We start from the raw sequence: 72,089 nt of genomic DNA on the forward strand, positions 1-72,089 counted from the left end.
GACCCCATTTCCACTGTATCTTGGATAGGCAAAGACTTGAAAACCTACGAACCTCAGATTTCCCACTTCCTGGTTGGATTGTTTCTCAGGTTTTTGCCTGCCATATGAGTTCTGTTATACTCACAGACATCATTCAAACAGTTTTAGAAACTTCCGYGTGTTTTCTATCCAAATCTACTAATTATATGCATAMTCTAGCTTTTAGGACAGAGTAGCAGGCAGTTTACTCTGGGCACTTTATCCAAGCTACTCAATACTGCCCCCCTGTCCCAAAGAAGTTAATATGCAACCTAAAAGGATATCTCTTTACATATTTTATTGCAATGTATATCATGGATATAATTTAACATATCCTCGCTGCATTTGATAGACCTATATCTTTCAGAGGTCACACCAGCTGGTTGATATCTATACCATATTTTTCTCTGATATGATATCCTATAGCATCAGGTTTCAGGTAAGACCCAAATGCAGACTGTGTTGAAGGAACAATCTGTATTACAGCAACAGGGGCAGGCAAACGACAGGTCAAGGCAGGCAGGAGTCGATAATCCAGAGTAGTGGGGCAAAGGTACAGGACGGCAGGCAGGCTCAGGGGCAYGCAGAGTGGTCAGGCAGGCGGGCTCAYAGTCAGGACAGGCAAGGGTCAAAACCAGGAGGGCGAGAAAAAGAGACTGGGAAAAAGCAGGAGCTGAGACAAAATGTTGTTCGACTTGACAAACTGGCAACAGATAAATAGAGAACACAGGTATAAGTACCCAGGGGATAATGGGGYAGATGGGCGAAACCTGAAGGGGGGTGGAGACAAGCACAAGGACAGGTGAAACAGATCGGAGACCCAGCACCTCTCCTCCGGGCCATAACCCTCCCACTCAACCAGGTACTGGAATCACATGCCCCGAGGTCGAACCTTCAGGAGACATCTCACCCTGTACGCCAGTTGGCCTTCGATGAGACAGGGGAGAGGGGTGGGCCTGGAAACAGGAGACAAAGGGCTGTGAGACATGGTTTTAATTCTTGACACAGGAAAGTTAGGAAGTATGCGGAGGGTATGGGGCAACAGAGGACGAACAGCAGAGGGGCTAATAATCTTGGAGCGGGGGGGGAAAGGTCTCGGCTTCAGGGGCTGTAGCCACGGGGCTATAGCGGCGTGCCAGCACATCTGGCTTGACCTTCTTGGAAATCGGTCGGTGCTGCGGAAGCGAAGTGTCCCGGGCCTTACTGAACTCCTCCGGAGATCCTGGTACTCCGCTCGGCTGGCGGAGAGGTCCGGGGCAGGCAGAGCTGATTTCAGGCAATGAGTGTGGCAGAACGGGCCCCAGCCCCTGATGGCACCAGTACACCAATCGAGGGATTGTGTCGCTGGAGCCAAGAGATTCCCAATACCACCGGAACCTGCGAAGACTCAATTATCAGGAAGTGGATCGTCTCGCTGTGGTTCCCTGACACTCGTAGGTTGATGGGGATGGTATGGTGGGTGACCCGGCCTATAGAGCGCCCGTCCAGCGCTCTAACATCCATGGGAATGGAGAGAGGTTGAGTGAGGATGCCCAGCTCGGACGCCAGGGTAACGTCCATAAGACTCATGTCGGTCCCCGAGTCGATGAGTATCTGGAGAGATTTGGACTGGTCCCCTCTCAGCAGCGTGGCATGAAAAGGGGGGCGAGTAAGGGGAGAAGCAAAATTGTTCTAAAGACCCACCAGAGTACTGATTCTTACAAATGAGCTAGGTCTCTTGAGGGGACACTTAGATACATATTGTCCGGCAGTACCGCAATACAGACATCTCTGGGTGTTAAGTCTGCGTACGTGGTCGGCTGGAGACGACAGGTCAAGGCAGGCAGGGTTCGATAATCCAGAGTAGCGGGGCAAAGGTACAGGACGGCGCAGGCTCAGGTCCTGCAGAGGTCGGTAATCCAGAGTAGGGGCAAAGGTACAGGACGGCAGGCAGACTCAGGGGCAGGCAGAGTGGTCAGGCAGGCGGCCTCAGAGTCAGGACAGACAAGGGTCAAAACCAGGAGGGCAAGAAAAAGAGAGACTGGGAAAAAGCAGGAGCTGAGACAAAATGCTGGTTGACTTGACAAACAAGACGAACTGGCAACAGACAAACAGAGAACACAGGTAAAGTACCCAGGGGATAAATGGGGAAGATGGGCGACACTTGGAGGGGGGTGGAGACAAGCACAAGGACAGGTGAAACAGGTAAGGGCATGACAATAGAGGGGGTTCAAATAGACGGACAGTTGGAATAGAATGGAATGCTTTGTATGAATTCTTCAGTAGCCTACAGAGACAATACTGTGAGTAATAATAGGGTTCACTTCTTAGTGTTTCTTCCTCACACCCCTACTCATCGCCGTCTCTGCAGAATCGTCATTCACAGAGGCTAGCTTACAGGGGAATAGATCACCAGATAGCTCTTTCGCACCAGCATAGAATGAAATATTACAGSGCACCACCACGTAAAAACGAGGAACGCTGACCGCGAGCTGGCGACACGAGTGCGAACGTGCTCGGAGTGGGTTCTTGGTTCAGTGGTCCCATGGGGGGCTTTCCACGTGTTAATTTAGCAATTCAGGGCATGTATTTTTAGAAGGCAGCAGCATTACACTTCACACGGCAGTGTGTTCAGCCTTGGAGCATCTAAAGAAGTCTCGTTTCTCAGCAAAGCACTCTTCTAACCAATACCGATGAAGACGTTTTTCCATGGTGCGCGGCTGATGCAACAGACTTGAAAAAACCTCCCCACATCTTATGCTCTTAAGAATGGTGTGAGAAAGAGAGAAAGGAAGAAGAGATTGAAAATAGATGTGCAATGGTAGCAGGCTAGCAGCCTTAATGCCAGACACAGGTCCTATGAGGTTGGAAGGGGATGTTATTGTAGAAAGACCCACTGATTGTGCCCAGAGTAGGGTACTGCTTTACATTTTACAGAGGGCATTAGAAAGTTGTAGGGGTTTCAAGGGAGAACTTGTTGGTTTTATTAAGCATGTCATGTCGACCCCTCTACTATGCAAGCAAGGAACATATTTGATAGCTGCCAATGCAAACCCACAGGCTTGCATAGTTATCCTTTTGACACACACACACTCTCTCTCTCTTACACAGACAAACATACACACAAACTCCGTAGCTGCCGAGGGCTGCAGTGCTGACTTCCTGTCCCCCTGCTCCCCTCTCCTGTGTTCCTAGCCGGCAGCGCCGAGGTTGTGGCGTGACTGTGATTTATCTCCTAGGGTGCAGGTGATCCGTGGCAGATTCAAATGCCCGGGCACCCCCAGAGCCCAGGCAATTAGTGCTGCTTCCCTCTCTCTGCTTCTCCCTCTCTCATCCTCTCTGTATCTATTTATCTTTCTCTCACTAGCTCTGACTCCCACCTGCTTTCTTTCTCTCTTTCCATCTGTCACAATCATCTCGCTTGAGAGAAAGTGTTTTTCCTCTCTGTTTTGAGTMAATCTAGGAGAGAGGTATCCGAGGGGGAAAATAATGATGTAATAAAGCTGACCTGCAGGGAATGGAACTTGTAGAATGATTATACACTTGATCATCTCACAAACGTTACCCACAGTTAACTTGAGAGGATGAGTTGACAATGTATTAATCATTGCAAAAGTCCTAATTACAAACAGTACAGTCATCACAGTTGCCATATTTTGGATGTGGTGGGAGTCAATATTAGGAACTGCGTTGTAGTTTCCAACACATAGATTTGGCTCTACAACTTATCTTGTCGACTTCAACTACACATATCCTCTAAATCTCTGTGACTATCCATCAGCCACTCCTGGGCTACAATCACCTATCCGGACCCGTTTTACTGCCGATGCGGAGCCCCACCGGGCCTTCACGACTGGACTACCAACGTTATCTGCCCGAGGGAGTTATTCAACTGGCCCCTCCGTCGCGACGTAACCTGAACGCCCATCTGCGGCCCGCTAATCGTTAGCTGTCTTATCGGCTGCTATCAGAATAGGTCTATCGGACAATTTTTCTTGGGTCACTATAACTATATCTATTTTGCCAATTGGATTGATCCCCTCTACCACACGGAACCCCACTAATCTACCGTCGGAAACGCTAAAATGGCTAAAAACAGACCTCCATCCTATGCTACCTTGCTACCGATGGCCCGGCTAGCTGTCTGAATCGCCGTTACCCCAACCAACCTCACTACTCACTGGACCCTTATGATCACTCGYCTAAGCATGCCTCTCCTTAATGTKAATATGCCTTGTCCATTGCTGTTCTGGTTAGTGTTTATTGGATTATTTCACTGTAGAGCCTCTAGCCCTGCTCATTATACCTTATCCAACCTTTCAGTTCCACCACCCACACATGCGATGACATCACCTGGTTTCAATTATGTTTCTTGAGACAATATCTCTCTCATCATCACTCAATGCCTAGGTTTACCTCCACAGTATTCACATCCTACCATACCTTTGTCTGTACATTATACATTTAAGCTATTTTATCGCCCCCAGAAACCTCCTTTTACTCTCTGTTCCGGACGTTCTAGACAACCAATTCTCATAGCTTTTAGCCGTACCCTTATCCTACTCCTCCTCTGTTCCTCTGGTGATGTAGAGGTGAATCCAGGCCCTGCAGTGCCTAGCTCCACTCCWATTCCCCAGGCGCTCTCTTTTGATGACTTCTGTAACCGTAATAGCCTTGYTTTCATGCATGTTAACATTAGAAGCKTCCTCCTTAAGTTAGTTTTATTCACTGCTTTAGCACACTCTGCCAACCCGGATGTTCTAGCCATGTCTGAATCCTGGCTTAGGAAGACCACCAAAAATTCTGAAATCTCCATTCCTAACTACAACATTTTCAGACAAGATAGAACGGCAAAAGGGGGCGGTGTTGCAATCTACTGCAAAGATAGCGTGCAGAGTTCTGTCCAACTATCCAGGTCTGTACCCAAGCAATTTGAACTTCTACTTTTAAAAATCCACCTCTCTAAAAACAAGTCTCTCACCATTGCCGCCTGCTATAGACCACCCTCTGCCCCCAGCTGTGCTCTGGACACCATATGTGAACTGATTGCCCCCCCATCTATCTTCAGAGCTTGTGCTGCTAGGCGACCTAAACTGGAACGTGCTTAACACCCCAGCCATCCTACAATCTAAGCTTGATGCCCTCAATCTCACACAAATTATCAATGAACCTACCAGGTACCACCCCAAAGCCGTAAACACGGGCACCCTCATATATATCATCCTAACCAACTTGCCCTCTAAATACACCTCTGCTGTTTTCAACCAAGATCTCAGCGATCACTGCCTCATTGCCTGCATCCGTAATGGGTGAGCGGTCAAACGATCTTCACTCATCACTGTCAAACACTCCCTGAAACACTTCAGCGAGCAGGCCTTTCTAATCGACCTGGCCGGGGTATCCTGGAAGGATATTGATCTCATCCCGTCAGTAGAGGATGCCTGGTTATTTTTTTTAAATGCCTTCCTCACCAATAAATAAATAAGCATGCCCCATTCAAGAAATTTAGAACCAGGAACAGATATAGCCCTTGGTTCTCTCCAGACCTGACTGCCCTTAACCAACACAAAAACATCCTATGGCGTTCTGCATTAGCATCGAACAGCCCCCGTGATATGCAACTTTTCAGGGAAGCTAGAAACCAATATACACAGGCAGTTAGAAAAGTCAAGGCTAGCTTTTTCAAGCAGAAATTTGCTTTGTGCAACACAAACTCAAAGTTCTGGGACACTGTAAAGTTCATGGAGAATAAGAACACCTCCTCCCAGCTGCCCACTGCACTGAGGACAGGAAACACTGTCGCCACCGATAAATCCACTATAATTGAGAATTTCAATAAGCATTTTTCTACGGCTGGCCATGTTTTCTACCTGGCTACCCCTACCCCGGTCAACAGCACTGCACACCCCACAGCAACTCGCCCAAGCTTTCCCCATTTCTCCTTCTCCCAAATCCAGTCAGCTGATGTTCTGAAAGAGCTGCAAAATCTGGACCCCTACAAATCAGCCGGGCTAGACAATCTGGACCCTTTCTAAAATTATCTGCCGAAATTGTTGCAACCCCTATTACTAGCCTGTTCAACCTCTCTTTTGTGTCGTCTGAGATTCCCAAAGATTAGAAAGCAGCTGCGGTCATCCCCCTCTTCAAAGGGGGGGGACACTCTTGACCCAAACTGCTACAGACCTACAGTATATCTATCCTACCCTGCCTTTCTAAGGTCTTCGAAAGCCAGGTCAACAAACAGATTACCGACCATTTTGAATTCCACCATACCTTCTCCGCTATGCAATCTGGTTTCAGAGCTGGTCATGGGTGCACCTCAGCCACGCTCAAGGTCCTAAACAATATCCTAACCACCATTGATAAGAAACAATACTGTGCAGCCGTATTCGTTGACCTGGCCAAGGCTTTCGACTCTGTCAATCACCACATCCTCATCGGCAGACTCGATAGCCTTGGTTTCTCAAATGATTGCCTCGCCTGGTTCACCAACTACTTCTCTGATAGAGTTCAGTGTGTCAAATCAGAGGGCCTGTTGTCCGGGCCTCTGGCAGTCTCTATGGGGGTGCCACAAGGTTCAGTTCTTGGACCGACTCTCTTCTCTGTATACATCAATGATGTCGCTATTGCTGCTGGTGAGTCTCTGATCCACCTCTATGCAGACGACACCATTCTGTATACTTCTGGCTCTTCTTTGGACACTGTGTTAACAACCCTCCAGACGAGCTTCAATACCATACAACTCTCCTTCCGTGGCCTCCAATTGCTCTTAAATACAAGTAAAACTAAATGCATGCTCTTCAACCGATCGCTGCCTGCACTTGCCCGCCTGTCCAACATCACTACTCTGGACGGTTCTGACTTAGAATATGTGGATAACTACAAATACCTAGGTGTCTGGTTAGACTGTAAACTCTCCTTCCAGACTCACATCAAACATCTCCAATCCAAAGTTAAATCTAGAATTGGCTTCCTATTTCGCAAKAAAYSCATCCTTCWCTCATGRTGCCAAACATACCCTTGTAAAACTGACCATCCTACCAATCCTCGACTTCGGTGATGTAATTTACAAAATAGCCTCCAATACCCTACTCAGTAAATTGGATGCAGTCTATCACAGTGCCATCCGTTTTGTCACCAAAGCCCCATGTACTACCCACCACTGCGACCTGTACGCTCTCGTTGGCTGGCCCTCGCTTCATACTCGTCGCCAAACCCACTGGCTCCAGGTCATCTACAAGATCCTGCTAGGTAAAGTCCCCCCTTATCTCAGCTCACTGGTCACCATAGCAGCACACACCTGTAGCACGCGCTCCAGCAGGTATATCTCTCTGGTCACCCCCAAAACCAATTCCTCCTTCGGCTGCCTCTCCTTCCAGTTCTCTGCTGCCAATGACTGGAACAAACTACAAAAATCTCTGAAACTGGAAATACTTATCTCCCTCACTAGCTTTAAGCACCAGCTGTCAGAGCAGCTCACAGATTACTGCACCGGTACATAGCCCAAACAACTACCTCTCCCCCTACTTTATTTATTTTGCTCCTTTGCACCCCATTATTTCTATCTCTACTTTGTACATTATTCCACTGCAAATCTACCATTCCAGTGTTTGACTTGCTATATTGTATTTACTTCGCCACCATGGCCTTTTTTTTTTGTTGCCTTTACCTCCCTTATCTCACCTCATTTGCTCACATTGTATATAGACTTATTTTTCTACTGTATTATTGACTGTATGTTTGTTTTACTCCATGTGTAACTCTGTGTTGTTGTATGTGTCGAACTGCTTTGCTTTATCTTGGCCAGGTCGCAATTGTAAATGAGAACTTGTTCTCAACTTGCTACCTGGTTAAATATAGGTCAAATAAAAATTAAGAAAAATAAATCTGCATTATTATAATTAGGATGTTCATTTGTGATATTTCCAATACCAAAGTTCAATAACAAAACAGGCACCAGTAGCACAAATAGAACGCAAAGGGGAAGTTTATTAGGGATTTTCGTACACGGTGAAAGAAGGGGGAACTCACCAATCACCTCACAGTTCACAAGCCGTTCTCTTAGTCTGTTCTGGTTTCCAGGGGTAATCCTCACACTCGGGTCCTCGGTTAGTCCGACAGTCCAGGCCACAACGTGTAATCTCACAGATCGTATGCTTTAAAATATATATATATATATTCTTTTATTTTTTTGCAGGCTGCTTCCTCCTTTATCCTCAAGCATTATTAAGTTATCCTCGCTTAACGAGCTACAGTCTTGCCTCGTTGGGGCAGGAAGTCCATATAAGGCTTGTGGGTGGATCCAGCAACCTGCAAGATATCTCTCCTCAATTACCACTCCCCTCACCTCTCCCTGCTGGCTGCCACAGTAGTTTGAGTCTTTGAGATGAATAAATGATGATCTAACAATTACTTCAGCAACAATTAAACATTACTAAGACATCAGTCACTGCAGGGTTAACATTCCAAGGAAGTCATTTAGATGCCAGAGGTGTCACTTTACTCAGTAAATTGGAGATACCTCTTTAGACTCCTGAGGGAATCCTTGTAGACTCTCAACATGATAGCATTGACCGGGGAGGCCACTAAGTCAACCATGTAGACTTAATAACCAAGTGGAATTGACCTTGTCAATTAGTAGACAGAGAGAGGGAAAGTTTCATTGTCGACAGAAAACTTAATGACTCAGGGAAATATTTGAAGTGGGAGGGTGCTCAGCATTAATCAGGCCCACCGCGGTGCACTCGCCTGCTCTCCTAAAATCGTTGACGAGCCTCCCCACTGATGTTCAATAGGTCACAATGCCCTCCAAAGTAATTTTTCACTGGCAGAGCTCCCCATGACGCTGGCTATTTATTTTTTTAATACAATTTCATTGGCAACTTATAGAGGGGACATGTCTTGCTGTTGAGGCACATTCCTGCGCGGGTCATGTTTATTAGAGCACATAACAGAAACGTTTTGAAATGTTTTGCAACGGAAACCAACATTTGCGTTTCGTATTGGACGAGTCCAGGTTGTCCCTTCCGGTTTCAGTCCCTTTCCCTCCATTTGGTGCTGAATGAACATGTCCCTTATTTCAGTTTGGAGTTTCCGATCAGGGGATGTGAACACAGTGGAAAAGTGGGCTAAAGTCCAATTTGACCCTGTGCCCTGTGTCGCCATCCTGCTGAGGCCTTGGATGATTATGGATTCTACCCGGTGACTCAGTGTCAGCACACATCTCCCCAAACAGTAAACTTTTCATGATAAGTAGGCAGGACTTGGGGAGAATTCCTTATCCGATTAGGATTGGCAGGAGAAGATTTGTCGGCGGACGGCTGCGACAGGCACATCTTGAGTCAGCCATGAAATTTGTAAAATTCCGTTATGACTGTGGATGTTGCTGTTTCTTTGGGGTTTTCTACTCCTTATACTCTAAATAATTCTAATCATCTAAAATAAACTATGATGAAAGTACATTAAAGTGGCAATACAAAATATTTTGCCCCTGGGGGTGCAAAATGGGGTCCCCAAAATGTACAGACATATTGTCAGCAATTACCTAATTTGACAGAAAGTGGCACACCTCCCCACACCCTTGAGCAACACAATATATATCTTTGCCTGAAACTAAGAATTTGTGTGGGTTCAAACTGAAATAAGGGACATGTTCATACATCTATTAATATTATATATACAAAACATACAGACAATATTCAAACCAAAATGGAGTGTAAAAAAATGTGCTACTAAACTAGAGTGTCTTTAATTGTGAAATGGAGGAAAGCACTGAGAGAGCTTGCTGATAAAATGACTTCTTGACGAACCACCTGACAACACGATGACATGTTCATGATCAAATGATATCGAATCAAGATTGGAGACCTTTTGACATGCGTCTATCTCAACCAATCATCAGCATGTTCCAATTGAGTTTGTCTTGGTATGAAATACATGCGCTTCAATAAGGAGGATTAAAAGACCACTCATGTTTGATGTTTGAGAGAGCATTTGTCATGTTCATGAAGTACCAAATTGAAGAAAGTGGAGTGACTACCTGGATTTGTTCCAATAATAATCACTCATGTTTGCTTTCTATTGCGAAACATTTCAAAATGGGTTCTGTAGCATACCCTAATYAACCAAACCCAGGTTCTTTATCAAAGATGATTCTAGATTTGTGCAGTTCAGGTAGACTTCTGGTCAGACATTGATGTGTTGGATCCCATTGGTCATAACAAGAAGAGGAGTAACTGGTTCAAAAATCAACTACTATACCTTACCTCAAGTCTTTTTATATTAGATCAATGTGATTGCTTACCAAATCTAGTCACAAAGGTTAGATTTTCCATTGAGGATTTATTTATGTCATTGGAAATGGACCTACCTCCAAACGAATATTATTTTATTCCTGGACTGCATCCGAAATGGGACAATATTCCATATATAGTGCACTACTTCTGAACAGAGCCCTGTGGGCCTTTTTTCAAAAGTAGTGCACTATAAAGGGAATATGTTGCCATTTGGGGCGCGTCCCTGGTTTTCATTGTCTCTTTAGATATCTAGGTCGAAGCCCATCCCTTGACACCGAAACGTGGCATCGGATGAATAATATTGTATACCTTCACGGTAATGTCCATTCTCTCCCAGTGTGTAATCTGCTGAGGAGGATTGTGCGCTATTAAAAGGTGCTCCACAAATGTTTGCTTGATTTGATTCTTTCATTTATTGTCTGAAGAACAAAATGTGATAGTCATTAGCCGACTCACGAGGCCCCAGTTGAGTAATGGACGTTATGGCTTCTCTAGTAAGAGTCAATGGGCAGAACTGGCAGGTATGTAGAGGAAGGCTTTTTCTCTCTTGTGAGGGACATTTCCAGAAGAGGTGCATTCCAGAAGAAACAGGCCCTGTTCGAAGGTGTTAAGATTGGATCCTTTCTTCCTCCCTTCTTGGAGGAATTTGCTGATCTGCCATGGCTGGATTGGTGAAAGCTATGTAATATGTGGTTAGTGACACTTATCAATTTGTGTCAAGTCAGTGAATACCAGCACTGCCCCCAGTTTCTGCTGTAATGTCAATCTTCTCTGAACTCTGCAAGGTTCTCCAAAGGATTTCACCAGGAGTTTATTTTTTCTATGATGCAAGATATTTTATGTCCCAAACCCAAATCACATTTTAATGGTGTTTTTTTTACATGTGTTATACAGCTATTGTTGTGTATCCTATGATGGTACAATGTCGTTGCTGGGAGAATCTCTAAAGACCTGAAGCCTTTCTAAAAACAGACAACTGTGTATATTGAAAAACTGTCTAAATGTTGTATTTTGTGAGGATTCTACTGTTTTGGAAAAGAGTATTGGGATCCCTTTCTGGGCAAAGACCCAGCTTAGCAGAGATTCTCATGCAGTTGTTGATGTTAGGGATAAGTGTCTACTGTGTGAGGACTCTTTCATTCTCTATCAGGCCTTATTGACGTATCTACTGCAGGAGACTGATGGCGTTGTGAGCTCAGGTTGAGCTGTAGTCTGTTCTGCACTAAACTTGGCAAGCAAGGCTAGGAACTGTCTAGCTAATGTGGAAGCTCTCCGTGGTCCTGACTGACTGGCTTAGACCTATATGGTGCTGAATGAACTGCATGGGAGTTAGGAGTTGTCCATGGTCCTGAAAGACTTGTGGCACTAAAGGAAAGCAGGGTTTTGACCACATTGTCTCCAATGTTCAATAGTTTGGCAGCCACAACCTGCCACACATCTACCAAATAGAAACAAAGGTCAGATATTCTTCAGAGAAACACTCTTGAACAGTACACTCTAGAGGAATCGTTTACTGAGTACATCAATATAACTCATAGCAATCAAGCAAGATCCTAGGCCAATTTGACCTCAATACCATACATTGATACAGTAAGAGGGCTCTCTTTGTAAGAGGAGWCCTTGAAAGGTGAAAAACCAACTTGAAATATGTAATCGTTTGCTGAAGTGTCCAAAAGGGCAATTTGTCCTCTTGCTCTTCAAAATGCCTAACTCTGCATTCTATTCTGATACTGTTACTTTGGAAAACATAAATAGCTTATTTTGTATCTTTTTTTGGCATGCCTTGACATTTTTCCCTTGTTAATCTTTCATGTCTTTTTGGCAGGTTTTCTTTTTGAGCTTGTGTGTGGAATGCAGCAGCTATCTTCAGTTTCTTTTGCAGGAAATCCCAGGGTTCAAATAGGAATAGCTGGTTACTTAGTATCCTGATTTCACATGGCTCACAACCTGATATGAAATAGCTAAAGAGACAACAGTATCATTAAACACTTGAATAGAAACATGTTTAGAGAAGTATGTGCTTTGATAAAATCATATCGGCCTATAGGCTAATTCTGTTATGTACATATCATATGCCATGTACTGTAAGATAGGCTAATCACAGTTGGACATTATTTTTGTATAGTTTTTTACATTTTGATCAGTCTACTGTAGTTTGAATTTATATAGTATGTATGTATAGTCACACTTTCTGTCACGCTGTTAAAAACTTTAATAACGAAAACGTGTCAGAGTGATATTAGCCTACTTCAATTATTCTATGCAAAAACAATGCCATCTTTCTTTTAAACCAAATAAGGTATCATGCTTCGTTTGAAGAAAGATATGAGGCTATGATTATTGTAGCATTCAAATTGTGATTGTTCGCATTTATAATTTATCTAAGGTTTTCGTTATTATAGTAATATTACTATCACAGGAAATGGCAAAACGTAGGGCTCGTTATAGGTCACAGTATAGGCTATAACAGGTGGCGCCTTAATTAACCCCTTCGAGATTATGCTTTGAATAGAACTAGCTGGAACCTCCGGAGTAGCATACATTTTTAATGAGGAGTTCAAGAGGATATCTCACGGAGGCGATAAAAGCTGGTCAAATATTTCTGTTAAAGCTTGAATTTTTATAATTATGCTATTCTCCTGTAGAAAAAATGGAAATAGGCTAAACGCATTTTCTGTTATTTCGAGGGGGGGATATGACGTAATAGGCGTGTAGTTATAGGCCCTACCGATAACAAATATATAATCTACAAAAACTGCATGCAAATTCATAATTTTGCTAAAATAAAATAAATGAAAAATAGAGGCAGGTTTGTAGGTTTCTTTCTCTTCTTGGAAGGAGAGACAGTCATTCATACAGCTTTCATCCATATTAATGCATGCTTTTGAAATCAAATGTGTATTCCATTGGGGAAAGGAAATACCAATGAGCTTCTGATTGACGAAATGTGTGAGCAATATTAGTAAAAAAAATATATATATATATTTCATATTGCTTTACCACATTTTAACATAGACCTAAATATAAAAATAATCACGTGCTGAAGCCCACAACGTTCATTCCTTAGGGACATATTTTTTTATTAATCGTTAAGGTTCATGCAACGCAAACGCCTGTCGCCTGCCACTCCTAATCTCGATTTCAATTCATCTTTTGCACATTAGGATACTTTATTGGACATATTTAAATAAGTATTTTTCTTCTAAATACTGTAGCCTGTTTCAATGTTTCTATTTTTCCTAGACAGTTTCTGTTTTTCATAGCCACATTCGCCAGTCGCTTTGAGATTTTACGTTTTTGCCCAGAAAGACAAACAGCAATATGGCCTTCTGCTTTCTCTCCCTAAATCAATGAAGAGACTCAGTGTGTGTGTTCGAMTGAATAGTAAATGATTGACTGCTTCATCTCGTTTGCTTCAAAGCCATGAATGAACCCAACATCCAAATATCTTGTTGCCAAAAACACCTGTCAACATCATTGAGCTAGGTCAAAATCAGCTATGCTGTTTTACACAGTACCAATGTACACATTTTGGCAGCATAATGTAGGCTACACATTTTGGAACAAAACTACAAATAGTAACATGTTAAAATCTGAACCACACAATTATTTTCAAACATGAACTGTTTTATTTAATATTCTTCGTACTTTTAGCAATCAGATTTTTTATATAATAATCTATCTATTTTTTTAAATGTTTGGGATAAAGTATTAGTATATATCCTTTCAAAATTCCTTTGATATACATAGTCTCTTATTTACTTACATGATTTGAAATAGTCAGGTATTATATGCAACATCCCCAAAAACAAACAAACATAATACACATATTTTGAAGGCAGTAAAAAGTGGTCTATGCAACATCAAATAAAGCTAGCTTAATTTCCTTTCGTCCAGCTATTGATTTCGCGTTCTGTGTTCTCGTGCTACTGTAGCCTACTTTGGGGAAGTATGGTTTCTTTTACACTATACCCCACAGGTAACTTATATTTGTTCGTAAATTGATGAGTAAAGCGCCAACATAATGGCAACAGTCATATCACTCTCCAGCCACTGTTTTCGTTCTCTACATTGACCAACTTTGTTTTGTATTGGCATACGCTACTTTTCACGTAATAACCAAACTACCATTGAATGCTTGTAGTCGTTCCGGAGTACTCTTTTTTTCATTCGTATTACTATGCTATTTTACATGTATTTTTTTCTAGGGTGATAGTTAGGCTATTAGCATCGTGTGAAAGTAGAAACATCATATCCTCAAACAACCCTTTCCATTTATACTTGGCTCGACATGATACATTTCGCAAAGTAAAGTAAATAACATATCTAAATGGTGAATATTGGAGACCGATCTGGAGATTTCGTTGGGCTAAGCGCGCCTCGCATTAGCCTACAGAGTATGAGCAGCTTGCAATCACCTGAAATAACAGATGTCAAAACCTAGGCTACTAATATTAATAATTCATCGTCGACTTTAATAGTAACCGGGCGAGGATCCATCTAAATGTCATCATAATTTAAACTCAATACCTGCTAAATATGTAATGTAATTGACCCCAGGTCAGACAAATATGGTGCACCAGTCCCGGAAGACGACCCGCCAATGTCTCTAGCAAAATCAGGTCGCCTTCCCCGGATGAAGTATAATCCATTTGGGTGTAAATGAATTCAAACGTCTCTTTTGTTTTGTATTTTTGTGTCAATAGCTAGCATTTTTTTTCCTTTTATCTTCTTCTTTGTTTGTTTTTGCTAAAATYCAAGCCAAGTCACTAAGGCGGAAAGTGCCGTTAGAAGTATGATGAGACCTAAAGCGACTGTGGATTTGGAGGCCCCGTTCCCCCCGCCACAGAGTTCAAACAAGCTCCCTCGGAACTCTAAGTTTCTGGACTCCTTTTTGAGCTTCTCCCATAGGTCTGTGGCTCCCTCTTGGCAATCCACCAGCGCAGTGGTCGCACATGAGTGGAAGTCATCCCAATATCTGCAAATCAATTGCAAAATAAACAAGACAGGCGTTAGAATATTATTTTACTGTTATAATACTGTTCTCTCTCTTCATCAATTGTCCATGCTGTATTCAAATAGAGTAAAGAGTTTTCTTTTAACACTGTTTTAATAACAATAGAACGCCAAAAATGATTCCAGTAATAAATGCATAGGCCTAAAGTCGATAATCTAGTATTAACACCTCCCTAGTAGGCCAAACAAAATCTACATTGGTTGTAATCCCAAAAGATTCCCTGAAGTCACGTGATATTATCCAACCCCTCCAATTTCTCTACTCCACACACACACACACACACACACACACACACACACACACACACACACACACACACACACACACACACACACACACACACACACACACAACCTATTCCGTCTTCAGGGCCGGCCTTAGCCCTTGGGGGCTTTAACCTGACAATTGCTTATGACATTTGCTTGTGTCCCCCACCTCATGGGCAAAACCTTTTAAAGGCCCACCTCTTGAAGGTAGAGCAAAACATTTAAGTTTTAAAGATCATTTTTGCCAATTTTGCCTTTGGGTGGAGAGACATTTTTGCAGTTTTAAAGCTAATTTCCTTCAGTTCTACACAATTTGCCAAAACTTATGCCATGTTAAAGGGATATTTCGAGATTTTGAAAATGAAGCCCTTTGTCTACTTCCCCAGAGTCAGATGAACTCGTGGATACCATGTTTGTTTCTGCATTCAGTATGAAGGAAGTTACAGATAGTAGTTAGCATTGACATGCAAAACTAACTGCTAACTACTAGCATGCTAGCAGTTACCATAGACTACTCATTGTGCTAATGCTAGTTAGCAATAGCAACTTCCTTCAAAGAGCATGCAGAGACATAAAAATGATATCCATGAGTTCATCTGACTCTGGGAAAGTAGATAAAGGGCTTCAGGTGCCTGGCCACATGGCTGGTACATATTCGGCCATGATTATTCCAAGTTTAGATAGCTGGCTAGACTAATTTACCAAACAAAAAATTGTTAGCTGAAATGGCTAATTGAGTGACTGTCAGTGACTGTCATAACAAGAGAAAAACTGCTGATGCACAATTTTGTTGTTGCGGAATAGCACTTTGTATATTCTACTATTCTGAGTGTATTCTACTCTTTTTTGGGGGGGCCCTAACGGCCAGGGGGCCCTCAACGACCACTTATGTCACTTACGCCTGGAGCCGGCGAACTAGCTAGCCAAAGACAGATCATCAGCACCCATGCTTGTCGATCCCCCATTCTCACACCCCTAACGTCCAATCACATGTAGAGTTTTTGGGCTATAATATTCCATTTCCACATTGGTTGTTCATTTCAAAGAAGCCACTACTCCATTTTTCCCCCCTATTGAGCCTGCACGTGGCTCCCCCCTGAACCCGACTCTGTATCTAATCCAATGGAGCTGTCGAGTTAAACTGGGCCCTCATGCCATTTTGCACCAACCGGTTTGGAATACGGGGTGGGGTATGCCTGCTTGATCCTTTTTGGAGTTGATGAAATGCTGCATGTTTTTTTTCCTTTCCTTTTTTAAATTCAACTTACGTGCAGATGGTCTGTAGATTTTCCTTCTCATCCAGCTCCTGTGGATAGTTAGCCATATTCTCCCCCAGTCTCAGCAAGCAATTGGAGAACCCTTTGAATACTGTATCACATTTCCCCGTTGCTCTCACCGCATGTAGCAGATAAACTGGAATTGGGGGGGAAATAATTTATTCACTTTTGTACAGGGCTGTCAGAGTTATTAATCAGGTAAAGCAAGTTCACTTTTTGTCATTTTAGTGCACTCTTTTTTTATCATGATTCATTGCAATGTCTGAAAAGATCACCATTTTATAATCTATACAGCTAAAAAACAATGCAAGGTCAAAACAAGTTAACAAGGTTAAAGAAAGTATGCTTTATCAATTGACCAGATTTTGCTTACTGTTACATTGGACAAAATCAAAACCTCAATATTCTTGTAATGCTTTTTAAATGACAAAAATCTTAAATTAGGCCTACAGCTAAATTTGAGCAAAGGACATAGAGGAAAGCCAACCAATAAAAGCCCTCTTCATTATCGACGCATTGTGACACCAAATAGTCAGGAGGACTTAAAGAGTCAGGTGTTAGCCAGACTATGTTTCATATACTAATAGTTCAAAATGAGCAATATAACTTATTATCAAGAAATATCGGAATGTTTTCCCATAACATAATGTTCGTTTTAATATGTCCAACAATTTCTTTGCACTTGAACATACACTAATATTTGGAGAATACATCGGGAGATCCCAGCCCATAGCATTGAACGCCGCGAAAACAGCAACAAAGGAGGATGAGGTAATGCACCGCCGAGCTACAGTGAGAAAAGGGGGGGGGGGGTACCCTATGCTATCATAGTAATATCTGTGTCTGTGTTTATTCAACCYGATTATGGGTTGTTCTACGTCTTTTATAATTCGTTTTATAGAGAAAATGACAATGTTGTTGCCAAACGTGCACGCCTTCAATCCAACCCCTTTACCCCCTCGAACTACATGTTTCGTTTGCCAATGGTGGGACGCACCGAGCATCTCTGGTTCGTTACGCGGGAGAATCGCTCGATTGACCATTTGTTACAATGATGTCCCAGGTCGATTGGTTGCAGAATAATGCACAACCTCTGTTATAGGCCTTTAGGTTTAGGTCATATGTTGACAATATAGGCATCACGTTTTCGTTAAATAGCGTTGTAAAACACGTGAGGCTACTCTTATTGCCATCATGCCCTTTAGTAAATCGAGCTGTAACCTACAAGCAATCCAATGTCACCAAATACGTTATGCGGATTTTGTAATAGACTGTCGAGGTCAGATTAATGCGTAAATTCGAAAGGCAATAATTAATGTCGCTGCAACTCGAGGAGCAACCTTACACATTTTGCAGGGTTTATTTATAAAGTGGCAACGAGCGCGATTATATGATCATTTGCATTGTAAAATTACACATAACCCCCATATAGCCTAGCAGTTCACCGTGTGCCGCTCACACTTGGCACAAACTCCGTCTCTATATTCGACTTCGAAATGCAATCATCATTATGGTCAGAAATTATATGATGCAAGATGGCACGTTTACAGCAATGTACTACATGCCACCTTCGAATTACAGAATGTTAACATTCGATCCGATACAGTCTATAATGCAGAACTGCATCTATCAAGACAACCTAGTTTCAATCGTTTTAGTAGCCTGAGTATAATATTCTCTTGTAAATGGGGTAATTATTTTGACAAGTGCAAAAACAGGTTTGAAATGGATATGCCCTCTGATAAAATTTTTAGGGACCCTTTATTTTAATGTGTGAAATGAGGACAGTGTCTTAGAGAATCCATCACACGTGTTTCTCGCACTCAGCACAGACTCAGCTCTTAGCTCTGTAGCTAGCTACAGTAGCCTTCATGCTACTATTAGTCACTCCTTCACACCCACACTATAGATTGAGCTAAAGCAAACAGGGCACATCAACGTAGAATAACCCTCTAAATGCGACCGATGCGGACGACCCTGCAGTCACAGACAAAACACCAGGTAATATCCAAGTGATAAAAACGACTATCCATAGCTTACCAGTTGCCGTTTTCCAGGTTAATGCTAGGTGTTAGCCGATACCACATCTCAAATAGGCTACACGATGCAACAAATGGATATGGCAAGCCTACATTCTTAGATATATTCGAAATTATAGCCTCAAAATGGAATAGGCCAAATAGCCCATATACATATAATAAACACGTAATATCTATGCGGTTGGCTACATTTGTTGATTTTTTATTTTAATTTTAATGGTGTTATCGTCGTAGACTAAATTTAGTTTAATAGTCATATTCGTTAATGAAAAATGATCTCACATTTTTCGAAATCCTACTATACATTAGACAGTTCGATATAGCCTACTCAATGCATTTCGTTTGAAAAAAGAAACGACGCACCTGCTAGACTCTCATATCTTAAACGAGCGTCATTGCCTTTCGATGTATTTTTGTAAAATGTTTCATTCACAAAGCATGTCAAGTCAAATCATTTCTGTTTTTCCAACAATGGCTCGGCTGCTATGGCATGAATTATTTATAATTAATTCCCTTGCCACTACAGGATTCTAAGGAGCAGCGTCTTCCACTGACAGCGTTATGCAATGCAAACGAAACACTGGCCTACTTGTGCGAACCACAGGCGGCTGGTGGCACCTTAATTCGGGAGGTCGGGCTCTTAGTAATGGCTGGAATGTTATCAATGGAATGGTATCAAGCACATCAAACGCATGTGTTTGATACCATTCCATTCACTCCATTCCAGCGATTATTATTTGCCGTCCTCCCCTCACCAGGCTCCTGTGGTGCGAACGTCCCCATACACGTTTCCAATCGAATGTACATATGCATTCGCATAGAATAATACCAAATAAATAAAAATWGGTTTCAAATTGTTTCATTATAACTATTAAAACGTGGAATGTGACAGCATTTGGTTTGTTGTGGCTATGTTTGCATGCATCCCATTGCAACCCGAAAATAAACTGATTTCATGCATTCCTTGAAATAAAAAATCTAGATTTTTTCCCSTGAAATGATCGAATAGTTTACATTCCAAATAGTTTGGCTATAATTCTTACAATTCGCTATTCATCAACTCAAATATAAAAACAAGACAATAACGAATCGACCGTGACAGAGTCACTCACCTAACTGAACAGCAAGAAACAGTGAGATATATTTGCCGGACCAAGTTAATCCCATTCTACGTGTGGTAAAACCATTGGCATAAGCAGATCTTAAAAACTCTGATTGAAAAACGATGTTGAGGTCTGAGCATCACACATAGCCATCAACTTCCAGCAGCACTCGGGGAGCTTTTTCTCCCGTTGCCTGTTACACAGTGTGGCGAAGAGGAGTGAAATGGTTTACCCCTTGTAAAGCGAGGGCGTCTCTCTCTCTCTATCGCTCTCTCTATCTCTCTGCTTCACGCCCACATCGCATGCTTGATGTAAAAGTCACTGTTGGACTCCCGCTTTCTACGTTTTTTTCATTTGCTCGGCAAGGGTAGTCTTTTCCCCTTTTCCCACCGTACGGTCATTAAAAGAGCCGTGGTGATATCCGCATCTATGTCACGGGCACACGTGCGCGCCAAGGACCACATTGCTGGTGTCTAGAGAGCGTGGAGCGTCCAGAGAGAAAAAAATAACGAACGTTTGTGGTGTATTATTTATTATAATACTTTATGTTCATAATCATTTTACCAAAGACGAAAAGACTCCGCTTCTGACAAAAAAAACCCTGTTGTTTAGCTATTATAAAATTGTCCACAGGCCAATATGCTATAGATTCTACATGGGCCAAATCGCGTTTAGCTTTTAGCCTATAATCTAGCTAACTAAGTGAAACTCAATATTTAACTTATTWCTCACAACAGTTTAGGGGACAAGACAAGCAGAGGAGGTAGGACAACCCTCATATGTGAAATATTGTAGCCCAGATGTAGCTCATTGCACGCCATGGGAATGCAATTCTTTATTCATTCATCAACGCTTTCCTGTCTGGTCTCTGGAAACGAATGCTGTTATAACACACTTTCAATCCAAGTCCGGGACCTCATTTTCCCAGAGCCTTCGTTGCGTTAAGATCATCATTAGAACCATTTTACGACGTATCTTTAGTAGCCAGGCTGTTTTCCAAAAAACATCGTTACAAAAGTAGCATTTGAAAACGCTCGTCATTTACCGAGAGCCTCAGACCATTTAGAACAGCTAAGTGAGTCTTTAGATGCTTTTTGCCCTTCCACGTCACTTTATATACAGAAGATCTCCGCTAAACACAGAATCAAGGGGTGTATCTGTCRCTATGTGACCTCTGATAACTTCAGAACGAAGTTGACTACACCACAAATCCTTCAATGTTTAATCTACACTGACAGTGTGAACACTGTTCCAGTGTAAAGCCTTATTTGTGTTATTTCTCAGATAATCTTGCTTTTMGAGTGAATTGTACAGTTTACCAGCCGTGACTGTATTTGTTATACGTTTGTTCCATTCATCCCGTGGCCTTCCCAAATTGTAATATTTTGAGGACATAGTTCTACCTMAATACTTTGGCCTGAAAGTCATGTTTTTTTAGGCTTGCAAGTCACATTATGATGGCTTGCAAAGTGATGTGTAATTCCTATAGGAATCTAGCCAAAGTGGGGATATCCAACATTTAGAATGACTGCCGGGTTAAGAAGGTTAAGGTATGAGACTACCTAATAACACTCGTTATTAACACCAACACTGGGGTTATTTTACACCAATGAGTGTAAATTTAACACTTACAGTTAAATATAACACCTGAACCAACACTAGAAATGTTACTGAAAAATCAACACTAGGTAACACTAGCCAGTTTGCTGTGTACACTTACAAAGTTGCCAATGCAAAGAATTAAACGATACTTCAAATGAAAACCGAGATGACTGCAAGTGGTAAATACATTCTAGACTATGTAGAGCTAATTATTTKAATCACATTGAAATACATTTTATATTCATTCAATTTAATTATATTTAGCTAATACTAGGGTCTGTAATTTGTGCCTCAATATATTTCAACATGAATTATTCGTAACATGTGTGCAATGATGTGCGAATTCTTTATTAAGTGCATTTTTATAGGGTAGCCTAACTTTTTAAAACGTAACCTTTATTTAACTAGGCAAGTCAGTTAAGAACAAATTCRTATTTACAATGACGGCCAACCTGGGAACAGTGGGTTAACTGCCTTGTTCAGGGGCAGAACGACAGATTTTGACCTTGTCCGCTCGGAGATTCGATCCAGCAACCTTTCGGTTACTGGCCCAACGCTCTAACCTAAGCATTTAGAATAAGCCGCCTCAATATTTGCAGCCATAGGTGGTATTGTCAGTGTTGTGGAATAATTATACTGCTATGGTAAGATTTGAATGGAGAAAGCTGATCCGAGAGCAGCGCTGCTTTTCTTTCGATCTTATCATTATTGACACATGGTCTAACGACGCACTTAGCGAACGTTTTCTATGTGCTGGTTTGACAAGCACTAATAACTGGGAAACGAGGCCCAGACACATTCTCATATTTGACCAATTTGTTTAATCATACGATATTCTGAAAATGTCTAATGGAGTAATTGCATGCCTGCCTTTGAAGGCACACAAACAAGATAGCCTAATCGGCGCCAAGACTAAAACAATAATTTTCACATTAGTGACAAGGAAAAGGGAACCTCCCCCCTTTCCTCCACATTAAAACGGATGTGAATGAGTTACCCACTCACCCAGTGAATTCAGATTCAGTGCCAGTCGTAAGGTGTTTTGTGTGAAGCTGTGTGTGTGTGTATGCGTGGGCGCACTGTTTGTAGGTGCGTACGTGTGTCTAGGTAGGTAACTAGTAATTTCAGATTCACTTGAAGGGGTCATGGAAAGCTGTGCGTGTGTGTGTTTCTGCGTGTGTATGTATGCGTGTGTGTGTGAGGAAGTCATACAAATAGTTTGCATAATGAAAAAAATAGGGAGGATAAAATAATTCTCTCCCTCGCTGACGTCAGCAGAATTTATAGCGAGCCAATGAGTTTCACTTTTTTAGTGCCAGACCCGGGGGCACTCACCAGAATACTAAAACGTTTCCGTCAGGCAAATTGCTAAAGGAGAATCCTCACACAGTGAGAACGGCGGACTGCAAGCCCCCTCTGCCTCGGCGGGTTACTAGCCCCCCAAACAGTTCATTTAGAACAGAGACCGCGCTGCAATAAGCCTTTAGTGAAGGGCTAGAAACGGTAATATTGGCTGGAGCACAGAAGACTACCCCCCCCCCCCCCGCCCTCCCTCACTCCTCCCCTTTCTGATAGGTTGACTATGTTAAGAACCTTGACATTTTTGATGAGATATGGTTCTTGAACTTGTCCTTAAGAAGCTTTTCTCTCCCCGTTGATCAATTAACCAGCATAGTTGTTAAACAGCCTTGCATAAGTTTATAGCCTAACTTCCAATGGATCCTTCATTGTGCAAAATATCATAAGCAAATGGACGCATAGGAATATCAGTGTAGTCTGATGAGCTATAAGGGTCTTCAGAGTCTTTTGTCGCAACTGTCTGATAACGACCCATGTTCTAGTATGATCATCTTGATCATCAACTACAGTAGTAGCCTAGTAGACGTCATCATCGGGTGTATTCCCTTTTTCCATTGATAAACTGATATTTAGTCGCCCTCTGGTGGTGGATGCTTGTTTCTACAGTTAGAATGGTCATAATCTCACACACACAAATTAAGCTAATAGTGGAGATTTCAGAACCATGGACACCTGAGCTGAATTTCGAAGTTCCAACATTCAGCAGCATACGGTAGTGGATAGTGATTATAAGGCGTATCCCCTCCCCACTGTGCAGAACAGCTGGCAGGCATATTCATGGTCATTTTCAACCGCTACCTGTCACAGTCTGTAATCCCCACATGTTTTAAAATGACCACAATCATCCCTTTTCTTAAGAACTTTAAGGCTTCATGCCACAATGATTACCACCCTGTAGCACTCACTTCTGTAATCATGAAGTGCTTTGAGAGGCTGGTTATGGCACACATTAACTCCACCATCCCAGCCACCCTAGATGCACTCCAGTTTGCACCCCGCCCCAACAGATCCATAGATGACGCAATCTCAATTGCTCTCCACACTACCCTCACCCACCTAGATAAGAGGAATACCTATGTGAGAATGATGTTCATTGACTACAGCTCAGCGTTTAACACCATTATCCCTTCCAAGCTCATCACCAAGTTCAGGACACTGCGTCTGAACACTACCCTCTCCAACTGGATTCTGAACTTTCTGACGGGCTGACGCCAGGGGGTGAGGGTAGGCAACATCACCTCCACCACGCTTACCCTTAACACAGGGGCCCCACAGGGATGTGTGCTTAGTCCCCTCCTGAATTCCCTGTTCACCCTTTGACTGTGTAGCCACGCACGACTCCATTATCAGGTTTACCAACAATGACGAGACAGCCTACAGGAAGGAAGTGAGGGCCCTGGTGGAGTGGTGCCAGGAAAATAACCTCGCCCTTCACGTCAATAAAACGAAGGAGCTGATCGTGGACTTTAGAATGCAAGGTCAGTACAGGTGCATCAAAGCTGGGGCCGAGAGACTGAAAAACAGCTTCTATCTCAAGGACATCAGACTGTTAAATAGCCATCACTGGCCGGCTACCACTAGGCTACTCAAGCCTACACCTTAGAGGCTGCTACCCTATATGCATAGACATGGAATCACTGGCCACTTTAATAATGGAACACTAGTCACTTTAATAATGTTTACATACTGCTTAACTCATCTCATATGTATATACTGGATTCTATTCTACTGTATTTTTTTGAAAATTGCACCCTTATGTAGACCTCGCCCCACCCACATCCGTTCTACACATCGAAGGGGATTGGAGGCAAAGGAAAAACAAATAAATGCTACCAAATATAACAATATGCATTTCATAAATATTACAAAAGTGTATYAATAAGACGTATTGAACACGTCTGTAAAACCACAATGAGGACATAGCAAATTTTCACTAGTCATTGGGTACATCGTATGAAAAACGTCAGAGTAATCTACAATAGGCACATATTTCATGTTCAAATTCACAACATAACATACATAGGCATTTCATCATTAAGTCCTTTAGGAAATAATGTCTGGAGGGTGAAAATCCCAAAACATTCTCTTTTACTCAGAGTACTATTAATATCCCCTCCCCTGTCTGATAMCTTAACTTTCTCTATGCCACAAAATCTAAAGGTGGAAATGTCATGCTTCAGGTCATTGAAATGTACAGCGACTGGATAATCCTCGATAAACTTTTATGTTCACTAATTCTCTGTTTGAGAGAGCGGGTGGTTTTACCGACATAAGATTCCACATGGACATTTTATAATGTAAATAACATGGGTGGTGGAACACGTAATGATGTCATTTATTTGGAACTGTTTTCCTGTGTGTGGATGGCAGAAATATTCACTCTTCATCATATTGTTGCACTGTGCGCATCCTCTGCATTTATAGCTACCATTTGGTAGAGGGCGTAACTAGTAATAAAAAAAAATCTCTAAAAAGACAAGGGTAAAATGTATTGGCACCCCTGTTTTTAATACTCCAGCAGCCTCCCCCTGCGAGGATAACGACACAGCCTTTTTCTAAAATGTTTTATGAGATTGGAGAACACATTGGGAGGGATCTTGACCATTCCTCCATACAGAATCTTTCCTGATCCGTGATATCCTTCATCTGCGCTTATGGACTGCCCTCTTCAATTCAAACCACYGGTTTTCAATGGGGTTCAAGTCTGGAGACAGATGGCCATTGCAAAATGTAGATTTTTGTGGTCAATTAACCCTTTGATTAGTGCTTGGGGTTATTGTCTTGCTMGAAGATCCACTTGCAGCCAAATGTCAGCCTCCTGCCAGAGGCAAACAGGTTTTTGCCTAAAATGTCCTGGTACTTYTGTCACAGTCGTGTGTATAGGTGGCAGGGAAYTCAGGCGCAGGAGAATRAAAACTTGGTGGAATGGAGTAGTTTAATAACTTAAAACGCATAACTCCAAAACCATGAAATATAATGAAACAAAGTGGGTACGAGGACCCGTCGCGCACCAAATACAAAACACGAATACTGAACATAAAACAATCTCTGACAAAGACATGAGGGGAAACCGAGGGTTAAATACACAACAGGTAATGAATGGAATTGAAACCAGGTGTGTAGGAAGACAAGACAAAAGCAATGGAAAATGAAAAAGGGATCAATGATGGCTAMAAGACCGGTGACGTCGACCGCCGAGCACCGCCCGAACAAGGAGAGGCTTCGACTTCGMRAGAAGTCGTGACAACTTGTTTCATGAGGAATCCTCAGAGAGGAAGGAGGACACACGCAGGGAGCATATTTGTTGATGCGTAGTGAGCTAATTGCGGATTTAGCATATACATTGGCTTCACTCAGGTCACACAGGTAGGAAAGAAGAAGCACACGCATGTAAGAAGAAGGACGCATGCGCAGGGAGGAAGGAAGAATATATTGGAGCCCTCCTTCCCTGTGTTGATGTATAATAAGCTACTTGCGGCCTTAGCAGTTGCATTGGCTTCTCTCAGGTTAGGCAGGAGGACGGCCGCGCAGAGATGACCTGGCCTCCACTATCCCCTGACCTCAACCAAATTGAGATGGTTTGGGATGTGTCAGACCGCAGAGTGAAAGAAAAGCAGCCAACAGGTGCTCAGCATATGTGGGAACTCCTTCAAGACTGTTGGAAAAGCATTCTAGGTGAAACTGGTTGAGAGAATGCCAAGAGTGTGCAAAGCTGTTATCAAGGCAAAGGGTGGCTATTTGAAGAATCTCAAATATGAAATATATTTCGATTTTGTTAACACTTTTTTGGTTACTACATGATTTTAATGATTTATGTGTCATTTCATATTTCTGATGTCTTCAATGTAGAAAATAGTAAAAATTTAAGAAAAACCCTTGAATGAGGTAGATGTTCTAAAACTTTTGACCGGTAGTGTAGATAAATACAATGACAGGTTAAAATCAGGCAAAGAGCCAAAAGGATAAAACAAGCATTAAAAGATAAAATAGCTAATAACACAAACTCTAGCAAACATGGTCTCCTTTWTCCTCGCTTCCAATTGCGGTCATTGCTCTCCGGGATCCTTGGGACATCCCTATCCTATCTCTCGAAAACTCTAGGCGACCTTCTACCTTCTTACCTCCTTACAGTTTTCTGCAATTATCTTGGCCCACGACTTTCTCATGTGAACTACAATCCCAATGCTGTGTTGTAACATTTCAGAAGGCCAAATTTTCTCTTGCGATATGTCTTTCGAAACAAATGGCTCGTATCTTTCATCAGCGAGAAAGAATCCTTCCAATAAAAAAGTACACTTACTGTAGCAGTGTAGCACAGATCRATACAGCTATGGGTGCCTCCTTCCGAAGAAACTACACTTCCGCTACATTTCCCGAGTTACGCTTATGCACAGGTGTTCGGAACATGCTAGATAGCTAATTAGCACAGGTGGTCACCTCTGTCTTCRGTAAAGAAGCGCTGTTATATGGAGATCGGCCGTGTSGGAACYCTAACCCTATCAAGGTGTGTATCAACTGAACCTTTTGTTTTTTGAAAATCATTTCTCACCGATATGAAAGAGGAGGTCCTTATGCTTGCATACCGCAAGTGACATGTGTTAATGTTCAGATTGAGCATCGGGGCTCTTAACAAAACTCCCGCGTACAAAAGACACCTTTGTCCAAMGACCTTTCGAAAAAACACATGATCGTGATGGGTCAACAAAGCTTCSGGAAGCATTGAGCATTTCCAGCCAATTGTGTCGAAAATAGGTTCATTACTCAAGGCGTTGATCAACACAGTGTACACTGGTGGCAAGTGCTGGTCAAAAGSATTTAGAACAGCCAAATTCTTATATATTATGTCGCTGTAGTGCATGRGCAGGGCAGCCTTTTGTCTTCCACCGAAACCAATACCAAACCAATCAGGTAGTTGGTCGACAAGACAAAGCTTCGGACATCATTGGTCACGTGCTTCTGATAAAGCAAAACAAGCATGGGCCTCCCGAGTGGCACAGCGGTCTAAGGCACTGCATCGTAGTGCTAGAGGTGTCTCTACAGATCCGGGTTCAATCCCGGGCTGTGTCGCATGACCCATGAGGCGGTGCACAATTGGCCCAGCGTTGTCCGGGTTAGGGGAGGGTTTGGCCGGCTGGGATGTCCTTATCCCATCGCATTCTAGCGACTCCTTCGGTCGCCAGCTGTACGATGTTTCCTCTGACACATTGTTGCGGCTGGCTTCCAGGATAAGCGAGCAGTGTGTCAAGAAGCAATGCGGCTTGATGGGGTRGTGTTTCGGAGGCCGCATGGCTCTCGACCTTCGCCTCTCCCGAGTCCGTACAGGAGTTGCAGCYATGGGAAAATGACGAATCACCAATAGGATATCACYAAATTTGGGAGAAAAACAATACAAGCATCGGTCCRGGGGGAGGTTGCTAAGGGGAGGATGGATCATAATGTCTGGAACGGAGTCAATGGAATGGCTTCAAACACATGGAAACCTTGTGTTTGATGTATTTYATACCATTCAACTCATTTCACTCCAGCCATTACGAGTCTGTCCTCCCCAATTAAGACAATAATAACCCTAATACAGTGGCCTGAAYTTCATAGTTTACAGTCCACATTAGACCTGCAAGTCACATTATGCTGGTTTGCATAGTGATGTGTAATTTCTACTGGAATCCGACCAGAGTGGGGATATGTCCTTGAGTGGAATTTTTATTCAACCGCAACKTGCATTCAGAATGACTGCCAGGGTTGGGAAGACTAGGATATGAGACTACCTTAAACATCTAAACTGAAACAACTACATCATTTACGGGTGCAGTAAGTCCAAGTAATGGATTGGAATAGTTTAATAAAAGGTATTTAGTTCATATTTTTGTAGCAAAAGATTAATTAATCAATCAATGTACAATAAGAAAAAACATATATTGAAACAAGCAATACAAAAATCCACCTGCAGTAGAGCATGCTTGTAAATATGATAATTATGGTTATGGTTTTGGTTCAACTTTGGTTATTAACCCCTAGAGTCGATTGACCCCCATCAAAATTGGTCAGTTTAACCTAGAGAAGCATTGGATGCGTCTCAATCCATCGCATTTGTCGATGTCTCACTTCCGCATATGCACTGAAAGGTGGCAGAGCTAGAGTGGTGTTTGTCAGACCATGAGACATCCCAAAAGTTGGTCTTCTTACGAAAAGGTCTGTAGCGTCCGAAKCGTTTGAGACTCTCACGAACACGATGGTGGTCTCTGTTTTGCTCTATGACCACCACAAGTGTCATGGGACTCGTCTGAAGGTAACCGGTACCGGTTTAAAAAATGAATGGAAGCATCGAGGTAATTTTGTGCCTACCCCAAAACAGTGGTTCAATATGTGTATTATATATTATATTATATCTCCTAGATATCGGAGAGACACTTCAAAACCTTATTCCTTATGATTTATTTTGAGACTTTCTTTTTTTGCCATTCATGAATGTTATTCAGTGCATTTTTATGGGCTATAGTAGTAAAGGCCAACTTCAATATTTGATAAAAATAGGGATGGGATACCTAAAGGGGTCCTAAAATTCAAGGTTGCTGGATCGAATCCCCGAGCTGACAAGGTAAAAATCTGTCGTTCTGCCCCTGAGCAAGGCAGTTAACCCTCTGTTCCCCGGGCGCCGAAGACGTGGATGTCGATTTAATGCAGCCCCCCGCACCTCTCTGATTCAGAGGAGTTGGGTTAAATGCGGAAGACACATTTCAGTTGAAGGCATTCAGTTGTACAACTGACTAGTTTTCCCCTTTCCAACTCTTCACTACTTATATACAGTGCCTTCGGAAAGTATTCAGACCCCTTGACTTTTCCCACATTTTATTACGTTACAGCCTTATTCTAAAAATGATTAAAGATATTTTCTCCTCATCAATCTACACACAATACCCCACAATGACAAAGTCTAAACAGGTTTTTATACATTTTGGGAAATGTATAAAAATAAACATACAGGAATACCTTATTTACATAAGTATTCAGACCTTTTGCTATGAGAATCGAAATTGAGCTCAGGTGCATCCTGTTTCCATTGGTAATCCTTGAGATGCTTCTACAACTTGATTGGAGTCCACCTGTGGTAAATTAATTTTATTAGACATGACTTGGAATGGCACACACCTGTCTATATGCTGTATGGTCCCACAGTTGACAGTGCATGTCAGAGCAAAAACCAAGCCATGAGGTTGAAGAAATTTTCCATACAGCTCCGAGACAGAATTGTGTGGAAGCACAGATCTGGGAAAGGYCACAAAAACATTTCTGGAGCATTGAAGTTCCCCAAGAACACAGTGGCCTCCATCATTCTTAAATTGAAGAAGTTTGGACCCACCAAGACTTTTCCTAGAGCTGGCTGCCCGGCCAAACTGAGCAATCGGGGGAGAAGGGCCTTGGACAGGGCCCAGGAACCCGATGGTCACTCTGACAGAGCTCCAGAATTCATCTGTGGAGATGGGAGAACCTTCCAGAAGGACAACTATCTTGGCAGCACCACCAATCAGGCCTTTATGGTAGAGTGGCCAGACGGGAGCTACTCCTTAGTAAAAGGCACATGACAGCCTGCTTGGAGTTTGCTAAAAGGCGCCTAAAGACTCTCAGACCATGAGAAACAAGATTATCTGGTCTGATGAAACCAAGATGGAACTCCGGCCTGAATTCCAAGCGCCACTTCTGGAGGAAACCTGGCACCATACCTACGGTGAAGCATGCTGTTGGCAGCATCATGATGTGAAGATGTGGCAGGGACTGGGAGACTAGTCAGGATCAAGGCAAAGATGAACGGAGTGAAGTATAGAGTGATCCTTGATGAAAACCTGCTCTAGAGTGCTCAGGACCTCAGACTGGGGTTAAGCTTCAACTTCCTATAGGACAACGACCCTAACCACAAAGCCAAGACAACACAGGAGTTTCTGAATATCCTTGAGTGGTTCAGCCAGAGCCTGGACTTGAATCCAATCGAACATCTCTGGCGAGAGCTGAAAATAGCTGTGCAGCAACATTCCCCATSCAACCTGACAGAGCTTGAGAGGATCTGCAGAGAAGAATGGGAGAAACTCCCCAAATACAGGTGTGCCAAGATTGTAGGGTCATACCCAAGAAGACTCAAGGCTGTAGTCACTGCCAGAGGTGCTTCAACAAAGTACTGAGTAAAGGGTCTGAATACMTATGCAAGTGTGATATTACAGTTTTATTTTTTAAATATAAATTAGCAGCATTTTCTAAAAACCTGTTTTTACTTTGTCATTATGGGCTATTGTGTGTAGATTGATGAGATAAAAAAATCAATTTGATAATGTTTAGAAAAAGGCTGTGACGTAAAACAAAATGTCTAAAAAGTGAAGGGGTCTGAATACTTTCAGAATGCACTGTATTTATATTTTGTGTATAATGTGTGAAATTGGTGTTGTGGTTTGCAGAGCACATTTGAAACAGAGATCTCAATTAGGTCTCAATATGTCTTCCCTGGTAAAATAAAGGTATCTCCTGGAACCATAGATATAAAACCCGTTCCTGGAACATCAGAGACTGATGAACACTGTCTAATAGGATCTCATCCCAGCCTGCTATAATGTTACTGATTTAAGACTGAAGTAAAAGTTAGCTATTACTGCACTTATTTGAATGAATAGTTATATTTTTTTGCGCTTCCTCAAATTCATTTACAGTGGTTAATATGGAACTTGTGTCTAGTTGACGGTCTGAATGTTTTGTGCAAGCCCATTTTTTATTTTGGTCATAAAAAGGTTGGAGTGTTTGTAAGGTGTTTTAGAATTTTTTAATGAAATGGGACCAGTGAACATAACAAGGATATTGGCAGTTAAGGGTGGCCTGTTTACTTTATCCCACTCCATCCGGAAGTGTTTTAAAATACTAAATGATTCAAAAAAATGTAATGGTGTGACAACAGCATTGATTTTGAAAATGATTTTATTGTTAATCAAAAGCAGTGCACAGCTGAAATGTTATAAACAGTTAATGGCAGTGAATTAAAATGTTTAGTTAAAATTTACGGTTTTCCAATATTACTGGTTATACAAAAAACTATCAAACAAAATAACTGAGGAATGGTGCCCACATACAGTTTTACATTGTGATTATARATATTTTTTTACATTATACAATTAAATGACTTATCGAAGGTTAATAGTTGGGTGAAGTGCAATGTTTTGGCAACCAAAATCCCAGTCCAAAGAAAAATGTTTCACGTTGTTTCCCAAATACGCATAGCTTCTTTAAATGCAGCACCTTTTCTGCTTGATTAAAATCTACTGCAGATATCACTGGACCGTTGACTAGATTGAAGGTCATGATTGTATGAGAAATTTACAGTCAGCAAAGGTTTGTATTTTCGAAAATAACAGAAACCGAATCTGAGTCGGCTGATTCGAAACCAAATGAAATCCCTGAGATATAAATGTAATCTAATTAGAATGCATAAAAAACTCTATCCATCATATTCATATAGATCATAACTTTTGAACGTTTTTCATCCATGAGAGTCTTTGGTAACACTAGTGAAGGGTTAACTTTTATGAAAAAACTACGTCAACAACTGCAAGTTTACACAGGATGTTTAGAGTCGACATGCAGTTTAAGTGATGATAATGTGATTTTGCATGTATTTTTGTGCAAGGGAATCAAATGATATGTGGATTTTAAAGTAAATGGTACACTATTCAGCTAAAATAGTGTACAAAATATTTAATCAATGACAACATGATTACATTTGACATGATCACTTAGTAGTGACTTTTCAATATGACCCCACCTGGGATTAGAATGTACAACCTCTGGGTTACGCTGATCTTTCTGCTGCCCATCAAAGTCTATAGCATTCCTCTACACATTCATTACCTATAATACCTGTCTGCACTTAGCAAAAGAGTGCCATCTGCACTTCTATTTTAGTTAATCTGATTATTCTCTCACCATATATTTCATACAGTTATTTCAGAATAAGTATAGTTTTCTGAATAGTTGTCTACTGTTTGTGGTGGATATTATTCTGTTTTAATGTTACTCCTGAATCACTACGATAACTATAATGTTTTTTTATAATAGTGTATTTAAAAAAAAGCTAATATTTACTTGACTTAAACCCAAAGTGTAGGAATACAGGTTCAATCTGTAATTGACACCGACTTGATGGTGTAGCAGGAAGGTCGGGATGCCGTGAACCAAGAGTTTGTGAGTTCAAAACCCAGCTGAGGACATGTTGAATAATAATTACTGTATAAATATACATACACAATGTAATCATGTGTGTCAAATATGTGCTTTGAAAACACTGTATGTTAAAAGCACTGTTTGTGTGTATCCTAACGACTCAATTTTGTTTGCAGGGCATCATCTGTGGAATCTCATTTGAAAAATATTCACGTGAAAGGTTATGTGATCACATGTAAAATCCACATGTAAACTTCAGTGTTCCAAAAAAACATGGTTTCACATGATTTCTCAGGTGGAAATTTCACCTGTGAATCATGTGTTTTTTCCGTAAGGGGTATGTTATTTGCTCGCCCTCACCCTCTCATAGGCTAGATGGAATTGCTTATCCAGAAATCAAATCCTTTAAAATCTACACAAGAGCCTCTATTCATCCGTGGTTCTCCGGTCGATGGCAGGCGTTTAGCAGGTGGGAAGGGCTTCCTGGGCAATGCTCAGGCCTGGATGCTGATGGCCCAATTGCCTTGCACATTCCCAAGGACTGAGCAGTCCAGGACAGCATAGATCATTGTATTCCCAGACCTCGTAGGGACAATGGACTCCATCCAGGTGATGGAGGCGCCGGTAGGCGATGCTCAAAACTACAAACACAACACACACACACACACACACACACACACACACACACAACACACACACACACACACACACACACACACACACACACACACACACACACACACACACACACACACACACACACAACACACACACACACACACAACACACAACACACAACACAAATTGGCATACTAAACAGACTACATCTGTTTTTGTGAATGTGAGACAAATGTAAGTGTGAACATCATCATGATGTAGTACTTGGAGTTGTAAATCCTCTTACCTGTACAACCTTTCCCGGTATGACAAAAAATTAGGCCCTTGCATGGCCATCCTCACGTCATGCAGGCTGAATGGGAACGGGTTGGTGAACTCCACCTTGACATATACCTCCTGGTTCACCTTCGCTGGTCCACTGATCTGTTCAATAGAGATAGTCCATTCACAACAATCTATGGTGATATAAGAAAATATAATAATCTAGAGATTATCAWCTCCCCTGCGTTGGGAGCATGGATGTTTTTCGGAATGGCTGCTTGATCAAAGGCGAGGAGAGATGCAGCACTCCAGCAGCACAAATACGGCTTTAATTGGGTACACTACTACATTAGCTCTTGGGGGAAAATGAAATATGTTTCACATATACTTTTATGGAACACTTTAAAGGATAGTTCCCTCAAATTACAAAATGACAGTTTTCCTTACCATGTCAACAGTCTATGGACAACGTAAGAGAGCAATCCATGATTTGGTTTTGTGTACCTGGTCACTGTCACCAAATTACTGCTGACAGGGTAAGGAAACCAAGATGTTATTTTTTTATTTGGGTGAACTATCSCTTTAAAGGACTAAGGAAAAACATCCTAAAAAAGAGGACTAATGAAACTTCCAGACCCACCGCAAAGGCCAGCTCGGGGCCTTTCAGGTTCACTATCTGTATGGCCGTCATGTCCTGGTTGTTCTCCATGCTCTTGGCCGTCACCACAAAGCGGAGGRTGGATTGGCAACCCAGCTGGGGCATGTAGTTCTGGGCCAGCACGACCACCTGTACCCTCGACGCTGTTGGTTTTAGGGAGACAGAGTTTTGACAACGAAACAAATTSAATCAACAACAGGAGCATATGTTTGGCAGAACATAACTTRWAWAATTATTACCTGATAATTAATATTMMGATTATTTGGGATTCACTGTTGCTTACCATTMGGTACCAGGTTGTTYCCTGTAAAGTCTTTTGAGGTAAGTACTAGAGAGTATCCCATRGTTACRTCACAATCTCTTYCAATACAATACATACACACATACCRGCTGAAACAYGACGGTGCCATGAAGCTGTAAAAGGACTGCAAAGCATTTTCTATAAGCAGTTGAGGATTTTATTTCAGAGGAGGGGTCTGAAAGCTTTGCAGMACTATCATACAAAGTTGTGATACATGMAGACAAGCCCAAAAAGACCTACAGTACAGTACGTATGTAAAGGGTCACCCTGGTTTCTACTCACTCTCCATGGGGTGCAGAGTGACGTCAAAGGTTTCCTGCTTGAACTGAGCCCTTTGGATGTTGGTGTAGTAGATGGTGGAGCRGACCAGGAAGCCATGGATGGTGCGTGTGTCTTCACTCAGGTTCCTGAAGACCACAGCCATCTGGAAGTTCTGGCCAATCTTCACACGCTCCTGCGGGATCTCCAGCGTCATCTSCACYCCCTGCTCGTCGTCATKTTGCATATGCGTCRTGTAGGTTCTCTCTGCATTCTTCATGGTCTCCTRATCTTTACTACTGCCTGTGCATGTGTGGGGAGTTGGAGGGGAATAGAGTTAACATGGGACTGGTGGCCTCTGGTTGTCTAGTGATCTAAACCGCTCTCTTCAGAACACATATATCGCTGCAGCAAGGAGTGGGACTTTTTTAAGGAGTGGGACTGCCCCACTCCTTAAAAAAAAAAACATGGGACTGATATGAAACTCATTGGCAATTTTATTTCACCTATAGGAATATACTGTATATACTGTACAGCCCAGGACCTCCACATCTGGCTTCTTCTGAGGCCAGCCACCCTGACAGCAGATGAAACTAAGGAGTATTTCTGTCTGTATTAAAGCCCTTTTTTGGGGAAAAACTCATTCTGATTGGCTGGGCCTGGCTCCCCATGGCTGCGCTCTTGCCCAGTCATTTGAAATACATAGATTAAGGCCTAATACATTTATTTAAGTTGACTGATTTCCTTATATGAACTGTAACTCAGTAAAGTCGTGGAAATTGTTGCATTTTGCGTTTATCTTTTTGCAAATTAATTTGAAAAGCAGTAATAGCAAAGTCATTCTTGTTGCATTAGTTTCATGTGACACTTTGCAAACTGCCAATAACAAACTTTAAACGTGCAGTTGCACCCTTGCCAGCCTACTCCATTGTCCAGGTGCCACATACCTTCTGGGTATTTATACGTCTCTGTAATGTCCCTTGGCTCATAATTGTTTCCACCAATGGACTTCGTCAGGAGTTTCWMMCCGACATAAGTTGTGTCTACGCTTAGTAACTCAGTTTTCCCAGTTTGTGTATTTAGCTTGTYTTTGTAAACGTCGCTATTCACCTGAGGTTAAAAGAAAGAGATAAATGTGAATATTAVGATTGATTTTAATTAAATAAAATGTATTGCAAGTTATAAAACCTAACTGTGTTWTGCTTCATAATGGCATAGAGTGACGATGAAGGCATTATGGCTGAACATTCAACAAAGTGTTACTGGTCAAYCATAAAGAAGACGTATTGTTTTACCTCAGCYAACACAAAGGGGCCATCAAATTGAWAGCCGAGCATTCCTTCCTTGATGGCTTTGACAGAGCAAGGTCCACAGCGGTAATATCCTGCAAAAACAATATCAACAACCCATGACCCTGTATGTTTGACTTTACAAGGGATAGTTCACGTTTCAAAAATGTTTGCTTATTTTCGACTTCCCCAGTGTGCTGTTAATTCATCCAAACTGTTTTGATGTTTTGTTAGCTGGTTATTTAGTATTGTATAGAATATAATGGCTAGCATTTTTGGAGAATACAGCAATGCAATTGGAAACGGATTGTATTAATTATCAGGGCATTGGGACATTTTCAAGATGCAATCAATGCTTTTCAGAGCCATTTTTATTAATTTTAAGAATTGCATGTACAATTGCTGCCTAATATATTAGCACCCTTATACTTTTTTATAAATAATTCCCAATTTAAGTTTAAATTTAAAAAATATTTGGTGAAATGACATGGACAAAATTATTAGCACCTAAGAGCTAATACCTGGTTGCAGAGGCTTTGGCCAAGATAACTGCCAACAAATGCTTCTTGTAGCCATCAATGAGCTTGCTGCATCTTTTACTGGATTCCTCAATCTGCTGGAAACTGCTCCAATTCCGCAATATTTTAGGGATGCCTTCCACCAACTGCTGTTTTCAGTTTTCGCCATAGCTTTTTGATGGGATTCAGATCTGGACTCAACGCTGGCCACTCCAAAATAGTCCAGCTTTTCTTCTTGAACCATTCCTGGCTGCTTTCTGATGTGTGTTTTGGGTTGTTGTCCTGCTGGTTGACCCACAACCTTTGACGGAGACTCCTTTTTTGGGCACTGATGACTCACAAATGTCTCTAGCAAACAGAGGTGAAGCTGTAATTCTGATTTGGAATTACCATATTTATCTGCAATCTGTAGGGTTGATCATTTTAGTTCTAATTTTGCATAGTAATGCATCTTAATCCCTTTTTTCCATCAGTCACAATCCCTGCAGCCCACAGACAAGTTTTTCCTTTTCATGACTCATCTTTCACTGAGTCTGAAGCAGAGGGATCTGGCCCACAGATTCAACATCCACCAGCGGACTGTGAGCTGCATCGTGACAACATTGGGCAACTTTCTTAACACATTTCTTTGTTTCAGCCCTATATGGAGGCTCTGTCAGTGAGAAGGAGATCCTGAAGCAGTCCGACATCGTTTCTCTGCTGAAACCAGCGATGGCCACAATGGTGGACAAAGGTTTCCTTGTGGACAACAGGGCGTAAGTGCGACAGGGCGTAAGGTCTACAGACCAGCTTTCCTCTGAAAGAGAGCACAGACGCCAGCAGCAGAAMTCAGGGAGACGCAATACATCTCGGCTGATGGTCCCTGTGTAGCAGCTGATTTGCAGAGAGAAGGAGCACAAGCTGTTTGACACTGTCATCCCTCTCACCATCACTGGAAGCATCAACCAGCTCTACACCTATTACATAATGCTCATTCGGGAGCTGACATGGCTGCCATTGAATATTTGAGTGTTATGTGAAGGCATCATAATGCAGAAACCTCAATGTCCCAACTCGCTAAACACATGGCTCTGGATATAGTGGCTGCAAGTGGATCTTCCAGCAAGACAATAACCCCAAGCACTAATCAAAATCCACAAACAAATGGTTAATTGAGAACAAAATCAACCTGTGGTTTGAACTGAAGAGGGCAGTCCATAAGCGCAGACAAAAGATATCAAGGATCTGGAGAGATTCTTTATCGCGGAATGGTGGTCTAAGATCACTCCCAACGTGTTTGTTCTCCAATCTCATGAAACATTGCAGAAAAAGGCTCAGTGGCGTTATCCTCACAATGGGAGGGTGCTGGAGTATTGAAAACAGGGATGCCAATCATTTTGACCCCTATCTTTTTGAGATTGTTTTGTATTACTTGTTAAACAGAATCTCTTTCGCTGAGAAATTGTATTAGTATAAAACAATGTAATGTGTTTGCATACAATATAGCTCAGGATTTGTATTTATTTAGCCTAGCGGTTATCAAGGATGCAAATTATCATGGAACACACTATATCTTAAATGGCTGCGTTTTCATTAATTTGATTATGCAATTTTGACACCCATTCTAAGCATACAAAATGTGTAAACTGAAGTGAAAATTAGGTCTCTCTCTCCCATCATCCTAATTTCTTTCCTACCATCACTGGTTTCCTGGGGGGTGGAATCCACCACCTGCCAGCCACCTAAGTTCTGGTCTGCAGGGAGGTCAAGTCTGGACAAGTAAGCCTCGTTCCAGCAGTGGTAGTTCCTGTGGAGACAATGCACACCTTTCACAAACACTATCTGACATCCTGCACCCATCAGGAACACTATCTGGCATCATGCACCACTCAGGTACACTATCTGGCATCCTGCACCACTCAGGTACACAATCTGGCATTATGTACCCATCAGGAACACTATATGGCATCCTGCACCCATCAGGAACACTATCTGGCATCCTGCACCACTCAGGTACACAATCTGGCATCCTGCACCACTCTTGAATACTATCTGGCATCCTTCACCACTCAGGTACACTATCTGGCATCCTGCACCACTCATGAACACTATCTGGCATCCTTCACCACTCAGGTACACTATCTGGGATCCTGCACAACAATTTTCTTCCTGGAGCACGACAAAATCATATAAAGATAACAGGGACATTAGTCCATTTCACCCCCCACCATACTATGACTATGTTTACAGTACGTACATTGAAAGATAGAATTATAGAAACCTACGTTCTGGGATTTCATTTTCATTCAATACAAATGGAGAAGCAGAGATATAACTACCAGATTGAGTCTCTGGTAAGGCGCTCGTTCAGTTCAAGCTGATTTCCCACAGAGTTGAAGACGAGATCCGTGATGATGTTCCCTGTGTTGTCGTGGGCGGAGTTGAAGTTGGTGATCACCCTGGCAGGGATGCCCAGGCACCGCAGGACTGGGGCAGGGGAGGGGACACCATTAAAGAGGCTAGGCAACACTTCAAAATAAGCATATATTAATTAACATGCAATTGTTAACATTAATAAATGTTTAACTAACACATTAAATGTATTCAATCAATTGATTAGAGTAGATTTATGAATATAACTTTCAGAAGTGTGTTTTATTTGCACAGCATCGGGGCCTTGTCTGAGGAAACTGCTACCTATTTTTATCTGTCAACGGGACTAGTCAACTTAATTACACATTTTCTACATCTCATGCATACCTAGAAAGTGGCCTATGCTCCAGACTAGTCAGAAAACCTGGATTTGTGTATTGCGCTATGGTTTAGCATTAGCATCTATGGCAGTGGCTGTCGGTGCCATTTCAGTTGATGTAGGATGATTTTTTTTTTGATGAGCATGGCCTTATTTCTATTACAGCATACTGGATGACAGTCATTCATATTCTGTTCACCAAGCTCAATGTAACAGCGGTAGGTTTAGGCTACTACAAGATACAAAAATGTTCCCTGTACCCATCATGAGGTTCCTACAACCTAGCCTGTGAATGAAAGTTTGCAACGTAGGTGCACAGGTCGGGAGAATTTTGAGTAATCAAGGTGACAGACAGTGACACATTCAATACCGCCTTGCACACAGCATCTAGCTGATCTAGGGTGTAATATGTTTACCACTGTTTTGTTCCGTTTCAGAAATGTTTCTCAACAGAATCAGCGGAATGAATACACCTCTTATCACACGCAAACAGTTCACTCTCATAGCAGCCACATAAAAACAGCATGATCACTTTGCTTGTTGTATATATAATACATTCTCGTAACTATCTACACGCTCTCCTCCTCTCACGTTTTCCCTTCCCTTGTGGACTCCAGTGCACAATACATCAGCGGTCTGTGACCAGGCAAAAAAACCTTTCCAAGCCAAACCATATCACGACCGCTAACCGCTATACACAGCCTACATACTGWAGTTGTCATGTCATAGTCAACTAGAATTAATAGAACTAACGCATTAGTAAACCKGCTACAATCATGCAGTACAGTGTACAGTCAGAAAGCAGTTTAGTAGTTACACCAGTGGGCTCCGGTGGCAATAAATTGATAAAACCAAAAGAGTTCTAGTGTTGGATAGCCATAGCCAACTAGCTAACATAGCATCCCTCTCTGTTTGAGCCGGGTGTATGAGTAGGCTAAACTAGCTAGCTGCATTTGCTAGCCAAGGGAAGGTGAAAGTAAAGAAACAATACAACCAAATATAGCTCTCTCTCTCTCTCTCTCTTGCTTCTTCTTAATGTTGGAAGAAATTAATTTGTTCAAAACTGTTCAACTATTGTTTTTCTCTCTCTGAGTCAACTACCCGCCACATTAGCACTGCAGTGCTAGCTAGCTGTAGCTTATACTTTTAGAACTAGATTCATTCTGTGATCTTTTGATTGGGTGGACTACATGCCTGTTCATGATGCAAGACCTCTGATAGGTTGGAGGATGTCCTACAGATGCTGTCATTATTACTGTGTAGGTCTATGGAAGGGGGTGAAAACCATGAGACTCCTAGATTTTGCATTGAAGTCAATGTACCCAGAGGAGGACAGAAGCTAGCTGTGCCATGGTGCTACCCGACAGAGTGCTGCTGGGGCTACTGTCGACCTTCATTGCAAAACAGTGTTTTAATCAATTATTTGGTGATGTGAATATATTTAGTGTAGCTTTCCCTAAAAATTATAACGTTTTTAATGTTTAACTACAACGACCTTAAGCACACAGCCAAGACAACTCAGGAGTGGCTTCGGGACAAGTCTCTGTATGTCCTTGAGTGGCCCAGCCATAGCCTGGAATTGAACCCGATCGAACATCTCTGGAGAGACCTGAAAATTGCTGTGCAGCGACGCTCCTCATCTGAGTAAGGGTCTGAATACTTATGTAAAAAAAAWATATATATATATATTTAGACATTTGCTAAGATTTCAAAAAAATTGCTTTTGCTTTGTCATTATGGGGTATTGTTTGTAGATTGATAAGGGGAAAAAACYATGTAATCCWTTTRAGAATAAGGCTGTAACGTAACAAAATGTGGAAAAAGTCAAGGGGTCTGAATACTTTCAGAATGCACTYTATTGGAACTAGTGGATATATGGAASCTTAAATATCCTGACCTAGTGAGATAAACATGGCTGAGGCTCAATCAAGTTAGTCGTCTTGACTACTTTCTTATGTCATTCTCACTGGCAAAAGTTTAAAAAGTGTTGATAGGGGACAGAATATGGTCGGACTAGGGCTGTTACAGTGACCATATTACTGCCACACCGGTGGTCATGAGTCAAGATGGCAGTCAAATTCCATGTGACCGTTTAGTCACGGTAATTAGGCTTCTCCAAGCTCTGATGCTGATGATCATTAGTAGCCTACCAAACTTGATAACTCCCTGGTATTCAGCACTCTATTGTCCCTCTAATCAATGCAAATGTAATCGAAAATCTACTCAAACACTTCATGAGAGCCCATGAGCTCATGTTGCGCAACATTTCTATAGGCTATACAATTGCATGAGAAAACAGAGGAGGATCCCATCAGCTTTCTATAGGCTAGGCCTACTATATTTRCTAATATTAAGCACATTGCTTCTATTTACAACAGGAGTATAGTCTACCTGGTGGCATGAAAATGAACCACGGGAAAAGTCTCCTCATTTCACTATATAAGTGCATAGATGACCTGCATTTTTTCCCACTTTTCCACTTCCTGATGCTTCCCTTAGGTGAGGTGTTATTCTGTAACAAGTACGGTCCTTGCACCGCATCATTGTGAGGTATTGTTTGTCTTTTTGTCCACATTCTATTCAGAGTTCTGGTTATGTCCATATTAGTCCTCCCGTGTATATTCGTTTTTGGCCAGCCTCATTAATGAAGTTTTTTGCCAATTCCCTGCCTGTACTTTTGCCTATCAGATTTCCTATCATCAACATCTTGCCTGATCTCCCGGACTACGTCAGTAGCCTTTTCCCCTGCCTGTACTGTTACCTTTTTGGATTCCCTGTGTATGACCTTCTACCTGTACCTGGACCCAGCTACCTGCCTCCTCCTGTGGCCCTGTACTAAAGAAACACCTGCTGCACCCTGCGCTTGAAACCAGCACTCTGTCTCCCATCATACTCATTACACAATCAAAAGARAACTATTTTAAAATATACTGTATCCGTAAAATGTATATAGTATGTACAAGCTGGAAGRAGAAGCCTAAGTGTTGGTGTCCATTAGTTTACTCCAATTAGGGAAGGGGTGGTATGGTTACGGGAAAATAATAAAGGAAAATATATATACAAGGGAGATTGGAAATGATGCAGACAATTATATTGATGGAAACCACAATCCATCTGCAATATTAAAGCTGATCTACCCACTAAAAAAGGCAACTTTTTCTTAGTTGAAAACTGCAGTTTATAACTGGATGGGCCTGTTTTCTATTGACCATCAATCCCTCAGTGCAAATCACAGGTCATTTGGAAGACACATGACCTATGTTGTGGGGTGGACATTGAAAATGAAAAGGGAAATTGATCAGGCACTCACAGGTGTTGAACGTCCCGGCGTAGACCCAGCACTGGGCGAAGCTGACGGGCCCTTTGTTGACGTACTGGAGCAGGATCTGGTCACTGCCGATCCAGAAGGTTGGTGCAGTGCCAAGGGAGTAGTCATCGCTCCAGTTGCCCACCAAGACCCCGCGGTCATCCTGGGAGTTCATCTGGTTCCACAAAGAATGGAAAAATATATAGAAACACCCCTCAAAGAGATTAGTYCACCAGGCATAAGGATAGGTTAGTTTGAAATGAAATGTTCAGAGTAAGTTGATTAAAGCATGCAAAAGGAAATTTAGTGTTTAATTAAGGCCAGGTACCAGGGTCATTGTTTCCCTTCATTCATATCACAGTTAACTTTTACCAGTTGAATGTAGACACAAATATACACTTTTTTTCAAACTTTTTCTTGAAATATTATATAAAAAGAATCAAATGAGGCAATATCTCACTCAATATGTATTGTATATGTATAGGATCTACTGCAAATCACATTCTGTGAACGCAGACTGAAGTAGAGGTTAAATGCTTGGTATGTCTTGTGGTTGTGAAAAGCACTTGGCTCTTCTTAGTTCTGGATTTTGTGTAGTGTGCAAATATCACTCACCATTGCAGAGCCTATCCTGCAGACTTTGACAGCATCGCCTCTGTTTACTAGAGGCATGTGTGAGTCATCCAAGATTTGGAAACAGGCATCAAGAATCCCTTCCGCAAACTACAAGAGAGAATTACAGCCTCCAGCCTCAAAAAAGGAACAATAATGACACAACTGTACTGTACATGTGTGTGTAAAGTATAGAGGATATTAAGGTATTTGATCTGTGAGTGTGTGTGCATGGGGCATGTGTGTGTAGTCTTTTACTGTACCTGACCATAATACCATTGCCTTCCTCCACCTGATTCCTCCTCGTATATGAAGCCATTTTCATTCATCACATACTCCTGCCTCTCTTCCTCATTGGGCATGTACACTTCATCATCTAAAGAAATCAGAAATAAATTGCAGCCTCATTACCAGAATCTGGTCATCTGTTACTTTAGATGTGACTTGTAAGAATTGTAAGGATGAGAATTGGATGTTCTTTGTTGATTACTAATGCCTGACCTGTGTCTATAAATTCATTTGTGTCACGTGAACTAATTGAGACGGTGGTCGCATGTCCTGGAAGGAGGTCACGTCCTATTGAGCGCCGCCTGGTGTCCAAGTCTTTGCGTTCACACCGCTGATATTCCACTATCTGAACCCTCCTAACGGCACATTACATTGGTGGCAGCTGTGTTTTTGAGCGTTTTTAACGTCTGTGGAACCTGTTTTCTGAAGTTATCGCTGGACTTAAGTGACATGACCGCGCTAGGTAGCATGCATGCTAGCCAGGCCTGCTCCAGCGCTGTGGAGCTTTAACAAAAAGAAAAGGAAAAAAAGTAACTCCATGTTTTTCTTTTGGGAATCAAAACATGCTTTTCATGCAGGCTACAGTATCTCATCACTGTCAGATTTTTTTGGTATCATGAGTCAACGAATTAAACATTMAATTGTTTCCCAAATGTTTTGTTCCTAAACAAGTTTAGTGTARTTTGTCAATTTATGAAACAACAACATTTCTTAGTGGGAGGGGGACAAATGTTAGGATGAGAATTGATGTTCATCATTTAATACTTGTGTCCAAGTCTTAGCTTTCATATAGCTGATGTTCCACTCAACGAATCCTCCAAACGGCYTGTTAAAGCATGTTAAAAATGACACATGCATTGGGGCAGCGAATTCCCTGGGATGTTACTGAGCGGTRCCATAGCTGTCTGACACCTATTTAGTCAGTGTTCATTTTAATYATGTCCCTTASAGAAAAACCAACATGAATTACACTTGATAACATGTGTTTCTCATGTGGTTGCATGTGATCTTAGGTGAAGTTAATGTGATAACTTGTGGCCAAATGTAAAAGCAACATGTGATGACATGAAACTTCACTTGTGAAAACATGATACCATGTGAAATAAATGTGACAACATGGGGATGCAAAATTTCAACATACAAAAATGCTAATTTTATTTTCAAGTGAAAGTTTTTTACATATGAAAATGCAATTCCACATGTGAGAGTTAGAATCTTCAATTCACGTGACGTGAAAAAATGTAATTTTTCTCATATGTGAAAACGTGATGATAACGTGAACTCTAGGTGGTGCAGTGTTTTCATTTGCAGTTTCACATATGGTGTCTCTTTTTTTTTTACATGTGAAGTTTTCAGCTAAACATGTGAAAACAGCTATTTCACAAGTGAAAAGGCAATTCCACACGTTTAAAAAAAAAATTGGGGAACGAAAGGATATGGGGCTTTCAAAGTAAGTGGTACGATGTTCAGCTAAAATAGTGTAAAAAGTCTTTAATGAGTGATAATATGATTCCATGTGACATGATCACTTAGTACTGACTTTTCAATATGACCCCACCTGGGATTTCAACTCACAACCAATGGATTTGGGGTACGCTGATCAATCTGCTGCGCTGCAAAGTCTGTACTATATCGTTCCTCTACACTTTCAATACCTATAATACATCTCTGCACATGAGTTCCATCTGAATATTCTCTGATCATTGATGATGTGAGTTGGTTTTCTGTATAGTTGTTTTATGTTGGTGGGGCATATTATTATTGTAAATATAAAGATTTTCTTTAGTGCTTTTTCTTAATTTGACAAAGCTGAGATTGAATTTACTCAAGTCCAAATAGTTGGAATACAGGTTAAATCAGTCACTGACACAGACGTGGTGGRGTAGCAGGAATATTGGAATACCTTCAACTAAGAGGTTGCGAGTTCATATCCCAGGTGAGGACATGTTGAATAATAATTACTGTATAAACATACACAATGTAATCATGTGAAAGTGTCAATTATTTACATTGTATGTTAAAAACACAGTTTGTGTATTTATCCTAACGTCACATTTTTGTTTGGAGAGGCATCACCTGTGAAATCTCATGTAAAATATTAACGTGAAAATTTGAATCCACATGTGAAACTTCATGTGAAATATTATCACGTTTACTGTTTCAAAAACACAATTTCACATTGAATGTCACAAGTAAATTCATGTGATTTTCCACATGTGAAATCATTCGTTTTTCCCCATAAGGGGTGTATAATGCATATGTTTTATCTTATCTTAAGCAGTCCTCAGAAGACAAACAAAAATCCACAAAAATTCCACTCACTGGACGCCCAGGCGTTGAACAGGAGGTAGAAGTCTGTTCCAGAGTCCTTCTGTGTCCTTGAAACTCCATTGGAACCGATGACCGCCACAGTTGTGTAGTACTTTCCGATGATGGCGTTCGCAGAAGGGGTGATGCCCACCACGCACTCATCCCCTTGTTGCTGTAGCATGCGGCCGGTCCAATTCCCAGTTTGTGAGCCGTCAAAGGAGATGATGATCTTTGTGCCATTCAACACGTCGGCATCAAGACCTGAGGGAGAAGGTGACATGACAGGGGAAACGTCAACACATGTAGACACTCATGTTTCCACTGTACTCTTAGTATTTAATATGACATTATGTGGTAACAATCGATACTTTCTGGTACATTCTTCAAAGAATTAACCTCAGTTGCTAACAAATGGTACCAAGTAGCTATTGTTTTAATGAGCCTTGAAGAAACAAAGCAAGTAAATCATAAGTTATTACTGTGTAATTACTGTGTTACCATGACATTTATTTGATAAATACCTGGTAATTTTCTGTACTTGTAAAATGAAGTGCTACCAAAAAAACTGTTGAGTTAACAACACATCAACCAACACAAGTCGAGGTCTGCTCAATATCACAACATTACAGAAGATACTGTTGGTGGTAGTCTGTGCAGAGCGACTGCAATAAAGGTGACCTGGAATGCAACAAACCATCAGTAGTGGAAAAAGTACTCAATTGTCATACTTGGGTAAAAGTAAAATGTAAATGCTATTCATCAAATTCCTTACATTACACAAACCAGACGGCAGGATTTTCTTGTTTTTTTATTTACGGACAACCAGGGGCACACCTCCAACTCTCACACATCATTTACAAATGCAGTATTTGTGTTTAGTGAGTCCATCAGATCAGAGGCAGTAGGGATGACAACACATTGCATTGATAGGTGTGTGAAATTGACCATATTTCTGTCACGCCTGAGCATTTGAAATGTAACGAGTAATTCTGGCTGTCAGGGAAAATGTATTGAGTAAAAAGTACCTATTTTCTTTAGGAATGTAGTGGAGTAAAGGTAAAAAGTTGTCAAAAATATAAATAGTAAAGTACAGCTACTCAAAAAAAAGTACTTAAGTAGTACTTCGAAGTATTTTCTACTTTACACCACTGCAAACCATTAACTGCAGATGGATTACTAGGGTACTACTAGTACGCTGCTGTAGCTGCACATATGTCAATTCACATACTGTATGTTCATTCATAACACTCTCATAGTTTCAACAAGGATGATGCATGTCCATTTGCACCATTATTTTAGATGTGCCTCACAATTATCACTCAACCACTCTCTCAAATCCAATAAATGTAGGCTAAAGGATATTTAGTGTAATATTGTGCTTTTTTATGCCCTATTCTCAAAACCTTTTGAACACAGTAAACTAAGAATTTCACAGCAGATGTAAGAGGACAACACCACATTCAGGGAGATAAAAATATATTGAGCATGAAAGCCTTTTCAAGGCATAAGTAAGTCGTTTGAAGATTTWAAAAAATGGTGTCATACTTATTAAGCAGTCATTTTGCTGTCGTTACAGCTTTGTTTGTACTTAATTGACATATTGCAGTTTTGTAGCTGACACTAAAGGACCTAGGGCATGATACAATCCGTATCGCGGAAGTTCCGTGTTATAGAGCAATTTAAATTTAAAGGCAATGTTCCTGTGTTTGTGGAGASTGCATTCACAGTAAACGCTGCCATCTCAATTGGAAATTACCTTTAAATTTCAATCGCTCTATACATCGGAACTTCCGCAATACGGATTGGATCGAGCACATAGATATATTTTCAGCAATTCCCCTGTGAGTATGATGTAAGCATTCAGTATAATGTGTGAGAGAGACCCTGGACACGTCCCTATTCTACACCCTTCTTCCGAAGTGTGCACTTGCACACTCTGTCATGGATTCAACAATAGTGGAAACTCCCTAAATCCATGACTGGAAGTGTGCAAGTGCACACTTGGGGAGAAGTTTGGASAATCGGGAGGCACCCCAAGGTTACTATCAACAGATGTTACAGATGTTTAGATGGGAATATGTCAATAATCWGTTTTTCTTTCAACTTGGCACTTTTATTAATTAGAGTTTCTGATTGGCTACAGAGGCTAAACACAGATGACAGAGAGAAGACTAGGAGAGGAACAATTTTAGTATTGAGATGCAACTTCACCTCTAACACACCAACCCCTCCCATTAAAACTATTACCAATTGTTGAATACTGTAATTCATACATCACCGTCATTGAAGTCAAGCAATGCATGTAATGACATTTTTAACCAGCAGAAAGGAATGTACACTACATTGGTGGAAATGTGWAAAAACGTCTTACCAATGTAAAACTCAACCTGGAATTTGTCACTGGGATTTACGGGCTGGTTGAACTGGAGGGTCATCTGAAACTCTTGGGCTCTGCGGACGATGAGAATGTTGTTTTTGCCTCCGTACAAGTGACAGTGGTGGTCGCTCTTGTTCTCATTTGGCATCATGTCCACTCTCACACATTCCAGGGAGGCTGCAAATAAGGAGATCACAAGCAAAATAATGATGTTTAGACAACCAGGTAACAAACTTAACATCTTTTGGATTAAACTTTTTGGGTAAAAAGGGTGCTTTTCAGGATGTCAGGTCTGAGTGTGAAGTCAAAATGGGAACACGGATTTCTGCTGACCACCTCGGCCGAACATAACTCAAACCTGTGGGCCTATACAGCAAATTCTCCAGTGATTAAAAAATAAGAAATTAACACAGAGTGTTCAATCAAAACTGATACAGTTGAGTCTGTGGACCTATAGACACCAGAACAGTGTTAAATAAATACACTGCTTAGTGTAAAGCCTTATTCAAACATTTCCCAAAGTGCCTTGCTTTTCAAGTAAATTGTAGATGTACCACCCATGACTGTATTTGTTAGTGACAGAGACATGATTGTTGCATTCATCCATTTATGTACTAAATGTAGAAGAAAGGGTTCCAAAGGGTTTCTTTGTGGAGGGATAGGGTTCTACCAACTACTTTCAACATCCTAAGAACAGTTTTTTTGCCGGGAAGGGTTCTTTGATGGTACTTTAGAAGGCCAGAAMGATTCTACATATAGCAGTAAATAATATTAACCAGCATGCTTGATTGCAGTAATATTTTCAGAATTGTTTGTTTTCCTATAATGTGTTTTTGCATACACATTGATTGGTTGATACATATTATGCTACACAAAGATAAATTACATACAGTTTTCTAAACAAATCCAATCTGGTAGTAATTGCATTTATTTCACCGGTTACTGAGATGGTTGTTCCAGTTTAGATGATCGAGGAAGACAGTTTTAGGAAGAACCTTTAGATGATAAAATGGTTATTGGTAGAACCCTTCATAGGGGGTTCAAGGTAGAACCATATACAGGGGGTTCTTTGAAAAACCCTACATAGAGGGTTCTAGATAGAACCCCTTTGTACCCCTTTAGGAACAAATCTACATCTGAAACTCATGGTTTACAGTAGTGATGGGGAAACAAAGCTTCTTGAAGCATTGAGGCTTTCCAGCCAATTGTGTTGAAAATACGTTRATTACTAGATGCTTTCATCAARACAGTGTAGGCTAGAGGCGCCGTAGCACGTGCTCACTGTAGCCATGTCAGGTAGTTGTTCGACAAAATAAAGCTTCAGACGTCATTGATGACATTTTTCTTCTAAAATGATGCACAATTATGCAGGCATCGGCAACCTGCTCCTAAGTTAACTGTATCAAACGTAACATCATTCGTTCACAGGCCATATCAGACATGATAATCACATTATGCAAATGTACAAGTTTATGCGTAATTCCTATTAGAATAGAGACAGTGTGAGGAAAYCCAGCTCCTCAAATCATTATCACCCGCAACCAGTCCTGCGGATGACTGGTAAAATTGACAGTTTATGTGTACGTTTACCAGATTAGCTAAACCAACTAAATTGGAACAACTATTTCAGTAACGGGTACAAGAAATCCAAGTAATATTGGATTAGTTCAGAAAATGTTTGTCATTTCTATTTGAGTAGCATAAGATTAATTAATTAATTAATCAATCATGTACAAATATAGATACTGAAACAAACAATTGAAAAAGTCTACCTGCAATAGAGCATGCTGGGAAATATAATAATGATGTGCATGGTTATGAGTTTCAGGCCCCTGTATTAGGATAAAACTAGGCGCTCAAAATAAAGCTTTTTGAAATACATAATGGTATTGTATTGCTTTATATATACATATATATATATATATACAGTATATATATATATATATATACATATTTTAAAATGGTAAAATATTCGCTTAGGATCTCACTTGGTGGATGAATGCAGCAACCATCTATCTGTCACTCACCATCTATCTGGCTGCGGAGTGGCACAGTGGTAGAAAGCACTGCATCTCAGTGCTAGAGGCATCACTACAGACCCTGGTTTGATTCCAGGCTGTATCACAACCGGTCGTGATTGGGAGTCCCATAGGGCAGTGCACAATTGGCCCAGCGTCGTCCAGGTTAGGGTTGGGTGGAGTTAGGTTGTCATTGTAAATAAGAATTTGTTCTTAACTGACTTGCCTATTTAAATAAAAGTTAAATAAAACAAATAAAAAATGCTGTCATGGGTGGAAACTCTACAGTTTACCCAGTTCACTCTGGGAAATATTTGAATAAGACTATACACTAAGCAGTTTCTAAATTTAACACTTTTCCGGTGTCAGTATGGGTCCACAGACTCAATGGTTTCAGTGTTGATTTAACACTCTTAGTGTTAATTTCTATTTTTTTAACACTGAAGAATTTGCTTTGTAATGTATGTTGATCTCATTTATCATAGACAGTCAAGGACTGGGGTAAGAAATGTTGATTTTTTTTTGCGTATTTTAATCTGATTACATATGATTAATCACTTAATCACTTTTTCTCTCACACACACACACACACACACACACACACACACACCTGTCTCTTATACACATCTAGATGTGTATAAGAGACAGCTTGGACACGGCCACGGGGAATTGCCACAGCCTCCCCAAAGTGCTCAAACTTGGGAAGTTGGTGGTCATCTTGCTCAGCGTTGGAGCTACAGATGGGACTTTTCAGGCGCCCAGGGAAGTTGGTCCCGGTACAGTGTGCAGAGGAAGACATGTTGAAAGCAGGGGTCAACTGTTTTTGCTGTTCTGTAGATCAAAAAAAGATAAAACGTGGTCAAGGAGATATGTACTGTATTTACAAGCAGCAAATGCTTGTATCTATAATTGCACAACATATTGCAACCAGGGCCGCACCCAGGACCTGGAAAATGTTTTAGAAATTAATKAATCGAAACTCAGTCGGGTTCTCAACTTCCAAACAAATCAAATTTTATGTAGAATAACAGTGAAGTGCTTACTCACAGGAACTTTACTGTATAGAGTTAGGATATCAGAATTCACAAGGTGCAATTTCAAAACTTGGTAGTGCATCAATTAACCCATGTCAGTTCAAATGTTTTAGATTGGTATATTAGTCTACTGCTAGGTAKATTTGTAGTAATCCTGGCCAAATTACCGACCGGGCTGTGCCCAGAGTACCTGACTTCCAGGGGGCCCCCGTTGATTTTGTTAGTCACTCTCACATTTAGATATCATATTAACATGGCATAAGTCATGGGAAAAAATGAATCTGTGAAATATACACAAGAGTACGTCAAAATGCATTGAAATATTTCAGGATGGACAATAATCTGGAACCACTGGTACAGGCACATCACTATTCATGAGCTAACATGATACATCTGATTTGATGTTATCAACAGCTCGGTTTCCATCCAATTGGCGACAGATTTTCATAGGAATATTCTAAAATCTGCATAAGAACCATATGCGCAATTTCCCACACAATTTCCCACTTTCCATCAAATTGACTTGTTGCAGATAAAAGACTTAGCATGCTGATGTAGTGTACATAAAAATGACTTAAGGGGTTGAATTCCCATGTATCACATTTTCAACTCAACTGTTGGTTTTGTCATGAAAAATGACCACTCTGGTCTTGTCACGTGTGTTCTAGTCAACAGCTTGTAGATACAGTGCGGGTAAAGCCTACATGATGAGATTATTATGGACACAACAGCAAGATCATCATTTATTTCATCTGTAGCCTAATAAACTGCAAGCTTTCACAAGTTGTAGTAGGAGGAAATCACAATATAAGGTACTAGGAGGTAACTAGCCCCCTGGGGTATTCCCCCCCCCCCCCCTGTAATTCACATTAAGACCACAAGACGTCACCAAATTATTTACTCATCACTGTCCCTGGCTGCTACTGCTCTTGCTCAACAAATCCTTTTTTTTTTTTGATATTTCAACAAAACGATTTTGTGGTAAATTGATCAAATTGTTTTTGATTTTGAAAAATCAGTCAATATTTGCATATTGAGGTGTTTCCACCGCCGTTTCTCACATAATTCATATTGCAGACACCAACAGATCCCACCTTGTCTAGCGTATTATGTTTTGTCGTTAAAGAATGACACATAAACTAAACACATCCAAAGATTGCACCTTACGTTAATGCATTAATTTATAAAGGGTTTAWAAGTAGTTACATTAACGGTTCCTTATTCGTTTTTACATATTTTATACATTTGTAATAAACAGTTATAACYCAAAGGTTGACCTTTTGTAATTATTATTTTGGTGCTTGGTAAATAGTGAGCTTGCGAGCCTATTGCAACGAACCAGCGTAATATTTCATTAAACCTCACAGCTGATCTCAATTGCAACCATCATTGGACACCGATTTATCACTCACTAAAGCGGATGTCGAGGTTAATCTTTAAATCCTAATTGGTGGCAACATTTTTCAGGACTATTTAGTCCTCTGGTGAGTATTATCATCAGAACAAATTAATCCTACTTTTTGAACAGACTATGTGCAATTTATCTATTTGACAATCGTTCCATACAACTCAAATAATGTTTTTCCTCATTTACCATGGTACATTTACTGTGGTAGTTTACCCCACATGTCATTTCCAAGTTATCTAATCCATTAATTACAGTTTGTCTTTAAAAAGTACAGTAGTTTCTTATTAAGACGGGGGAAATATSCCTGCACTTTAAACATTTTAAATGTGTAAATTAATCAAGTAATAGTGATGAGTTATATAATCTATCATTTTTATCAAATGAAAATGTAGGCTAATAAAGTTATTTCAAATGGAACACATGTATTATTTTGCCATTTAAGATGAAACGTTTGAATAAAGTATAGTCCTACTACTCCTATATTCTTATAATAAGTATTTGACGTTCATCAGCCTTACGGTTTTCGATGCTCCTGATAGGTTGATATTTCATTGGAGGCGGGAATAGAGAGCATAGACAAGGAAAGTTGCAGCTGTCTGGTATCAACGTAAAATCAGCTTAATCCCTGGTTTATTCGTGTGGGTTTTTCGTTGCAATCAAGTTTATTTTAGCATGCAGGTGCACGTAGTCTCCTSTTAGTATCGGTTTAAGAAGACCAGRATGTGAAGTMCTGTGTCTTCGTTCCAATCCAGCCTWAATGACTGCAGTGATTATAATGTTATTATTGCCAGCCAGAYCAGTATAGGCTCAGTATTCAGGAAATAAATAAATGTGCCTTAACTGTTTGCTATATTTATTAAACATTGTTAGATCGTTAAAAAAGGCTTAACAGTTTATAAGCTCCTTATAAATCCTTTATACATCCTTTGTAACATAAAAGTTTATGTCAAGTGTTACTCTTCTGAAAAAAGATAGACTGTTAAGGAAACCATGATGGAGAGCTTGAACACAGCATGTCAATATCGTGAATGGCAAATAGTGATATTTCTCTCCTTCAAGAATATGCAATCAAGTTGTTCAAGTGATCCAGCTACATGACAAAAATATATATCCAGCCATGCATCTTTGATCGCAAATTAGATTTACAAGCACATTTCAGTCACAAAATAGGGCCAGTTTCCTAGACAGCTTTAAGCATAGTCCTTGACTCAAAAGCATGCCTAGTGGGGAATTTCCTTTGACATATATTTTTTGTCCAGAACTAGGATTCATCTGTGTCCAGGAAACCGACCCACAAAGTATTGAGAAGAGAATTCCTACTCACCTTCAAAAGCTCAGGTAGAGATGCAGTTGGAGGAAGAGTCACGCCAACAGATGTCAAGTGAATGTCGCCCATGTGTTTATATAGACCATCGAGTTCCCCTTCCAAAACCTGCCCCTGTCAGTGCCCACTCTCATCCTGTGTCATTTAGGGGAAGTCCAAGAAAAACGTTGCTGACAGGAGATTTCTGAGATGAGGTTGTTCTGACCTTAATGAAAACTSTTTTGAATTCATAATTCTGTCTTTCATAAGATTTTTTTCACRTCAAATATAAATGTTTTATCAATAGTATGGTCACAAAGGACATGAATTGAACTGAATAAACCTTACTAGGTTACACTTTATTTGGATAGTCCCATCTACAGARACTCAAACTACCAAATGGAACTGAMWTACAACAGCTGGCTCCAGTTATGGCTAGSTTTAGMGTTAGAGATGGCAGGGTTAAGGTTAGGGTTAGTGGAAKGTTAGTTGAAATATTGACAATTAGTTGAACACCTACTAAACATCTGCAAACCATGTATTTGGGACTATTGAAATAAACCAATTATTAAGCTCTAAGGGGGAAATCTGGATTCATCACCATCATACAGGACCAAAACAACAACAACCTAGGCCTTCTTAAGTGATAATGCCCGAGAATCCAATGTTTGGAGGATATATTGGCACGGGTGTTGTTAGAGACGAAYTCAATGTTTGGAGGATATATTGGCACGGGTGTTGTTAGAGACGAAGTCAAGTTATGAGGAGACTATTTAAACCTAAGGCATTTAAAATGGAACTAACATTTCAGTAACTGGTGCAAGAAATTCAACTAACAGATTGGATTAGTTTAMAAATATTAGTTGTATCTATCTTTGTGTAGCATAAGATTAATCAATGAATCAACGTAAATGCACAAACATAGATATTGAAACAYAGCAATAGAGCATGCTGGGAAATGTCATAATGAAGGGTGTGATATTGGTTCAAAGTGATCTGTATGAGTTATTTTTTTAAATMATAACATATTTGCTTACGACCTCACTTGGTGAAGTTTATAGGACCAGAAATTGATAAATGCAACAACCATGTCTCTGTACTAACAAAAACAGGCATAGATGGTAACTCTACAATTTGCTCGAAAGCCAAGGCACTCTGGGAAATATTTGAACAAGGCTTTACACTAAGCGGTATGTTAATTTAACACTGTTCTGTTGTCTATATGGGTCGACGGATTCAACACTTTCAGTGTTGATTTAACGCTCGGTGTTAATTTCTCATTTTTTAATACTGGAGAATATGCTGTGTAGGTTTTGGGTTACTAGTAGACAGAGTAAATTGAATTCTAATCTTTCATATTGATCATTTTGAACGATTGAAAGAAAAATCAGCACTTGGGGCCAGAGCTAGGGGAGAGGGGGTCCCTTACAGGAAAAACACATAATTTTACATGTGGAAAATCTCAGCTTTATATAATACACTCAAAAAAACTATTATATGTATCATAGTGATTCAGGAGTAACATTAAAACAGAATAATATCCCACACAAACAGTAGACAACTACTCAGAAAACCTTGAAATTGCTGAAATAAGTAAATTAAATCAATGTTGAGAGAATAGTCAAATCAACTGATAACTAAAATWGAAYTGCAGATGGCACTKTTTTGCTAAACGCAGARATGTATTACAGGTAATGAGAACAGAGGACTTCTGTGAATGGGACAGACTTTGTGGCACAGCAGAAAGATCAGCATACCCCTAATGCAGAGGCTGTGTGTTCAAACTGCAGTTGTGGTCAAATGGAAATGTCACTACTAAGTGATCAAATGAAATCATATTGTCATTGATTAAAGATTTTTACACTATTTTATCTGAACAGTTGAAAAATCTATTTTTGGACTAATGAATGAATAAAACATTTTCTGCTGTAAAGACAGTAGGCTATCATATTTATTAGCTTAAAGACATGCCTACACTTTATCTAGCAAATTAAAATAAGTTGTGTGTAGACTACAACCACAGATATTGTAGAACAAGGAGCATAAACATATTATGTAAAACTTCAGCTGTGGACTGGAATGGCATTCTATTGTATCTATATGATCTATTCTAAGGATTTGTCTGTCTAACCACACACTGACATGTACAGCTCTCTGGGTGAGGTTCTGTCTGTCTAACCACACACTGACATGTACAGCTCTCTGGGTGAGGTGTTCTAACACACACACTGACATGCGCATCTCTCTGGTTGAGGTTCTGTCTGCTAACACACACTGCATGTACAGCTCTCTTGGGTGAGGTTTGTCTGTCTACCACACACCTGACATGTACAGCTCTCTGGGTGAGGTTCTGTCTGTCTGACCACACACTGACATGTACAGCCTCTCTGGGTGAGGTTCTGTCTGTCTAACCACACACTGACATGTACAGCTCTCTGGGTGAGGTTCTGTCTCTTTGTCTAACCACACACTGACATGTACAGCTCTCTGGGTGAGGTTCTGTCTGTCTACACACACAGACACATGACATACAGCTCTCTGGGTGAGGTTCTGTCTGTCTAACACACACACTGACATGTACACTCTCTGGGTGAGGTTTGTCTGTCTAACCACACCACTGACATGTACAGCTCTCTGGGTGAGGTTCTTGTCTGTCTAACACACACTGACATGTACAGCTCTCTGGGTGAGGTTTGTTCTGTCTAACACACACTGACATGTACAGCTCTCTGGGTGAGGTTGTCTGTCTAACCACACACTGACATGTACAGCTCTCTGGGTGAGGTGTCTGTCTAACCACCACACTGACATGTACAGCTCTCTGGGTGAGGTTCTTGTCTGTCTAACACACACTGACATGTACAGCTCTCTGGTGAGGTTCTGTCTGTCTAACCAACACACTGACATGTACAGCTCTCTGGGTGAGGTTCTGTCTGTCTAACCACACACTGACATGTCAGCTCTCTGGGTGAGTTCTGTCTGTCTAACCACACACTGACATGTACAGCTCTCTGGGTGAGGTTCTGTCTGTCTAACCACACACTGACATGTACAGCTCTCTGGGTGAGTTGTCTGTCTAACACACTGACATGTAGCTCTCTGGGTGAGGTTGTCTGTCTAACCACACACTGACATGTACAGCTCTCTGGGTGAAGTGTCTGTCTCTAACCACACATCGACATGTACAGTCCTCTGGGTGAGGTTCGTCTGTCTAACAACACTGACATGTACAGCTCTCTGGGTGAGGTTCTGTCTGTCTACCACACCACTGACATGTACAGCTCTCTGGGTGAGGTTTGTCTGTCTAACCACACACTGACATGTCAGCTCTCTGCGGTGAGTCGTCTGTCTAACCACACACTGACATGTACAGCTCTCTGGGTGAGGTTTGTCTGTCTAACCACACACTGACAGTGTAACATCTCTTGGGTGAGGTCTGTCTGTCTAACACACTGACATGTACAAGCTCTCTGGGTGAGGTTCTGTCTGTCTAACACACTGACATGTACAGCTCCTGGGTGAGGTTCTGTCTGTCTAACCACCCACTGACATGTACAGCTCTCTGTGAGGTCTGTCTGTCTAACCACACCGACATGTAAGCTCTCTGGGTGAGGTTCTGTCTGTCTAACACACTACATGTACAACTCTCTGGTGAGGTTCTGTCTGTCTAACACACACTGACATGTACAACTCTCTGGGTGAGTTCTGTTCTGTCTAACACACACTGACATGTACAGCTCTCTGGGTGAGGTTGTCTGTCTAACACACACTGACATGTACAGCTCTCTGGGTGAGGTTCTGTCTGAACACACACTGACATGTACAGCTCTCGGGTGAGTTCTGTCTGTCTACACACACTGACATGTACAGCTCTCTGGGTGAGGTTCTGTCTGTCTAACCACACACTGACATGTACACTCTCTGGTGAGGTTCTGTCTGTCTAACCACACACTGACATGTACAGCTCTCTGGGTGAGGTTCTGTCTGTCTAACCACACACTGACATGTACTCTCTGGGTGAGGTTCTGTCTGTCAACCACACACTGACATGTACAGCTCTCTGGGTGAGGTTCTGTCTGTTCTAACACACACTCTACATGTACACTCTCTGGGTGAGGTTCTGTCTGTCTAACCACACACTGACATGTACAACTCTCTGGTGAGTTCTGTCTGCTAACCACACACTGACATGTACAGCTCTCTGGGTGAGGTTGTCTGTCTAACCACACACTGACATGTACAGCTCTGGGTGAGGTCTGTCTGTCTAACCACACACTGACATGTACAGCTCTCTGGGTTAGTTCTGTCTGTCTAACCACACACTGACATGTACAGCTCCTGGTGAGGTTCTGTCTGTCTACCACACACTGACATGTACACTCTCTGGGTGAGGTTCTGTCTGTCTAACCACACACTGACATGTACAGCTCTCTGGGTGAGGTTCTGTCTGTCTAACCACACACTGACATGTACAACTCTCTGGGTAGGTTCTGTCTGTCTAACCACACCTGACATGTGCAGCTCTCTGGGTGAGTTGTCTGTCTAACCACACACTGACATGTACAGCTCTCTGGGTGAGGTTCTGTCTGTCTAACCACACACTGACATGACAGCTCTCTGGGTGAGGTTGTCTGTCTAACCACACACTGACATGACAGCTCTCTGGGTGAGGTTTGTCTGTCTACCACACACTACATGTACAACTCTCTGGGTGAGGTTCTGTCTGTCTAACACACACTGACATGTACAACTCTCTGGGTGAGGTTCTGTCTGTCTAACACACACTGACATGTACAGCTCTCTGGGTGAGGTTGTCTGTCTAACCACACACTGACATGTACAGCTCTCTGGGTGAGGTTTGTCTGTCTAACCACACTGACATGTACAACTCTCTGGGTGAGGTTCTGTCTGTCTAACCACACACTGACATGTACAGCTCTCTGGGTGAGGTTCTGTCTGTCTAACCACACACTGACATGTACAACTCTCTGGGTGAGGTTCTGTCTGTCTAACCACACACTGACATGTACAGCTCTCTGGGTGAGGTTCTGTCTGTCTACACACACTGACATGTACACTCTCTGGGTGAGGTTCTGTCTGTCTAACCACACACTGACATGTACAGCTCTCTGGGTGAGGTCTGTCTGTCTAACCACACACTGACATGTACAGACTCTCTGGGTGAGGTTCTGTCTGTCTAACCACACACTGACATGTACAGCTCTCTGGGTGAGGTTCTGTCTGTCTAACCACACACTGACATGTACACTCTCTGGGTGAGGTTCTGTCTGTCTAACACACACTGACATTGTACAGCTCTCTGGTGAGGTTTTGTCTGTCTAACACACACTGACATGTACAGCTCTCTGGGTGAGGTTCTGTCTGTCTAACACACACTGACATGACAGCTCTCTGGGTGAGGTTCTGTCTGTCTAACCACACACTGACATGACAGCTCTCTGGTGAGGTTTGTCTGTCTAACCACACACTACATGTACAACTCTCTGGGTGAGGTTCTGTCTGTCTAACACACACTGACATGTACAGCTCTCTGGGTGAGGTTCTGTCTGTCTAACCACACACTGACATGTACAGCTCTCTGGGTGAGGTTTTGTCTGTCTAACCACACACTGACATGTACAGCTCTCTGGGTGAGGTTCTGTCTGTCTAACCACACACTGACATGTACAGCTCTCTGGGTGAGGTTCTGTCTGTCTAACCACACACTGACATGTACAGCTCTCTGGGTGAGGTTCTGTCTGTCTAACCACACACTGACATGTACAGCTCTCTGGGTGAGGTTCTGTCTGTCTAACACACACTGACATGTACAGCTCTCTGGGTGAGGTTGTCTGTCTAACCACACACTGACATGTCAGCTCTCTGGGTGAGGTTCTGTCTGTCTAACACACACTGACATGTACAGCTCTCTGGGTGAGGTGTCTGTCTAACACACACGACATGTACAGCTCTCTGGGTAGGTTGTTCTGTCTAACACACTGACATGTACAGCTCTCTGGGTGAGGTTGTCTGTCTAACACACTGACATGTACAGCTCTCTGGGTGAGGTTGTCTGTCTTAACACACTGACATGTACAGCTCTCTGGGTGAGTTCTGTTGCTAACACACACTGACATGTACAGCTCTCTGGGTGAGTTCGTGTCTGTCTACACACACTGACATGTACAGCTCTCTGGGTAGTTCGTCTGTCTAACACACTGACAGTCAGCTCTCTGGGTGAGGTTCTGTCTGTCTAACACACACTGACATGTACAGCTCTCTGGGTGAGGTTGTCTGTCTAACACACTGACATGTACAGCTCTCTGGGTGAGGTGTCTGTCTAACACCACTGACATGTACAACTCTCTGGGTGAGGTGTCTGTCTAACAACACTGACATGTACAGCTCTCTGGGTGAGGTTTGTCTGTCTAACACACTGACATGTACAGCTCTCTGGGTGAGGTTCTGTCTGTCTAACACACCTGACATGTAAGCTCTCTGGGTGAGGTTCTGTCTGTCTAACCACACATACATGTACAACTCTCTTGTGAGGTTCTGTCTGTCTAACACACACTGACATGTACAACTCTCTGGTGAGGTTCTGTCTGTCTAACCACACACTGACATGTACAGCTCTCTGGGTGAGGTCTGTCTGTCTAACACACTGACATGTACAGCTCTCTGGTGAGGTTCTGTCTAACACACACTGACATGTACAGCTCTCTGGGTGAGGTTTTCTGTCCTACCACACACTGACATGTACAGCTCTCTGGGTGAGGTTCGTTCTGTCTAACCACACACTGACATGTACAACTCTCTGGTGAGGTTCTGTCGTCTAACACACACTGACATGTACAGTCTCTCTGGTGAGTTCTTTCTGTCTAACACACACTGACACTGTCAGCTCTCTGGGTGAGGCTTGTCTGTCTAACACACACTGACATGGACAGCTCTCTGGGTGAGGTTTGCTGTCTAACACACACTACATGTACACTTCTCTGGGTGAGTTTCTGTCTGTCTAACCACACACTGACATGTACACTCTCTGGGTGAGGTCGTGTCTGTCTAACACACACTGACATGTACAGCTCTCTGGGTGAGGTCTGTCTGTCTAACACACACTGACATGTACAGCTCTCTGGGTGAGGTCTGTCTGTCTAACCACACACTGACATGTACACCACTCTTGGTGAGGTTCTGTCTGTCTAACCACACACTGACACTGTACAGCTCTCTGGGTGAGGTTCTGTCTGTCTAACACACACTGACATGTACAACTCTCTGGGTGAGGTTCTGTCTGTCTAACCACACACTGACATGTACAGCCTCCTCTGGGGTAGTTCTGTCTGTCTAACCACACACTGACATGTACAACTCTCTGGGTGAGGTTCTGTCTGTCTAACCACACACTGACATGTTCGCTCTCTGGGTGAGGTTCTGTCTGTCTAACCACACACTGACATGTACAGCTCTCTGGGTGAGGTTCTGTCTGTCTACACACACTGACATGACAGCTCTCTGGGTAGGTGTCTGTCTAACCACACACTGACATGACAGCTCTCCTGGTGAGGTTTGTCTGTCTAACCACACACTACATGTACAGCTCTCTGGGTGAGGTTCTGTCTGTCTAACCACACACGACATGTACACTCTCTGGGTGAGGTTCTGTCTGTCTAACCACACACTGACATGTACAGCTCTCTGGGTGAGGTTGTTCTGTCTAACCACACTGACATGTACAGCTCTCTGGGTGAGGTTGTCTGTCTAACACACACTGACATGTACAACTCTCTGGGTGAGGTTCTGTCTGTCTAACCACACACTGACATGTACAACTCTCTGGGTGAGGTCTGTCTGTCTAACACACACTGACATGTACACTCTCTGGGTGAGGTTCTGTCTGTCTAACCAACACACTGACATGTACAGCTCTCTGGGTGAGGTTCTGGTCTGTCTAACCACACACTGACATGTACAGCTCTCTGGTGAGGTTCTGTCTGTCTAACCACACACTGACATGTACAGCTCTCTGGGTGAGGTTCCTTCTGTCTAACACACACTGACATGTACAACTCCTCTGGTGAGTTCTGTCTGTCTAACCACACACTGACATGTACAGCTCTCTGGGTGAGGTTCTGTCTGTCTAACCACACACTGACATGTACACTCTCTGGGTGAGTTTCTGTCTGTCTAACCACACATGACATGTCAGCTCTCTGGGTGAGGTTTTGTCTGTCTAACCACACACTGACATGTACAGCTCTCTGGGTGAGGTTCTGTCTGTCTAACCACACACTGACATGCACAGCTCTCTGGGTGAGGTTGTCTGTCTAACCACACACTGACATGACAGCTCTCTGGGTAGGTTTCTGTCTAACCACACACTGACATGTACAGCTCTCTGGGTGAGGTTCTGTCTGTCTAACCACACACTGACATGTACAACTCTCTGGGTGAGGTTCTGTCGTCTAACCACACTGACATGTACAGCTCTCTGGTGAGGTTGTCTGTCTAACACCACACTGACATGTACAGCTCTCGTGTGAGGTTGTCTGTCTAACCACACACTGACATGTACAGCTCTCTGGGTGAGGTTCTGTCTGTCTACCATCACACTGACGATGTACAGCTCTCTGGGTGAGGTTTGTCTGTCTAACCACACACTGACATGTACACTCTCTGGGAGGTTCTGTCTGTCTAACCAACACACGTACATGTACAGCTCTCTGGGTGAGGTTCTGTCTGTCTAATAACCAAGACACCACTGACATGTTACAAATGTGCAGCTCTCTGGGTGAGGTTATGTCTGTCTAACCACACACTGACATGTACAGCTCTCTGGGTGAGGTTCTGTCTGTCTAACCACACACTGACATGCACAGCTCTCTGGGTGAGGTTATGTCTGTCTAACCAATGCCACTTGTCTCTCTTCTTTCATCTTCTATAGTCATTCAGAGCAGATACAGGTACTGGATCTATAAAKAWWWWTTCTGATGGTACATGTTCGTCATCATCCCCTCGTGTGGTGTCCCATACAAGACAGTTCCCTGACATATTTGAAGAATARCCAGGGTCTCTCCCMTACCATTCAATTCAATAAGAACTCAAGACGATGAAAAGTAATAGATGTGTCTCGTTTAATTTTAATACCGAGTGTAAGGTCTCTTCCAGTTCAGTCATCTATATCAACTTGTCTTTTAAACAGGGGATTCCYTGACAAACCATCTCTCCTGTCCTCCATCTGTAGAAACACAAGGTGGTGTTGATACACACAGCACTGKTAACAGTATCAATGGTTGTTAGGTATTATCCAGGACAGACAAATGATAGTATTTTGACCTATAACCAGATAAAATGTGACCAACCTGAAGTGGGACTGGTGCCTAGCCACATACTGCCTCAGCRTTCTACTCCTGATATGGTAGGAGGGGTTCCCACGGCACTGCTGAACAGTTTAAATGCATTAACACCACATAGCAGCTGGGGGCGGACCACACCTTGATGTCTCTGGGCAATTGGACATCATTGACAATGTAAATAATCCGTACCCAACTCATCCATACCTGTCGTGACGCACTCAATTCCAAATTTCGCTTTGGACGAGACTGACGTTAATGACCAAAATTATCCTATTTACTATCTGTAGTCAGTTTTGACACCAGAATAATTGTTTCTGACTCATATCGATGCCACATATGCTATTTATATCCAGAAAAGTTGCTTAAAGGAGGCAGTTGCCCTTTAACACCACCTTTTCACATGTGAGGAGAATACATGTTTTCACCTCACATGTGAATTGCAGATTCACAAGTGGAAATGGCAGTTTCTAATGTGGAAAACGAATTWGAGTTTAACCTAACTCTCACATGTGAAATAGCATTTTCATGTGACTGTTCACATGTGAAAATCGAATTTGAACTTTCACGTGATAAAWMGTCAAATTTTGTCATGTGTAGTTTTATGTTATCACATGTTGAAATGTTGCATCCCCATGTTGTCACATTTATTTCACATGAGATCATGTGCTTTTACATGTTGTCACATTAACRTCATATYAAATCACGTGTTTTTTCCATAAGGGGTAACTTCAGCCAAAGGGTTAGTTTAGCCACCCCTTGTTTCTAGGAAATATTTAGGAAGAGGTCATTTCATGGCTAATATAGTCAAAATGTTTGCCTTGGGGTAAGTTGAGCCAATGGCCACCATACCCCATACAAATTATGATTAAATTGTATCAGTTTTATGCATAATATGCATAGTATTTTTGCAATGTGCCATGCATAAGAACTCAAGCATTTTTCTTCTTACAGAGTAGARMTCATCATGCCCGTGTACACAAATGTAAAACAAGCAGGGATTCTTGAGAGAGTAGCCAAGGAAGTGAGAGAAGGGAAGAAATCAATTTGAGCAGCAGCAAGGGTAGAATTCTTTTAACATGTACCTGTGTGATTGAGAGGCTATGAGAGGGTAGCAGAGGCACACAAGGTCTTCTCTGATGACATAGCGTCTGAGCTTGCTAAACATATCAAGAATCTCGCGGACCAGTTTCATGGGTTTAGTAGCTTCAAATGCTGATGGCTTGCCTATGAATTGGCACATCGAAACAACATCCCTGTCCCAGACAACTTTTCATAAAATTGATCGGTAAGTGATATTGAACAAAGATCTATATCTAAATGTAGGCATACATTTAAGATATACAGTATACCACACCCCCATTCCATTAATTAAACATTGACCTACCTGCACCATCACCCACTGTCACAGAACACAATCAACCACTTACCACAATGCGACTCAACTTCCCTGTCCCTATGATCGACTTACCCCATACCCAGGGTAAGTTGTAACAAGAGACCACTTTTTTTGAACAAGCTATGTTTAAAAAATATATATGTTTACATGAATTCTGACTATTTTCAGGGATATACAACATCCTGAAATACATGTAGATATATTTGTCAGAAAGAACACTATATTTACCTTTAGTGAAACACTAAAACACACAGCTCAACATACCCACTTTGAAGAACTTCCAATAAGAGAATAATTTTAAATAATATTATGTGTTTCTACTCGACTCTAAGTCATTTCTACATGGGAAGTTCTACAGCTGTACCATCGAGAGCGTCCTGACTGGTTGAATTACCGCTTGGTATGGCAACTGCTCGGAATCCGTATGCAAGGCGCTACAGTGGGTAGTGCTTAGGCCCAGTACATCACTGGGGCGAGCTTCCTGCCATCCAGGACCTTTATACCAGCGTGTGTCAGAGGAAGGCCCTAAAATTGTCCAAGACTCCAGCACCCAACATAGACTGTCTCTCTGCTACCGCACGGCAAGCATTACCAGAGCGCCAAGTCTGGGCTCAAACATCTCCAGCTTCACACCCAAGCCATAAGACTGCTGAACAGTTGGCTACTTGGACTATTTGCATTGACCCCCTTATTTATTTATTAATACAACATTTTGCATTGACTTTCTTGCACAGGCTCGATGTAAACTCACTGGACCTCTACACACACACACACTCACACATCACACACACACACACACACACACACACACACACACACACACACACACACACACACACACACACACACACACACACACACACACACACACACACACACACCACCACACACACACACACACACACACACACACACACTGCTGCTACTCTGTTTATTATCTATGCATAGTCACTTTACCCCTACCTACATGTACATATTACCTTGTCTAACCCGTACCCCTGCACATTGACTCGGTACCTACCGGTACCCATTGTATTATAGCCTCGTTATTATTATTTTATTGTGTTACTATTTTTCCATTTGTTTATTTAGCACATTTTTCTTACTTACTTTTTAAAAACTCTGCATTGTTGGTTCAGGGCTCGTAAAGCACTTCACGGTAAGGTCTACACCTGTTCTATTCAGCACATGTGACAAATAACATTTCATTTGATTTGATGTAAAGTTGTGCCAAGAGACAGACCCCTTATTTTGTCAAAATGTTTTGAAAACTGTTATGTTTACATGAATTATCATTTATTTCCAGGTATACATAACATCCTGAAATATATGAAGATATCTTTGATACAAAGAATACTATATTTCCCTTGACATAGTGATGTTGAATATAAAAATGGCTCAAAATACACAAGTTGAATAATTTCTAATTAGAGAAGAATCTTTCATCTTTTTTAAAATTAATATATTTTTTGTGTCTACTAGACTTTAGAGTCATTTCTTCTTGGGAAGTATACAGGGAAGAAAGTTAACAGGGTACTCTGCAGTGGCTTATTACTTCAAAGTAGGCCAACTGTACTGAAAACTCTAGTGTAGCAATACACTTATTAGGGGCGACAGGTAGCCTAGTGGTTAGAGCGTTGGGCCAGTAACCAAAAGATGGCTGGATAGAATCCCCAAGTTGACAAGGTAAAAATCTGTCGTTCTGCCCCTGAGCAAGGCGCTGGAGACGTGGATGTCAAATAAGGCAGCCCCCCGCACCTCTCTGATTCAGAGGGGTTGGGTTAAATGCGGAAGACACATTTCAGTTGAAGGCATTCAGTTGTACAACTGACTAGGTATCCCCATTTCCCATTAGATCACTCACACAGAATTACAATGAACACGAGGGGAGACAGAGAGCTGGTTTCAAGCTCAGGGCGCAGCAGGTATTTATTGCAAAGGACCGCAGGTAGCTGGGTCCAGGGGCGGGCAGAAGGTCATACACAGGTGGTCCAATAGGCAACAGTACAGGCAGGGAGAAGGCTAGTAACGTAGTCCGGGAGATCAGGCAATAGGTAGATAACAGGAAATCCGATAGGCTAAAGTACAGGCAGGGAATAGGCGTCATTAGTGAGGCAGGCAAAAACTATCATACACGGGAGTAAATCACGGGAAACACAGCGCTCTGAAAGACGTGTGTCACAAAACAAACAATACCTCACAGTGATGAGAACTGAACTAAATAGTGTGTGATAATGACATACAGGTGTGTGAACAGTTGATTAGAATGCAGGTGATTGGGATCTGGAGAGTGAGCTGCGTTCAGGGGATCTAGGTGTTGGAGAGTGTGAGCTGGAAAGTGGGCTGGAAAGTGAGCTGCGTTCAGGGGATCTACATGTTTGAGGGTGTGAGTTGGAAGCAGACGTTACAAGAACACAAGAACATGAGAGCAACCATTCATAATACACTTGCCATTATTATATCTTGAGGCATACTGAAATCATTTAGAGCAGCAGACACTGATTTGTTTGACCTCTTCTTCTCTAAATGTCAGATATTAAAACATGACAGTGCACTTTCTGCGGCTAGTTGAATTTCCTCATTTGAACACTTCCTATAATCCAGATTGAGCACAAAGCATCCCAGCTGGGTCACTCAGACCCTTTCTCAGTAGGTCACTGGCTGCTGACAGGGCTTTGACATGACTCTCACAAACTACTGTATTCAGCATGACCTTCGTTGAGATTCCTCAAACATCTCCTGTTGATGACTCTCTGCAGGCAATGGCCATCACGGCTCATTTTCCCAATAAAAATATTAATAATCTATTATTACAAAAAATATGTTTAAGTTAAATATTAGCTTTTGTTTGAAGTTGAAAATAGACGGAAAATGTTCAATCTTATTTGACCTATGCACTAACAAGGCTGTTCAGCATATGCATCTTGACAGCTGCTAGATTACTGTGAATGTATTGATATACTGTACTTCAACAACAGATGTACTCACATTGAATGGGTTGATTAGGATTCAAACCTTCTCTCAAACAACCTTATACATACTCTTAGAATAGGTTTACTCCATTAATGTACTTGGTCATGTAAAAGTGTTTTTTCATGTAAAACATCATCCCATTCCACTCATCCCATTCCACTCATCCCATTCCACTCATCCCATTCCACTTCTTTCTAGTCCAGGACTAGGTGTATTCTGGGTCTGCAAAACTGCTCCTTTACCCTGCATGTGACTTAGACTAATACATAGGCCTACTCCCAGATGGGAAATGGACAAGGAAGTTGACAGCTTTTGGAACATATTTTGAAGCTATAGATGGTGTATGTTCCTGTTATAGAAAACYGAGTGGTGCTATCTTATATTTTTCGGTTACGATATGGTAAGACAGTTGCGCTATGCTCTTACGACATTTACAAGCTATATTATTTAAAGGGTCAATCTGCAATTGATACATACATTTTGTGACTTTAAATGATTTACCCACACCCATTGATTCTCAAAGAATGTAACTTATATAATAAAGGCCTCACGAGCTTAGTCCAATTGTTGTACCCCATCAGAACCCCAAATATGTGCTTGTTCTAGTCAATTGTCTGGAAACATTGTGATTGTAAACAAACAGTGTTTAGCCTCTGATTATGGTTGAAATTGACATTTTGTATCAATAGCTCTATCAATGAATTTGAGAGTGGATACATTTCTCCGCCCCAAATTACTCAGCTTTTTACCAAAACAGTGGCGGGGTGTTGGCTTTGTTTTTGTTTGACCTGCAGATTTCCCCTTCAATAACCATTGGGTATATTTCAAGATTACGAACATTGAACCGATTTTTAGATTGCAGATTGAATGTGTGTCTTACATGAAAAAACATTACATGAATGTGGTAAACGCCAATGTGAGCACATCTGTTGTTGAAGTACAGTAGATTTACAGTACTCTAGCAGGTGTCAAAAGCAGTATATGCTAATGAGCCTTGTTAGTGCATAGGTACCATTTTGGCTTTAGAAACAAGGTAATATTTCTCTTAAAACATATATTTATTTTATTAATTTCCTTGGAAGGTGTGATAATAGCACAAGTCCTGCCACATMATATAAGCATTATATAAGATGAAGGTACATTTATAGTGTAGCAACCATGACATTTAGCAAATACTGACTCCCACAAGAAACACTGCTATCTTGGAGCCAGATTAACCTCACAGGTGTCTGGAACATTGGTGATTTCATCTGTGTGTGTATATGAAATGGATAGCTAGTTAGCAGTGCYCTAATGGTGATTTCATCTGTGTGTGTATATGAAATGGATAGCTAGTTAGCAGTGCGCTAACGGTGATGTCATCCGCTCTGAGACCTAAAGTTGTTGTTTCTCTTGCTCTGAAAGACCTGTGGTTTTTGTGGCACGACTGGTAACACTACTTTGTGGAGTGTGGACTACTTTGTGTTCAGAGAGTCACTGGTTCAAGCCCAGGTTGAGCCAAGGAAAGACATGGAAGCATCACTGTTATCCTCAGYCAGTTCACACTCCCTGCAAGGACACCAATGTAATTGTGATACAATGTACTGATACTTGTTAAGAGTGCTATATGTGCAGTATGTTCTTCACACATATTGGAGTGAGAATCTGACAACCTTCACAGAGATAATAGCACACACACCTATTGACTGTGACACACTGTACAGATACTTGTGTATGGTTCAATTGATGATAGAAGTACACATAGGAGTACACATCAACATTAAGCTGTTAAATAAAATAAAAATGTAAAGTGGGAATAAGCATTGGTCTGAAACCAAAAAAGAAAGGAAATTCACATGAGCACCACAATCCCTATTCCACCCATGCTCTACCAAGGTTTACCAGCACACAGCTTTGACCTAGTAGAGTAGCTATCGTCTTAGAAAAAAAGATGCTATCTAGAACCTAAAAGGGTTCTTCTGCTGTCCACATAGGATAACCCTTTGAAGAACCCTTTTTGATTCCAGGTAGAACCATTTCCACAGAGGGTTCAAATTTGAACTCAAAAGGGTTGTACCTGGAACCGAAAAAGCGTTATACCTTGAACCAAAAAAGGTCTCCTATGGGGACAACTGAAGAACCCTTTTGGAACCATTTTTTCTAAGAGTGTATGTTTGTATTGTCCTGTAGGCGGGTTGCTTATGATTCAAACCTTCTCAAACTGCCTAATTCATACTCTTAGAGAACGTGCTTCCACAATAATGTGATTTGTACCACATACAAGTATTGGATTTTGATTGCATCATCTGTGGATCTGTTGGGGCGGTATGCAAATTGGAGTGGGTCTAGGGTTTCTGGAATAATGGTGGTGATGTGAGCCATGACTAGCATTTCAAAGCACTTAATGGCTACAGACATGAGTGCTACAGGTCTGTAGTCATTTAGGCAGGTCACCTTAGWGTTCTTGGGCACAGGGACTATGGTGGTCTGCTTGAAACATGTTGGTATTACAGTGTAGGGGTGCTTTACTGGTGATACTGTCTGTGATTTATTTAGAATTCAAGGCACACTTGATAGATCCCATCTGGTTTGCGCTTAGTGAGGAGAGTGATGGTGTTGCATCAGATGACCTGGCCTCCACAATCACCTGACCTCAACCCAATTGAGATGGTTTGGGATGAGTTGGACCGCAGAGTGAAGGAAAAGCAGCCAACTAGTGCTCAGCATATGTGGGAACTCCTTCAAGACTGTTGGGAAAGCATTCCTCATGAAGCTGGTTGAGAGAATGCCAAGAGGGTGCAAAGCTGTCATCAAGGCAAAGGGTAGCTACTATGAAGAATCTAAAATCTAAAATATATTTTGATTTGTTTAACACTTTTTTGGTTATTAGATGATTCCATCTGTGCTATTTCATAGTTTTGATGTCTTCACTAGTATTCTACAATGTAGAAAATAGTACAAATAAAGAAAAGCCCTTGAATGATGAGATGTGTCCAAACTTTTGACGGGTACTGTATAGTGTAGTTAATCCAGAGATTCTTACCTTTGCCTCGATTTGGCAGTACCATCCAGATCATCATAGTATTTATAGATCTTTAGGATAGCCACATTAGCAGCTAGTTAGCATTACATTTTTGGGTGATAAATACAAGGGAATATATTGATATWTTTTTATTTTTTTATTTCACCTTTATTTAACCAGGTAGGCAAGTTGAGAACAAGTTCTCATTTACAATTGCGACCTGGCCAAGATAAAGCAAAGCAGTTCGACACATACAACAACACAGAGTTACACATGGAGTAAAACAAACATACAGTATATAATACAGTAGAAAAATGGAGTAAAACAAACATACAGTATATAATACAGTAGAAAAATAAGTCTACATACAATGTGAGAAAATGAGGTGGGATACGGGGGGGTAAACGCAAAAAAAAGGCCATGGTGGCGAAGTAAATACAATATAGCAAGTAAAACACTGGAATGGTAGATTTGCAGTGGAAGAATGTGCATAGTAGAAATAATGGGGTGCAAAGGAGCAAAATAAATAAATACAGTAGGGGAAGAGGTAGTTGTTTGGGCTAAATTATAGATGGGCTATGTACAGGTGCAGTAATCTGTGAGCTGCTCTGACATCTGGTGCTTAAAGCTAGTGAGGGAGATAAGTGTTTCCAGTTTCAAGATTTTTGTAGTTCGTTCCAGTCATTGGCAGCAGAGAACTGGAAGGAGAGACAGCCGAGAGGAGATTGGCTTTGGGGGTGACCAGAGAGATATACCTGCTTGAGCGCGTGCTACAGGTGGTGTTGCTATGGTGACCAGCGAGCTGAGATAAGGGGGGACTTTACCTAGCAGGGTCTTGTAGATGACCTGGAGCCAGTGGGTTTGGCGACGAGTATGAAGCGAGGGCCAGCCAACGAGAGCGTACAGGTCGCAGTGGTGGTAGT

At 41.6% G+C, this 72,089-nt stretch overlaps 2 protein-coding genes across 2 annotated transcripts; both read right to left on the reverse strand.

The window, feature by feature from the left end:
* Positions 1-11,779: 11,779 nt before the first annotated feature.
* LOC111973143 (neuritin) lies at positions 11,780-20,230 on the reverse strand. The gene is made up of 3 exons (XM_024000394.2): positions 20,004-20,230; positions 16,844-16,988; positions 11,780-15,270 (listed from the first exon to the last, which is right to left on the reverse strand). The coding sequence occupies exons 1-3, from the start codon at positions 20,056-20,058 to the stop codon at positions 15,042-15,044; spliced, it is 429 nt and encodes a 142-aa protein (XP_023856162.1). The 5' UTR covers positions 20,059-20,230; the 3' UTR covers positions 11,780-15,041.
* An 11,970-nt stretch (positions 20,231-32,200) lies between these two features.
* On the reverse strand, positions 32,201-51,491 carry LOC111973567 (coagulation factor XIII A chain-like). The gene is made up of 14 exons (XM_024000945.2): positions 51,350-51,491; positions 48,669-48,851; positions 46,310-46,558; positions 43,963-44,075; positions 43,703-43,810; positions 43,091-43,262; positions 39,368-39,515; positions 38,726-38,835; positions 36,538-36,626; positions 36,190-36,352; positions 35,267-35,545; positions 34,666-34,826; positions 34,051-34,187; positions 32,201-33,782 (listed from the first exon to the last, which is right to left on the reverse strand). Exons 1-14 carry the CDS (start codon positions 51,489-51,491, stop codon positions 33,641-33,643), a joined length of 2,196 nt encoding a protein of 731 aa, XP_023856713.2. The 3' UTR covers positions 32,201-33,640.
* Positions 51,492-72,089: the final 20,598 nt, after the last annotated feature.

Source organism: Salvelinus sp. IW2-2015, linkage group LG14, assembly GCF_002910315.2.
Source record: "Salvelinus sp. IW2-2015 linkage group LG14, ASM291031v2, whole genome shotgun sequence".
In the NCBI taxonomy this organism is placed as follows: Eukaryota; Metazoa; Chordata; class Actinopteri; order Salmoniformes; family Salmonidae; genus Salvelinus; species Salvelinus sp. IW2-2015.